We start from the raw sequence: 72,089 nt of genomic DNA, 5'->3' as shown, positions 1-72,089 counted from the left end.
TTGTTGATGCTCATCAGGCTGGAAAAGGTTACAAAACCATCTCTAGAGAGTTTGGACTCCACCAATCCACAGTCAGACAGATTGTGTACAAATGGAGGAAATTCAAGACCATTGTTACCCTCCCCAGGAGTGGTCGTCCAACAAAGGTCACTCCAAGAGCAAGGTGTGTAATAGTCGGCGAGGTCACAAAGGACCCCAAAGTAACTTCTAAGCAACTGAAGGCCTGTCTCACATTGGTTAATGTTCACGAGTCCACCATCAGGAGAATATTGAACAACAATGGTGTGCATGGCAGGGTTGCAAGGAGAAAGCCACTGCTTTCTAAAAAAGAGCATTGCTGCTCGTCTGCAGTTTACTAAAGATCACATGGACAAGCCAGAAGGCCATTGGAAAAATGTTTTGTGGACAGATGAGACCAAAATAAAACTTTTTGGTTTAAATGAGAAGCGTTATGTTTGGAGAAAGGAAAACATTGCATTCCAGCATAAGAACCTTATCACATCTGTGAAACATGGTGGTGGTAGTATCATGGTTTGGGCCTGTTTTGCTGCATCTGGGTCAGGACGGCTTGCCATCATTGATAGAACAATGAATTCTGAATTCTCATCTCATCTCATTATCTCATCTCATTATCTCTAGCCGCTTTATCCTTCTACAGGGTCGCAGGCAAGCTGGAGCCTATCCCAGCTGACTACGGGCGAAAGGCGGGGTACACCCTGGACAAGTCGCCAGGTCATCACAGGGCTGATACATAGACACAGACAACCATTCACACCTACGGTCAATTTAGAGTCACCAGTTAACCTAACCTGCATGTCTTTGGACTGTGGGGGAAACCGGAGCACCCGGAGGAAACCCACGCGGACACGGGGAGAACATGCAAACTCCACACAGAAAGGCCCTCGTCGGCCCCGGGGCTTGAACCCAGGACCTTCTTGCTGTGAGGCGACAGCGCTAACCACTACACCATCGTGCCGCCCCTGAATTCTGAATTATACCTTCAAATTCTAAAGGAAAAATGTCAGGACATCTGTCCATGAACTGAATCTCAGGAGAAGGTGGGTCATCCAGCAAGACAACGACCCTAAGCACACAAGTTGTTCTACCAAAGAATGGTTAAAGAAGAATAAAGTTAATGTTTTGGAATGGCCAAGTCAAAGTCCTGACCTTAATCCAATCGAAATGTTGTGGAAGGACCTGAAGCGAGCAGTTCATGTGAGGAAACCCACCAACATCCCAGAGTTGAAGCTGTTCTGTACGGAGGAATGGGCTAAAATTCCTCCAAGCCAGTGTGCAGGACTGATCAACAGTTACCGCAAACGTTTAATCGCGCTTATTGCTGCACAAGGGGGCCACACCAGATACTGAAAGCAAAGGTTCACATCTATTTTTATAGACTTGGAATCTACTTTTCAGACTTGTGTGAAAATCTGATGTTGTTTTAGGTCATATTTATGCAGAAATATAGAAAATCCTAAAGTGTTCACAAACTTTCAAGCACCACTGTATGCCATATCAAACCTAGGAGTCCAATGTTTACCATCTTCACCATTTCTATATCGGATTTCTCGTTAAGAACAACTGAGCTCACTAAAATGGTGAATGGAAAAAGAACCGCTTGCTCTTTTGTTTACAGGAGCTAAAACATTAACTGTTATTGAACTCTTCAGGAGCAGTTAAGGACTGTACTTATCCTCAGAGCTCTTGACCCAAACATGGCTCTCCAAATAGCAAATGCTTTTCACTACATTTAATCCACTGGCTACATTTCTAACACGGACTAAATCCAAGATACAATACACCAAAGACCACAATGCCTGCAAAACAGTAATTACAGCGCAAGCCGTAATTTATGTGACTCAAATCTTCATCTTTCCTTCAGTCTCATGTGCATAGGAGCTCAGTAATTATGGTTAGATTACAAGTTTAAATACCAGCACTAAATGATATTTAAGCATTAACCCTACACTATGATTTTTTTTTCTGCAATGTATATTGCTATTTAGGTGGAGAGTATATGCAAAATTTCAGGATATTTGCTCAGCCAAGTAGATCAGGATGTAGACACTGGCAAAACAATCTTCTTCTTCTGGCTGCTCTCGATTAAGGGTCACCACAGCGGATCTTTCATCTCCGTTGCTTCCTGTCTTCCGCATTCTTCTCTACCATTTTCATGTCCTCTCTCACCACATCCATGTATCTCCTCTTTGGCTTTCCTCATTTTCGTGTGCCTGGCAGCTCCATCCTCAACATTCTCCTTCCAACATGCTCTGCATCTCTTCTCAGGATGTGCCCATACCATCTCAGTCTCATCTCTCTTAGCTTCATTCTCAAGCTCTCCACATGTGAAAACGCACAGCACGCATGGCTCGAGCCACATTCACTGAAAATCCACCACCCATCATTTTGTGTCCCACTTGTGGATGTAGTTTCATGGCCTGGCTCGGACTCATCAGTCACCTCCGGACACACAAAGACAATCCAACACCTGCCAACTGAAGTCACGGTCATCTTCGACACCGAAGGACGAACAGCAACGTTCTGTCCGACCTTGTCACTCCCATCGCAAACCTTAACATCCTCAACTCTGCCACCTCCAACTTTGCCTTCTGTCTCTTCATTAAGGGTACGGTCTCCAATCCGCATGTTAGATTTGGCACGGTTTTACGCCGGATGCCCTTCCTGACGCAACCTTCTCCAATTTATCCGGGCTTGCAACCGGCACCAAGAGTATGCTTATGCACCCTCAGTGGCTGGATACACTGGCAAAACAATGCAAACTGGAAATAATCCAGACCCTCCAGGCTTTCGCGATGTTGCGATTTGCAACTTCAATACAAATTCAACCAATCCCCGCAAATTCAGTGCGGTGTTGCAATTATATCCAATCACCGCAACTTTCCCGCAAATTTGACCAATCGTTGGCGTCGTCTTGAGGTGACGTCGACAAACTACCTTCCACCTTACTTCCAGTGTTGCCAGATTGGGCGGTTTCTCGCCCAGTTGGGGGATTTCAAGTGTATTTTGGCAGGTATGAACATATTTTGGGCTGGAAAACGTCAGCAGTATCTGGCAACACTGCTTACTTCCGTGTCTACGTTCAAGAGAAGCAGCATGTGCGAGTCAGTGTTTATGTAGGCTTAAATTCTGTTACTGAAAGTGTGTTATGTTTACAGTGACGGACTGTGCGCACTTTACATGATTTTTTTACTTAATACAAGAAATTAATGGATGCCAACATTTTTGCCAAAATGGTATTTTATTTTCCATTGTTTAGGCAGCTTCAGCATCATACTGTGAGATTCTGTTCAAATTGTTGTTTTTCTTCTATGAAGCCTGAGCCATTTATTTTATTAGTTTATAATTATTGTTTAATTTAGTCTTCAGGAGAGACTGCCTGCACACAGTACTAGTATTAATAGTTTTTTTTCTTACATGAAAGCTGAGGCATTTATATTATATTTTAAGGTAACTTCATGTTGTGCTGTGAGGTTCTATGCACTTTAACTTTTGAACCAACAGGTGCATTTGGATGAGTAAAGCCTATTTTTCTGCATTTTTGTAGTCCTGGTAATCTTTTATATTGGTAAAGTTGTTTATAGGACCATTTCTCAGTGTCTTTGTTTTTTTAATCAATAGTTTTTCAGTAATAACTTAATATTTAACATATCACTCAATTTTAATCACAAAAAGAGAAAATCGCAACAATTTCTTGCAACTTTCACTTCCTCCCACAATGTAATCGCAACAAAAACCTAAAAACCACCGCAACTTTCATCGCAATTTTTTGGAAAACCCCCCGCAACATCAGACATTTTAGCCCGCAACAATCACAAAAAATGCCCGCAAAATCCTGGGGGACTGATAATCAAATGCATCAAGGCATTCCTTTGGCACAACAGTAGCATACTTTCCACTAGCACCCTGTTGACCAACAGTACCGGAGGCGGCCATTGTTAACCCGGGCCCCGACCGATCCGGTATGGTATTTCTCTTTTCAATCCACATGTTTGATTTGGCACAGTTTTACGCCGGATGCCGTTCCTGATGTAACCCTCTCCAATTTATCCGGGCTTGGGACCGGCGCCAAGAGTATGTTTATGCACCCCCAGTGGCTGGAGGATGTTAAGGTTTGCGATAGGAGTGACAAGGTTGGACAGGATAAGGAACAATCACATCAGAGGGACAGCACAGGTAGACAGCTTGGGAATTAAGCTAAAAAGAGATGAGACTGAGATGGTATGGGCACATCCTGAGAAGAGATGCAGAGCATGTGGGAAGGAGACTGAGGATGGAGCTGCCAGGCAAACGAAAATGAGGAAAGCCAAAGAGGAGATACATGGATGTGGTGAGAGAGGACATGAAAGTGATAGAGAAGAATGCGGAAGACAGGGAGCAATGGAGACGAAAGATCTGCTGTGGTGAGCCCTAATCGGGAGCAGACAAAAGATGATGATCAAGGTACTTGAGAGGGTTGCGTCAGGAAAGGCATCTGGCGTAAAACTGTGCTAAATCTAACATGTGGATTGGAGACTGTACCCTTAACGAAGAGACAGGAGGCAAAGTTGGAGATGGTGGATGTTAAGGTTTGCGATGGAAGTGACAAGGTTGGACAGAATGTTGTTGTTCGTCCTTCGGTGTCGAAGATGACCATGACTTCAGTTGGCAGGTGTTGGATTGTCTGTGTGTCCGGAGGTGACCGACGAGTCCGAGCCAGGCCATGAAACTACGTCTACAAGTGGGACACAAAATGATGGGTGGTGGATTTTCAGTGAATGTGGCTCGAGCCTTGTGTGCTGTGCGTTTTCACATGTGGAGAGCTTGGGAATGAAGCTAAGAGAGATGAGACTGAGATGGTATGGGCACATCCTGAGAAGAGATGCAGAGCATGTTGGAAGGAGAATGTTGAGGATGGAGCTGCCAGTCAGACGAAAATGAGGAAAGCCAAAGAGATGCATGAATGTGGTGAGAGAGGACATGAAAGTGGTAGAGAAGGACGCAGAAGACAGGGAGCAACGGAGACGAAAGATCCGCTGTGGTGACCCCTAATCAGGAGCAGCCAAAAGAAGATTGTTTTGCCAGTGTCTACATTCTGATCTACTTGGCTGAGCAAATATCCTGAAATTTTGCACATACTCTCTACCTAAATAGCAATATACATTGCAGGGGAAAAAATATCACATAGTGTAGGGTTAAAGTGCATATACTGGACCAATTTTGTTTGTTTTTTAATATGAAAGTGTGTCCCTTTACACACTCATCCAGAAGGGTAATTTTGCACAAGGCCATCTGTCTACAGCTGAAAAAAATAACAAAACGCGTCTGGAAAAATCCCAAGGGAGTCTGGAGCCAGATTCGTGACGTCACCTGCGGAAGCGCCAGCAGGCTGCGCGAGCTTTGCATGGTTTCAGTGCGCAGCCTGTGTAGACCAAGCGCTCCCATTTCTCTCTCATTGTCCGGTCTTTTGGGAAACGATGAGTATTAATCCCATCATGACTGGTGTTGCTACACCCTCCTACGATACATCTGTTAACCATTTTAATAATTACACGATAACTTTGAAGAAATTTGCAGAAAACCACCAGGTCGTTTTCTCATAAACAAACCAGCACTGACGTAGGACTCAGAGGGAGGCGTCCCGCACGCAACGTCACCAAAATCAATGTTTGCCAGGAAATCCAAATGGCAAGTTTTTTCAGAGGTGGACCAATTCGCCTCAAATGGCTTGACTTCAACTGAATTTTTCTGGTATTGTGCAAAGTAAAAAAAACTGCACAAAATGCAAAATCTGACTGATATTTGACCAAAGTTTAATATAAAATAGGAGAATTACATTGATCTTGCTCCTGAATTTACCCGTGATGTGCACTTTAATGCTTAAATGAGACCGAGATGGTATGGGCACGTCCTGAGAAGAGATGCAGAACATCTCGAGGCGCATGAAAACGAGGAAGACCAAAGAGGAGATACATGGATGTAGTGAGACAGGACATGAAAGTGGTAGACAAGGATGTGGAAGACACGGAGCAACGGAGACTAAAGATCTGCTGTGGTGACCCCTAATCAGGAGCAGCCAGAAGACCGTTTTGCCAGTGTCTACATTCTGATCTACTTGGCTGAGCAAATATCCTCAAATTTTACATATACTCTCCACCTAAATAGCAATATACATTGCAGAAAAGAAAAAAAAAAAACCACAGTGTAGGGTTAATGCTTAAATGAGACTGAGATGGTATGGGCACGTCCTGAGAAGAGATGCAGAACATCTCGAGGCGCATGAAAACGAGGAAGGCCAAAGCGGAGATACATGGATGTGGTGAGACAGGACATGAAAGTGGTAGACAAGGATGTGGAAGACACCGAGCCGAAAGATCCGCTGTGGCGACCCCTAATCAGGAGCAGCCAGAAGAAGATGATGATTGTTTTGCTAGTGTCTACATTCTGATCTACTTGGCTGAGCAAATATCCTGAAATTCTGCATATACTCTCCACCTAAATAGCAATATACATTGCAGGGAAGGAAAAAAAAACCCCAAAATCACAGTGTAGGGTTAATGCTTAAATGAGACCGAGATGGTATGGGCACGTCCTGAGAAGAGATGCAGAACATCTCGAGGCGCATGAAAACGAGGAAAGCCAAAGAGGAGATACATGGATGTGATGAGACAGGACATGAAAGTGGTAGACAAGGATGTGGAAGACAAGGAGCAACGGAGACGAAAGATCTGCTGTGGCGACCCCTAATCAGGAGCAGCCAAAAGAAGAAGATTGTTTTGCCAGTGTCTACATCCTGATCTACTTGGCTGAGCAAATATCCTGAAATTTTGCATATACTCTCCACCTAAATAGCAATATACATTGCAGGGAAGGAAAAAAAAAACAAAAATCACAAAGTGTAGGGTTAATGCTTAAATGAGACCGAGATGGTATGGGCACATCCTGAGAAGAGATGCAGAACATCTCGAGGCACATGAAAATGAAGGCCAAAGAGGAGATACATGGATGTGATGAGACAGGACATGAAAGTGGTAGAGAAGGATGTGGAAGACACGGAGCCGAAAGATCCGCTGTGGTGACCCCTAATCAGGAGCAGCCAAAAGAAGAAGATTGTTTTGCCAGTGTCTACATTCTGATCTACTTGGCTGAGCAAATATCCTGAAATTTTGCATATACTCTCCACCTAAATAGCAATATACATTGCAGAAAAAACAAAAATCACAGTGTAGGGTTAATGCTTAAATGAGACCGAGATGGTATGGGCACGTCCTGAGAAGAGATGCAGAACATCTCAAGGCGAATGAAAACGAGGAAGGCCAAAGAGGAGTTGCATGGATGTGATGAGACAGGACATGAAAGTGGTAGAGAAGGATGTGGAAGACATGGAACCGAAAGATCCGCTGTGGCGACCCCTAATCAGGAGCAGCCAAAAGAAGAAGATTGTTTTGCCAGTGTCTACATTCTGATCTACTTGGCTGAGCAAATATCCTGAAATTCTGCATATACTCTCCATCTAAATAGCAATATACATTGCAGGGAAGGAAAAAAAAACCCCAAAATCACAGTGTAGGGTTAATGCTTAAATGAGACCGATATGGTATGGGCACGTCCTGAGAAGAGATGCGTAACATCTCGAGGCACATGAAAATGAAGGCCAAAGAGGAGATACATGGATGTGATGAGACAGGACATGAAAGTGGTAGGGAAGGATGTGGAAGACACGGAGCAACGGAGACGAAAGATCTGCTGTGGCGACCCCTAATCAGGAGCAGCCAGAAGATGATGATGATGATGATGATGGAACTCCTTTGTCAACATAACCTGCATAAAATAGATAGATATAGATTTTACTGATCCCAAGCTGGGAAATTGTTTCGTTACAGCAGCAAATTATCAGACATACATCAAGAAAAAGACACACTGTACAATATAAAGCAAAATTTAGATTAAAAAAAAAAAGATCCCAAGAACAAACTGACTATACAACAAAGCCTGAGGCTGGATCTCCATGGCTCCCACTGCCTATACAGGAGACAATAAAGCTCGTCTCCACCCTTTGTAGTGCACGACGGTCCGAATAAAAGGCGGTTGAGGACGCAGCCCGAGCTGAAGCGCCTCCAGACTGGGCTTTCCGGCCGAATAACAGGTACATGGCGACGAGGCGGTGCTTAAATCCGCATCAGCGGGGACATTTGGGACTGCAGGCCTACCTTAAAGCCACTCGGACACAACTTTCATCCTGCCCGCTCGTCATGATCCAACAGCGCGCGCGTCTTCCTCTTTACCGGATTAAACAGGTAACTACAGCAACAGCGGAGGAGGTGGAGGTGCTTCTCTTATTCCGCCATACTGCTGCTGCTCCTTTTCATGATTCGGGTTGTTTTTATAGTTTTATAACAAATAAATAATCACTCATATTCAACCCGGCGGCTTCCGGTCCTCAGCACAGCGCGAGCTCGGACTGAGCCTCAAACCGCGCTCGAGCCGAGTCAGTCAATTTACCCAGTGGGCGTGTCTTCACCAGAGTTAACCGTCATCAGGCCACGCCTTCCGGTCTGCTCGGTCACAATAGGCCACTGATTGAATCTGAGGGCGCAAAAACCATTGTTTTTTCATCCCCTTTGTAGGGATCATGGAGGCATTTGAGACTCAGCCGCTCATTCTGATTATCTCATCTCATTATCTCCTTCTACAGGGTCGCAGGCAAGCTGGAGCCTATCCCAGCTGACTACGGGTGAAAGGCGGGGTACACCCTGGACAAGTCGCCAGGTCATCACAGGGCTGACACATAGACACAGACAACCATTCACACTCACATTCACACCTACGCTCAATTTAGAGTCACCAGTTAACCTAACCTGCATGTCTTTGGACTGTGGGGGAAACCGGAGCACCCGGAGGAAACCCACGCAGACACAGGGAGAACATGCAAACTCCGCACAGAAAGGCCCTCGTCGGCCACGGGGCTCGAACCCGGACCTTCTTGCTGTGAGGCGACAGCGCTAACCACTACACCACCGTGCTGCCCTGCTTTCTCGGAAATGTAGGAGAAAATTTGCTTGATTGATTGAGTTTATCTCTCTCTCGCTCTAAGGAAAGACTGCACATGCTTTTACCCTTCAAGAACATTTCCGAGATTGTAAAGTCATAAATCTCTGAGAAAACAATCACATGCTTACCTGCTGCAGTGCTTTCTCGGAAATCTCATCTCATCTCATTGTCTCTAGCCGCTTTATCCTGTTCTACAGGGTCGCAGGCAAGCTGGAGCCTATCCCAGCTGACTACGGGCGAAAGGCGGGGTACACCCTGGACAAGTCGCCAGGTCATCACAGGGCTGACACATAGACACAGACAACCATTCGCACTCACATTCACACCTACGGTCAATTTAGAGTCACCAGTTAACCTAACCTGCATGTCTTTGGACTGTGGGGGAAACCGGAGCACCCGGAGGAAACCCACGCGGACACGGGGAGAACATGCAAACTCCACACAGAAAGGCCCTAGTTGGCCACGGGGCTCGAACCCGGACCTTCTTGCTGTGAGGCGACAGCGCTAACCACTACACCACCGTGCCACCCTCATTCTGATTATCTCATCTCATTTATCTCTAGCCATTCACACTCACGGTCAATTTAGAGTCACCACTTAGCCTAACCTGCATATCTTTGGATGAAACCGGAGCATCCGGAGGAAACCCACGCGGACACCATGCAAACTCTGCACAGAAAGGCCCTCGCCGTAGTCTGGTTAACACCAGACCATATCACAAGTGAAATATGGTCTGGAATCCGCCTATTGAATTTCTCGTAGGGGAGGTGTGGTTTACGATTGTCAACGGCCGTTTATTGGACGTTGCGAATGTCTATCATTTGGCGTATACGTAGCCCATGGCCAATCATGGCAGTTGTACCCGGTGACGTAGTTAGAGCGACGAAGAGGTGAAGAAAGACAGTAACGCCAAACGCTGTTCTTTTTTTAAAACAAACTTTCGCTCTAAACTATTCAGAACAGTGTCTAAAGCTTGATCGAAAGTTTGGTTCGTATCGCTCGCCGCCATGTTAAATGTGATCCGTAAACAGTCCCAAATAAACTACAAGCTTCCGTTTGTCGAGTAGTACACGTCACCGTCTTTCCACCCCTCCCCACTCTCTGATTGGCTCCCTAACTCAGGCGAGCCTTTAGACCATAGTTTCCATGTTGTCTTTTCAGATCGGAACGATTGTGCAAAGCAGCATGGGATTTCCCAGGCTACCCTCGCCGGCCACGGGGCTCGAACCCGGACCTTCTTGCTGAGAGGTGACAGCGCTAACCACTACACCACCGTGCCACCTAAGATTAGGATTATGTATCAGAAAGAAAGCACAACTTTGACACTTGTGAAATTTCCTATCTGCATTTAACCCATCAGTTCGAGCCCTGTGGCCGGCGAGGGCCTTTCTGTGTGGAGTTTGCATGTTCTCCTCGTGTCCGTGTGGGTTTCCTCCGGGTGCTCCGGTTTCCCCCACAGTCCAAAGACATGCAGGTTAGGTTAACTGGTGACTCTAAGGGGCTCTGCATGCTCTTGCGACAAGGCTTTTGCAGATAGCTTTTCGCAGACAGTTGTAATTTATCGTTGAGTGGGGAGTATAGGCGTGTATAGGCGTGCGCGATGTTATTCACCGCCACAACGCAAGGGGGCGCGAAGTCACTAGGAGTAGTTGGTGGGTGTGGTTAGTGGAGTGTTTATCCTCCGGTTACTTATAATGACTAGAACTGGAGTCGTATAGATGTACGTACTTCCTCACTTCCTTGATCAACCGCTCTTCGTGCTGCTCCATCTTCGCTCGTGTTTTTAAAAATGGCGGTCGTGAAAACAAACCAAACCGGGAAAGTAAGGAAGCGGAAGTGCGTGTACAGCGGATGTAGAGTGGACCAATCAGAGCCCTCTTGTCTGCGACGCTGTCTGCGGTGGTCACAATTTTTGGGAGGTGCGCGCAGGGTGCACGCAGAGAGTCTGCGAAGGGGGGGGGAGGCTTCGCAGACGCTATCTGCGACGCCATCTGCGAGGACTGGGTTGTCAGCATAAATCGACCGTAGGTGTGAATGGTTGTCTGTGTCTATGTGTCAGCCCTGTGATGACCTGGCGACTTGTCCAGGGTGTACCCCGCCTTTCGCCCGTAGTCAGCTGGGATAGGCTCCAGCTTGCCTGCGACCCTGTAGAACAGGATAAAGCGGCTAGAGATAATGAGATGAGATGAGATTTAACCCATCAGAAGCAGTGTGAACACACGCATACCCAGAGCAGTGGGCAGCCATGCTAACAGCGCCCGGGGAGCAGTTGGGAGTTAGGTGCCTCGCTCAAGGGCACCTTAGCCCAAGGCCGTCCCATATTAACCTAACCGCATGTCTTTGGACTGTGGGGGACCTGGAGGAAACCCGTGAAGACAACATGCAAACTCTGCACAGAAAGGCCCTCACTGGCCACTGGGTTCGAACTCAAAACCTTCTTGCTGTGAGGCGACTGTGCTAACCACTACACCACCGTGCCGCCCAATATCATACTAAATGAGGATCATTTCAGAGAGGAGGAGTATAGGAGCGGGCAGCATGGTGGTGTAGTGGTTAGCACTGTCACCTCACAGCAAGAGGGTTCTGGGTTCGAGCCCAGCAACTGACGAGGGCCTTTCTGTGTGATGTTCTTGCCGTGTCCATGTGGGTTTCCTCCAGGTGCTCCGGTTTCCCCCACAGTCCAAACACATGCAGGTTAGGCTAATTGGTGGCTCTAAATTGACCGTAGGTGTGAATGTGAGTGTGAATGGTTGTCTGTCTCTGTGTGTCGGCCCTGCGATGACCTGGTGACTTGTCCAGGATGTACCCTGCCTCTTGCCCATAGTCAGCTGGACTCTCTGGTGATGGTGGCAGAGAAGAGATCTATGGACAAACTACTGAACATCATGGACGATGCCAGTCCCCCTCTGCACACCGTCATCAGCAACCAGAGGAGCCTGTTCAATGACAGAATGCTCCTTCCCAAGTGCAGGACTAATAGACTTAAAAATTCCTTTTGTCCCTCACACCATCAGACTGTACAACTCCTCTTCGGGGGGGGGCGGAGGGGTAACAGTAGGACAGAGGACGGGACGGAGCAGTAGCCTAGCCTGACAATAAACAATACTGGACAATGTGCAATATAAATGTGCAATACCTCTCCTGCTGGACTTTTTTCATATTTTATTTTTTATATTTGTATATGTTAATACTTAATTTATCAAGATGTTTTCTCTATTTTCTATTCTCTGTTTATCCTGTAATGATGCTGCTGGAATTTTAATTTCCCTGAGGGAACCCTCCCAAAGGGATCGATCGATCTATCTATCTATCTATCTATCTATCTATCTATCTATCTATCTATCTATCTATCTATCTATCTATCTATCTGTTGCTATCTCTATCTAATGAACCCTTCAAGGAGATACACAGAACCTTTATTTTTAAATTAATTTCTGAGTGGATAGTATCTCCATCCTTGACTCTTGTATGCTGCATAAATGGGAATTAAAAAATATATTTTTGAGAGGGCAGCACGGTGGTGTAGTGGTTAGCACTGTCGCCTCACAGCAAGAAGGTCCTGGGTTTGAGGCTGGCGAGGGCCTTTCTGTGCAGAGTTTGCATGTTCTCCCCGCATCTGTGTGGGTTTCCTCCGGGTGCTCCGGTTTCCCCCACAGTCCAAAGACATGCAGGTTAGGCTAATTGGTGGCTCTAAATTGACCATAGGTGTGAATGTGAGTGTGAATGGTTGTTTGTCTCTGTTTGTCAGCCCTGCGATGATCTGGCGACTTGTCCAGGGTGTACCCCGCCTCTCACCCATGGTCTGTGACCCTGTAGGACAGAATAAGCGGCTACAGATAATGGATGGATGGATCATACTAAATGAGGATCATTTCTGATAAACCCTTAAGAACATTCTTCCAGTTTACAATTTATCTTTTATATATGGAGGAGTATTTATTCTACTGCTGCTTCTTTTTCTTCTTTAGAAAAGCCTTTAAAGCAGATACACAGAACCTTTATTTTAAATAAATTTCTGAGTGGATAGTATCTCCATCCTTGACTCTTGTATGCTGCATAAATGGGAATAATATATATATACATTTCTGAGAGTTAAAATCGACCGCAAAGTTGGCATTCGAGCTGCCCCGCTGAGCCAGCCAGCCCTGAGTGCATGACGTCACAGTGGTAACCGGTTTTTAGGCCGAGGCCTTTTACAGCTATAGACCAAAGTCATATAAATAAAAATTTATGGTGAAAGTAAGAAATACTGTTACCGACTCGCTCAACTAAGACTGATTTGACTTCACTGATTGTGGGTTGACTCTCATTAAAACAGGATAGGTGTTCTAACTTATGCAACATACATGTATATGCATGCATTTTCACTAATAAAGCGTAAAAGGCTAATTAAATAATCAGATGAACTGAGACAATCGCATTCTGAAGCAAATTAAATAATCTTAAACACACAATACAAGTTACATGGATTAATCTAAATGCAGGTAAACAGCAACTGTTGTGTTGTTTTTTTTAAATCCAAACGAGGGTCGGAGCTTACCCGTCTGTGTTCTCAGTTCTTGAAGGCTGATCTTGTGGCCGATTGTTTCAAAACAATCTGCCATTCAGTTCTCCATTCATTCGCTTCTTCCACGTAAGGGCGAGATGGCAGCAATATCCAGTGGAGAAATCAGACGGCTGCTCCACTCATTCTCCATTTTCTCTATCCGAGCATTTTCTCCGCCATTACTGCTCGGCTCAGGCAATTACTAAAACCCGGGATGGGACGGGATGCCACCGGTTTTAGCAACAACTGCGGGGAGGTCACTGCCCGAGTGATATGTCCCGTTCTAGCCTGGGTTTTACCAACAACCCTCAGCTCACTCCGGGAGAACAGGTGCAACTGAACTTACTTTCCTTTTTTTAAAAAATAAAATAAATACTTTCCTTGTAGTTTTCTTTACTTGTTGGTACTGCTCCCTCTTTTTCAATACGGGCTTATAGCCAACGCTCCTCAACAGATCAGAGGTTTCGTATGAGTCTTCAGTAAAATGTGCAGAGCAGAGGAGAGACCACTTCGTAGGCGCCCAATGTGCCCGTGAACTTCTCGCAAAATGCATCCAAATCTTTGCACTTTGAACATTCTTGGGCCATGAATGCAATGTAAATCCACCTTCTGTCGTGTTGCTGCACCCGCCAGCAACACCTCTACGTGGCATGATGATAAATTAGCTCAAAATGGAGGATCAGAGTTGCAGTCAGCTCTGTGTTTTAGTATAGCGGAAATGGCGACGAGACCGATAGACTTCCTGCTGTGACGTCACGGACGTCAAGGTCATTCACTCAGACCGCTACCTATATAAATCACTTTAATCATAAACATTACTATATTAGATTTATTGTTAACGCTTAAAACTATTCCTGTGCCATTCTTGAGGTCTCAAGGCGTTTAGAAACGAAAGTGAGGCCATGGCTCTGTGTATCTCTTTTAAGAACATTCTCCCAGTTTACGGTTTATCTTTTATATATGGAGGAGTATTTTTTTTTCTTCTTCTTCTTTAGAAAAGCCTTTAAAAAGGATCTGGTACACAAACCGCATTTCCAGAAAAGTGGGGATATTTTCCAAAATGCAATCAAAAGAAAAATCTGTGACATGTTAATTCATGTGAATCTTTTATTTATCTGATGAAAGTACAAAGAAAAGATTTTTGATCGTTTTACTGCTTGAAGTTTTACTTGTATTTTATAAATCTAAGCAAAGTTGGAAATTGATCCCTGCAACACACTCAAAAATGTTGGGACGGAGGCATTATTACCATTTTATTACATCACCGTTCCTTTTAATTTCACTGTTTAATCAGAGGGGATCTGAGGATACGAATTTTTGCAATTGAAATCTTTGTCTATTCTTGCTTGATACAAGACTTCAGATGTTCAGCAGTCTGTGATCACCATTGTCTGATTCTCATCTTCATGATGCACCACACATTCTCAATAGGAGACAGATTTATAAACTTGGGTACTTTTTGTTTGTGAATGTGTCTATACAATAAAAAGAAAATCACATGTTGGCTTGAAGATCTGAAGTTTACCTTCTCGTGTTGAAAAACTTGCATTTTTCATCTGAAATACATCACAGATCTGAGCGACATCTTTAAATAATATTGGCTGACTTTTTTTCGTGGTATATCAGATATATTCCATTCAGCTAGCATGATATTGAATGAGTCAAAGACGAGTAGCTGAATGGACTATATCTGATATACCATGACAAAAAGCCAGCCACTATCCTTCTTCTTCTTCTTATTATTATTATTATATATACACACACACACATTCCTTTCGTGTGTCAATGTGTCTTTCTCTTTCAAAATTCATTCAAAATCTTCCGTATTTAACAAAGCAAACCTGGCGGCCATGTTTGTTTAAAAATTCACACAGTCGCTCGCTAGTGTGGAAGTTTTACGTCTCCAACGTGTGACATGTTGTCTTGAAAACCATGCAGTATCATAAACCATATTCAGCGCTCATGTTCCATTGGGCAGTGACATAATACGCATAGGATAAGCGATATGCAAACAATATTGCATGCTATCAAACCAAATGAATGAAACCTGCTAGAAGGGAAGAGAACACATGTTTTTATTCCATCAAAAAAGTGTCCTGTATGGATAATGATTCCTGATATTTCACTTTGATGATGTCACTCCCAATGTTTTTCCACTGACTAGATGTGCATTGTCAAAATGGCGAACTGGTTCAAAATTAAAATTCTTTTGATTAACTTGTGTAATTTTTTTTTTTTTGGTGGATGTGTCAGTGTCAAATAAAGATCATTGCATGGTGGCATGAAGATATGAAGTTTATCTTCTCGTGTTGAAAAATATAGGGCGGCACGGTGGTGTAGTGGTTACACAGTCGCCTCACAGTAAGAAGGTTCTGGGTTCAAACCCAGCAGCCGGCGAGGGCCTTTCTGTGTGGAGTTTGCATGTTCTCCCCGTGTCTGCGTGGGTTTCCTCTGGGTGCTCTGGTTTCCCCAACAGTCCAAAGACATGCAGTTAGGTTAACATGGGGCGGCCTTGGGCTGAAGTGCCCTTGAGCAAGGTACCAAACCCCTGACTGCTCCCCAGGTGCTGTGTGTGGCTGCCCACTGCTCTGGGTGTGTGTGCATGTGTTCACTGCTTCAGATGGGTTAAATGCAGAGGATGAATTTCACTGTGCTTGAAGTGTGGATGTGACAAATAAATGTTTCTTCTTTTATCACATTCACTTTGCTCACTCATGAAACGTTCGCCCCTTGAAAATAAACTTCATATCTTTGTGCCACCATATAATATCCTCTCTCTCTCTCTCTCTCTCTCTCTCTCTCCCTTTCATTTTTGATAAGTATGGAATCAAGTGTTTGGTGAATTATTATTTTTCATAATAATGGTCAACAGAAGAAGAAGACATACAAATCCAGGCCTAGGGCAAAAACAAATGCAGCTTAAAATGCCTCTTATCAAATTTAAATGAACTAAATGAAAATTGGGGGAGTGTCCCACTTTTTGTGCTTTGGCAGAACAACAGCGCCACTTGGTGACCATCATGCAGTACTGCACACATCAGCAAGAGAGTCTTCTCTTGTGGGCTTGTGTGACATTTAAGAAAGAAAGAAAGCACAACGGCGGCACGGTGGTGTAGTGGTTAGCGCTGTCGCCTCACAGCAAGAAGGTCCGGGTTCGAGCCCCGTGGCCGGCGAGGGCCTTTCTGTGCGGAGTTTGCATGTTCTCCCCGTGTCCGCGTGGGTTTCCTCCGGGTGCTCCGGTTTCCCCCACAGTCCAAAGACATGCAGGTTAGGTTAACTGGTGACTCTAAATTGACCGTAGGTGTGAATGTGAGTGTGAATGGTTGTCTGTGTCTATGTGTCAGCCCTGTGATGACCGGCGACTTGTCCAGGGTGTACCCCGCCTTTCGCCCGTAGTCAGCTGGGATAGGCTCCAGCTTGCCTGCGACCCTGTAGAACAGGATAAAGCGGCTAGAGATAATGAGATGAGATGAGAAAGCACAACTTTATTCATCACACACTTTGTGAAATTTCCTCTCTGCATTTAACCCATCTGAAGCAGTGAACACACACATACCCAGAGCAGTGGGCAGCCATGCTAACAGCGCCCGGGGAGCAGTTGGGAGTTAGATGCCTCGCTCAAGGGCACCTCAGCCCAAGGCCATCCCATATTAACCTAACCGCATGTCTTTAAACTGTGGGGGAAACCGGGGCACCCGGAGGAAACCCACGCAGACACGGGGAGAACATGCAAACTCCACACAGAAAGGCCCTCGCCAGCCGCTGGGTTCGAACCCAGAACCTTCTTGCTGTGAGGCGACCGTGCTAACCACTACACCACCATTTAGCATTGACATTAGAGCTAAGTCTCTTTCTCTTAATTAATTTGTCATCAAGTATCCATTCCATCCATTATCCATAACCACTTTTCCTGTGCAGGGTCGTGGGCAAGCCGGAGCCTATCTCAGCTGTCATCAAACAGCATAAGAATAATAACGTATGTGAAACAAATAATCCTATTAAACCAAATTTGTTTATATTCTCCATACACTTTATGGCTAAAAGTATATGGACCCCTGATCATCACACCAATATGTTTTCCTTCTCCAAATTGTTCAAACAACAAACACCGTTGCTCTTGTATACTGTAACATTACAAATTTTCCTTCATTGGTACTAAGAGGCCCAAACCTGTTCCAGCATGACAATACCCTTTAGCAAAAAGCGAGCTCCATGAAGACATGGTTTGCCAAGGTTGGTCTGGAAGAACTCGAGTGGCCTGTTCAGAGCCCTGACCTCAAGCACACAGAGCACCTTTGGGATGAACTGGAACACTGACTGCACCCCAGGCCTGTTGATGTCACCTGACATGAATTACTGACCGCATCAATGCTCTTGCGACTGAATGAACATGAACCCTTATAGCTGTGCTCCAAGATCTAGAAAGCCTTCCCAGAAGAGTGGAAGTTAATATAACAGCACAGGGGCACTAAATCTGCAACAGGATGTTCAACAAGTACATATAAGTGTGATTTGTCAGGTGTCCACAAACCTTTGGCCATATTGTGTGCATCTGGTTTTATGGATTTGCATGCTCTTTGGTTATTTTGTTTTGTTGGTAATTATGGTTAATTAAAAACAACAACAAAAAAAAAACCCTTCAATTTCTCTGATTGGTTCAAAATTTTATTGGTCAGCTCAACTCATATTGTGAAATCACTGTGCTGAACACAACCAGAAGGTAAAGTGTTAACACCTTGTAGTGAAGCAAGAGAACAGTCTCCTTATCCTGCCAGGTCTACAGGGTACTAAACCTGCACCCTGACCACAACACCAAAGAGCACAAAGTCAGAGCACATACTCAACTGTAGTGACGGGCACTCCATCACACTGCCCTCCCCTTCTGGGGGCACACCCTCAGCCATACTTCTTCCATACCAGGGTGCCCCACACACACTCATGTTTCACCCATCTCTGGGGTCCCTCACACAGCGGCCACCTATCCTGGGGGTCCCTCATATAGCTCACACCTCCAACAGCCTCCCAGCCAGCCATCCCACTTCTGACACCATCTGTAGCGAAGCGAGAGAACAGTCACCTTATCCTGCCAGGTCTACAGGGTACTAAACCTGCACCCTGACCACAACACCAAAGAGCACAAAGTCAGAGCACATACTCAACTGTAGTGACGGGTACTCCATCACACTGCCCTCCCCTTCTGGGGTCACACCCACAGGCGTCCCTCACACAGCCCCCAGCCATACTTCTTCCATACCAGGGTGCCCCACACACATTCATGCTTCACCCATCTCTGGGGTCCCTCACACAGGGGCCACCTATCCTGGGGGTCCCTTGTGCAGTTCACACACAGGGCACACTTCCAATGGCCTTCCAGCCGGCTGGCCATCCCACTTCTGACACCATCTGTAGCGAAGTGAGAGAACAGTCACCTTATCCTGCCTTGAACCCAGGTCTACAGGGTGCCAAACCTGCACCCTGACCACAACACCAAAGAGCACAAAGTCAGAGCACATACTCAACTGTAGTGACGGGCACTCCGTGACAGCCTGTCTGTCTGGTTTAGACCCTGTCTGAAATAGTGCCATAAGTAATGGGAATTCCATTTTTTTTTTTTTTTTTCATTGTGTCAAGTCATTTGCCTCAGCTCACGGATCACTAGCCCAAGAGCTAACTCTTTTGGTTCCCCAGTGGCTCATTGCCTTATTATTATTATTATTATTTTTTTTCCCCAAACCAGAAAAAGTTTCAATATTATGATCAGTGATTTGGTTCTGGACACTTATGGTTTTGCTATGATAATTTTAGGACTGCAGTTGGTTGTCATGAACAGTTTTGCACTCAAGTCTCTATCAATAAAACAGTTGATAACTTCAACAAAAGATCTCATCTCATTATCTCTAGCCGCTTTATCCTGTCCTACAGGGTCGCAGGCAAGCTGGAGCCTATCCCAGCTGACTACGGGTGAAAGGCGGGGTACACCCTGGACAAGTCGCCAGGTCATCACAGGGCTGACACATAGACACAGACAACCATTCACACTCACATTCACACCTACGGTCAATTTAGAGTCACCAGTTAACCTAACCTGCATGTCTTTGGACTGTGGGGGAAACCGGAGCACCCGGAGGAAACCCACGCGGACACGGGGAGAACATGCAAACTCCACACAGAAAGGCCCTCGCCAGCCACGGGGCTCGGCCCCGGACCTTCTTGCTGTGAGGCGACAGTGCTAACCACTACACCACCGTGCCGCCCTCAACAAAAGATCTCATGCCAAAACTATTATGAATTTCCTGGTTACACAGTGGGTGGCATGGTGGTGTAGTGGTTAGCACTGTCGCCTCACAGCAAGAAGGTCCGGGTTCGAGCCCAGCGGCTGACAAGGGCCTTTCTGTGCGGAGTTTGCATGTTCTCCCCGTGTCCGCGTGGGTTTCCTCTGGGTGCTCCAGTTTCCCCCACAGTCCAAAGACATGCAGGTTAGCTTAATTGGTGGCTCTAAATTGACCGTAGGTGTGAGTGTGAATGGTTGTTTGTCTCTATGTGTCAGCCCTGTGATGACCTGGCGACTTGTCCAGGGTGTACCTCGCCTCTTGCCCATAGTCAGCTGGGATAGGCTCCAGCTTGCCTGCAACCCTGCACAGGATAAGCGGCTACAGATAATGGATGGATGGATGGTTGCAGTTATACTTTGTGACTATAGGACACAGTTATAGAAGCGAGTTATTTATCTGTTATCACCCAGATGAGGATGGGTTCCCTTTTGAGTCTGGCTCCTCTCGAGGTTTCTTCCTCATGTCGTCTGAGGAAGTTTTTCCTTGCCACCGTTGCCACAGCCTTGCTCATTAGGGATATATATGTTTAAAGTCTTTATTTTTATGTAAAGCTGCTTTGTGACAATATCTGTATTTAAAAGCGCTACACAAATAAACTGACTTGACTTGATTGATCCGATTGCCTATTAATGAGTGAAATTGTTCAATGAATTCTAACTCGACCTTCAATTTTCCTTTTCTTAGTCTGCGCTCTAATGAACAATAATCACTTTGTATTGCATTTTACAGTTGTTTGAATAAGTTACCAAGGTATATGAAATTTGCACTGGAAAAAACAAAAAAAACATGCATTAATGTTATTTATTGTGTCTATGCTTCACTTAAGAAGATTTATTTCCATTTTTGGTGATAACTGGCCAGCTCGTATAATATACTTGCCTTATGCACAGAGCTGAACGTAAAACCCACGCCTCAATATCTGGCCAAATTAACAACTCCGATGTTGAAAGGTGGTTTCTATGGAAGCATTTAAACTGTTACTGAACATTAATGATCGGATAAGTATGTAATGGCACTGGCAACATCGATTTAAAAAAAAGAGAAAAAATAGTGAATAGACTCTCCAGTACAGCAATATACTGTGTATCAGGGCTTTACATTAGCACCCGCCCACCCGCCAAATGCGGGTAAAATTCGGCTTTGGCGGGTAATAACTTTAGTCTCACTAGCCACTTTGGCGGGTGGTTTATTCTGTGGTATGACAATATATTTTAATTGTAGTTTTCTCTGAAGGCATCTGATATAATAAACGCATTGCAATGTAATATTACGCACCTACAACTCCCATGAGCACCTGCATAAACATTCTGACAACGTTAGAATTGTTTAGAACGTTCATTAACGGCTCAGATAAAATCAGTGATGCGGTAACCTGCGGTTAATGAACGAAGGAACAAAGTTGCTGACGACTGACAAGCGCACTATGTGGCGGCATATAGCTGGAGTTTCAAACCCTGCTGCTCAGGAAAAAAGGGGCAGAGATGAGCAGGGCCGGAGCAGCATTTTAAAATCACCGAGGTCCGTGATGCGCAAAGCGCGCGCTGAAAAATGTTCGACATATTTAAATGAGAGGGGTGAATTACACGTCACACGAGAGCTATTCCTGAAATTCCTTTTAATGGTGTTTGAACTGAATATCGTCAGTTTTGAAAAAAATCATGTATCTGGCAAGAGTAAGAATAATTTAAGCGTGTTTAATGGTTTGATCTGGCCCAAGCAAGGAGGACAAAAGATACCCTAACCATGTAGCCTATGGAACTAAGATACATTAACAATCTGGCAGCTTGATGAAAGTGTGCTGATGGTTCCCATGGAAACCCCATGTCTATTGCACTGCGTTCTTCCGCCGAGTCGCGCGCTCATTTGCTTTTGTGTTCTTGGTCTCAGAGCTGTGTGCACCAAACACACACAGAAGACAGAATCAATGTTTAACATAATTAACAATGCACTTTTTACGGAGACGTTTTAATGTTATTCTTTTTTTATCCAGTTGAATATTTAGCTTACAAATGTATTTTCAGCTCTTAAAAATGACCGAGGTCCGGACCGCGGGGGCCTCAGAGCTGGCTGCGGCCATGGAGATGAACAAGACACTAATAGGAAGATAAGACAGTTCAATGACAAATGGAAGTTCGGGCAAGATTGGCTAGTTCATAGCAAAACCGAAAATACCCTGTACTGCGAAGACTGTAGAAAGTCTGGCAAAGACAGACACCAGTAATTTTAAACTCGAAACTATAAAGGACCATGAAAAGTCAAATGCACACATCGGGACTATAACATCAAAACAGGCGAAGATGGCTGGTTCACTACAGGACAGCATTGCTTTCAGGCCCTGGCTGTCATGAAGTCGGCTGAGCTGGAGAGGATGGAGCTGCTGTTTAGAAAAGTTAACGCGATTGTAAAGAAGTTGATCTCGCCCCAGCTATCATCTTATGGCCTGCTGGAAGCCTCAGGTCACGAAGACCATTTTTCATGGACCATTCAGACTCATCTGATGATGAATGTAATGAGGACATTTAATGTCTCTCTACACATGTTCACACACACACACACACACACACACACACACAATTAATAGATAATACATAATAATACTTGATAATACACATAATATTTGCATATCAAAACATCAAATGTTTTTCAATGATAAATGTTTTGAATTGGACTTTTAATATTAGAATCAGTTCAGTTGTACTGAATGTTATTTTTCATATTACGAAAATTCATTCTCGTATATGATATTTCATATTGTAAGGGGCTTGAATTTGAGTTCAATAAACAGAATACTCTGTTTATATTTTTGTCTGAATTGGTTGCATGTTTTCATATAGGGAGCTACCTTAACAGCACTGAATACTTGAGTGCTACTGTAGAGATACATTATACGCTGCCATTCATAATTAAATCTAGATCTTCCGAACTTTAACGTATCATGGTGAAGAAAAAACTGCGATTTCCTGGCAACAAAATTGTGGCTAGTGAAAAGGCTGAATGGCTAGTGACTTGGGAAAACCACTAGCCACAGTGGCCGGTGAGCATAAAAGTTAATGTAAAGCCCTGCCGTGTATATGTTGTCCAGAACCTAAAGCCTTTTTTTTCTGAGGTTATTTCTACAAATACCGTCTGTAGTTTTCATTTTTCATCCATGAGTATTCGAGCTTGATGGTGGTGCAGTGGTTAGCACTGCCGTCTCACAGCAAGAAGGTTTCAGGTTTGAACCTCATGACCAGTGGGGGCCTTTTTGTGTGGAGTTTGTACCGTATGTCCTGCGTGGGGATGCTCCGGTTTCCCCCGCAGTCCAAAGACATGCAAATTAGGTAAAATACCCAGGCACTGGGGTTGTACAAGACAGTGCGTACTTAGTGCCGGTCCCAAGCCCAGATGGATTAGGGAGGGTTGCGTCAGGAAGGGCATCTGGTGTAAAACCTATGCCAAATCAGATATGTGGAACAGATCCGTTGTGGTGACCATTAACGGGAAAGAATATTTGAGCTTAATAATCACCCTTTTCATGTGAAAATAAAAGTTTGAAGGGAAAAAAAGATTTCATGCATGTAAAAGGATGAGATCAGACTTCTTTCTCAGTTTGTCCTGAATTCACGAAGAACATCATTTGCTCATATATCAAACATAGACATATACACCAGAGGCTCTTCTAGTCCCTGTGCACTACACATTGTATTGTGTTTCTCTGCTCACACCACATTTTCATCTAATGAAGCACTTCCTAAGGTCACACTTTTAATTCAAGTGAATTATGGGTCACACATGCAGGGACTCCAAAACTTAAATAAAGTAAAACTGCTCTAGTAAACAGTACATTACTGAAGAATGAAGACTATTATTTAAAAGAATTACAGCAAAGTAACAGCTACTTCCAATATAAAGTACAGGTTTTTAATAAAGCTTAAATAAGACAATCTGTACACACATTAATGCTTACTTGCTTATTTACTGGGTACTTAACATTTCATCTCTTTGTTTAGATACGTAACAGGCAACTTTCAAACCTCATATATTCCTATGTTAGACAAAATATGGGAGTATTATGACATGCAAAATGACGGCTTGTCCATTCCAAGTTATATTTCTAAGAAGATATACAGTATTTGCATTTGTGCAGGAATAAAAATGCAGAACTTGCCTGAAAAAGACTTTGCAAAAACATGCTGTCTGTATCCAAGTACCAATCATTATAGCAAATTGTAAATTCATCACATCAGAAAAACATCTCTGATACTCCCGTGTAGGCAAAATATAAGCAAGTCAAAATATAGGATAAGTTTCAAACATATAAAACACTGTCTATTTACAATATCGGAATGACATGTTTGAAATAAATGTGATGTAAATATGACGGTGTGTCCTACTGAAGGGCACGAAACGGGCCGATACGGATACTGAAACCAGAAATAAAGAAATGACGATGTTATTTAATGCTAATGCGTCTGGCATCCAACATGTTTCATATGCCATTAACAATTATTCTATCCACATTCACTGGATATGAGCAATCGTGCGCTCTGATTGGCTACTCTATTACTAGGCTATCAGCTCATATACCGTGAGTAGAGAAAAACAAAATGGCAGCGCGTTTTACTGAACCAACCGAGGATGAAATTAAAACTCTACTCGAAAACAAAACCCCAAAAAATACCAAAAAAAGCAGCAACAAAACATGGAATGAAAGTATTTGATGGTAAGAACGTCTCATCTCATCTCATTATCTCTAGCCGCTTTATCCTGTTCTACAGGGTCACAGGCAAGCTGGAGCCTATCCCAGCTGACTACGGGCGAAAGGCGGGGTACACCCTGGACAAGTCGCCAGGTCATCACAGGGCTGACGCATAGACAACCATTCACATTCACACCTACGCTCAATTTAGAGCCACCAGTTAACCTAACCTGCATGTCTTTGGACTGTGGGGGCACCCGGAGGAAACCCACGCGGACGCAGGGAGAACATGCAAACTCCGCACAGAAAGGCCCTCGCCGGCCACGGGGCTCGAACCCGGACCTTCTTGCTGTGAGGCGACGGCGCTAACCACTACACCACCGTGCCGCCCTGGTAAGAACGTATCGTTTTTATTTTTCAAGAATTATTATTATTATAGCATTTTTCACAAATTGATACTGTCATTTCGCCGGTTTGTTTACATTCTAAACAGAAATGATTTTGTCGGACGTTTTGTATAAAATTTTTATTTATCGGATTTGCAAAAAATAAAAATGTTCTTTCTCAAAAGCCAGTCAATGTGGATAGAGTAAAACGGTTATTCCGCTCAATCTCGTCGTACATGGCTTACAGCCGACTCGGCGCTACGCACCTCGTCAACTATCAGCTCATGTACGACTCAATTTCGTGGAATAACTGTTAAATATTCAGTAAAGAAAAGAGCACCCACCTCCCCTTTCTAAAATTGTCAGTTTGCAATGCAAAGTATAAAATGTTTCTAAACTACAGTATAATATCAAGCTTATCAAAGTCCAATCACATAATGTCTAGCTTGACAGCAGTGAATCAGCAGGTAATGTTCAAATCAACACCGACAAAATTCACAGTAGATCAGTCCATCAAGAGACGGACGTTCATTATAGTGATTGAGCAATTCGTGGTGATGATGATAAACAAATTGTGACATAAATACGTATTATAAGGTTCTGTCTGGGTTAAGAATGAATGAGACTGAAACTTAAAATACCAAGGTCGCAAAATGTCTGTCTAAAATCAGCCTGCAGTCTATTACTTATCATATTGTCCAGACTATGACTTTTTTTTTTTTTGTCTTCTAACAGGTTCTACAACTTTAACTCAATGTACAGTATACAGCATGTCAAATCAATAATTTGGCAAGATCATTCTTGTACTCAAGAAAATACTACAGTAAAAGAACCATCCGGTTCTCTGTGTTATTGCCAAAGTGCTTCGGGATTTAATCAAAACATACGCCACATCATTTACCTGTGTGAAGTGTGTTCATTTTGTTCTTAGGGTGTCAGTGCAAGTGCTGGCCAAGAACATGACGAAACAGCCCTCTCCATCCCTGCCATGCTGGAGTCCAGATTCCAAAAAGCAACACAATGAAAATATCATGACAGCCTAGTAAATATGATATATTATGATCATGACTGGGGGCGGCACGGTGGTGTAGTGGTTAGCGCTGTCGCCTCACAGCAAGAAGGTCCTGGGTTCGAGCCCCGGGGCCGGCGAGGGCCTTTCTGTGTGGAGTTTGCATGTTCTCCCTGTGTCCGCGTGGGTTTCCTCCGGGTGCTCCAGTTTCCCCCACAGTCCAAAGACATGCAGGTTAGGTTAACTGGTGACTCTAAATTGACCGTGGGTGTGGGTGTGAATGGTTGTCTGTGTCTATGTGTCAGCCCTGCGATGACCTGGCGACTTGTCCAGGGTGTACCCCGCCTTTCGCCTGTAGTCAGCTGGGATAGGCTCCAGCTTGCCTGCGACCCTGTAGAAGGATAAAGCGGCTAGAGATAATGAGAATGAGATGAGATCATGACTATCTGATGATTGATTGTGTGGAGCAGTGAGGAGTGTTGCTGCCTCACAGGTCCAGGGTCCCGGGTTTGATCCTGTCCGAGGTTGACTCAGGATTGAACCGTCTGTGTGTACATTGAGCTGAGTTCTCCAGTTTTCTCCCACCCTCCAAAAACATGCTGGTAGGTGGACTGGCGATGCTAAATTCCCCTATAGGTCCTAATGAATGTCTGTGGTGCCCTGCAATGAATGGACTGGCAACCCATGGTGCATTCCTGCCTCATGCCAAGTGATCCTGAGATGATGAACCAGGATGAAGTGGTTCTTGAAGATGGATGGATGGATGAATGAATGAATGAATGAATGTTTGATGATTTTGAGAAACTCTTTTGCTCAACCAGAATGAAGAAAAGCTCAAAGTCTTATGCTGAAACTAAAATGACACTTACGAATAGAATCATTGACAAAAGCAGATTACAAATGATAGCACCCATTAGTCACTGATAAAGCTGAAAGCTGTTACTAAACAAATATCAAACTAGACTTCAGAGGCTTTTTTAGGTTGAGAAATTAGCTGTTAATGGTTAAGTGTTTTGTGTAATATACGTACCAGTAAGCCCAAACCACATACTTTCTAGAAAGAACCAAACAATAAGCAGCATCATAGCAGGTACAGATACAGTGTTTCTTATAACATCAGACATAGCTATCATTGCCGTGGTATGACACGTACATCAATAAAAACATAAAAAAAACCCACTAACGTTGCAATCAATCCCTTTTTCTGAAGCAGCAAATTATACTGCAATAATTACAAACAGCTTAGCTAAAATATCTCTGAACTCTGAGATAAAAACACTGACAAAATCTCCATCAGGGAAAAGAAGACAATAAAATGGCATTTTTTTTTCTTTAGAAAGCGAAAATCACTTTAAAAATCACTGCTGAACGCTGCAGGAACTCCGTAGTTTTGACAATGGCGTAAGGATACGTGCGCTCTGTACGGTAATTTCCCTCCCATTCATTTTCAATGTGGTGTAGTGAATAAAGGTTGAAGGGATTTTGGGAACCTGACTCACGCTGTAATGGGTAAAGTTGAGCTGCAGCCTTGAAGCGCTGACCGTTCAGGACTTGGTGGGAAAGGTTGCTGATGTCTGGCGTGCAGTGTCCATATGGTTTAACTCCAGCTCTCTGTCTCTCATTCCCCCTCACCGGCCTCTGCTGTCTTCAGCACAGAGTCCTCACCCAAGATCTTACACAGTTCATTCAGTCTCTGTTGCATTTTGGGAATGCCGGCGAGCTGAGCCTCGAGACGCTGCTTCTCCTCAGTGAGAGAGAGCCGAGTAGCTGTATCCAGCTGCTCGAACCGCCAACCTCCTTCACCGTCAAACTGCAGCAGGTGTGTGTGGTACTTCCTGTACCATGTGACAAGAACAAATACAACAAGCTGAGGTGATGTGGGGAAAGTGTTATTCATGAAATCAGCCAGACCTCTATTGTTTTAAAGTGACCCAGGTCGATGTGCTGGTTCAGGAATCATTTAATCCACTCCTCTTTTGGAATTGTTTGAGCTGATACCCATCCGCATTGCTGGTGTACATTTTTGTTTCAATACATTTTATTTCCTAATGCGGGGCGTCCTAACCACGTGTTAGTCTGTTTACAAACCGCTCGCTCAGCAGACAGTTCGGAAAAGTCACACGAGGTCATGCGCGGGTCCAGTGGCGGCTGGTAGTCTTTCAAACGGGAGGCTGGTCGGTTACGATATTTCCAGATTTTAAAAGAAAAAAGAAAAAACACATCAATTTTGCCCATACTCTTGCCTCTGATCTGGCTGATTGTTAGCAGGGTCACAAACTGTGAAATAACAGGTTCTTTTGGCCCATTAGCCTACTGTCCAATATACATGATGTTGGGGGGGGTATATTTTAACATTTTATATTTTAAAATTGTGGCATGTTGTTTAAAAATTGATCATTATTGAAAGCAGCTCTTTGTCAGGAACCTCAGCAGTAACAGCAGAGTGTTCTGGAATAGGCACAAGCACTGACCTTGGGGAGCCAAACATAGAGCTGGGTGCCACACATTTCATTCAGTGACACTTTCCCTATATTTTACTTATTTTGCCTGAGAAATGTTTTATTGACAATTTTGATAACCCTTCACTTTTAATCCAGGTCTGTAGTGTGAAATGTTCTCGGCTGTGTTTTTGTTTAAAAATGTTTTCCAAATTGTAGCTGTGTTTAATTCATATCCAGAAAAATATATATTCCAATATAATATACTCAGCATAAACATTTTAAATAGATTCTATATTTTTGGTCCATCCATGCCATATTACTAAAGTAGCCTATTTACTGTTGTTGATGTGGGTCACTTGCTGTTAGCCAATTCACTTTCTCGTACCAGGAGAGCTGAAAGGAACGAGTATTATTCCCTACCTTTTTCACCAAGTCAATTTGAGGCGTTGGTCTAACCTCCTCTTTAATTTTTTCCTCAAAAGGAAGACTGGCAAATGGCTTCGCCAAAATTAAATCAGCAATGCTTGGCATCCATGCGCAGCTTTCTTGCTAGCTCACTAGCCCCCTCAAGTTCAAGTTCAGTCACTCAAATAAACAAAATTTCTGGAACTAAGATAGCAAACTTGACAACACTATATTTACAGTTTATTTACAATGAAAATATATACAAACTAAAAAAAGCTGGTAGAAACCGTATGTAATGAATGAAATCGAAATGTAAGCTGATCTCTTACAATACACCACAGCACTTGCGAATCCGCATGGGACTGAACTGAAACTCACCGCTGCCTGTCTATATTTGAAACGAGCTGTCAATCAAAGAAAATATCCGGCCGCTTTCACCAATCACCAGTCTCCTCGCGGAAAGCTTTGCCATGTCCCTCCCACTGTGAGGCTCGGAGTCTGTGGGCGGGCATTTTCGCAGTATTTGTCCAATAACCGTCTTGCATTTTGAGATTGAAGAGCGCATCGCTCCCAAATACCATTGAAGTCCACTGAGGCTGGGAGTCCGTGGGACTCCGTGGGCGGGCGTTTTCGCAGTATTTGTCCAATAATCGTCTTGCATTTTGAGATTGAAAAGTGCATAGCTCCCAAATGCCATTGAAGTGCACTGAGGCTGGGCTGCATCGCGCTGTCACGAGGGGGAAAAACTCACGCACACATTAGGCGAACTGGGGAAAGTTATAACGGAATGCTTTCACACTGTAGTTGGGTTGAGCACATACATTTCTATGATTCTGGATCTGAAATAGCAATGTTATAAGGTTGGCTATAACATAAGCCTAGCGCAATTCATCCTACACGATGTTCGTCATTTTTAGAGGAGGCTGAGCCTCCCTCGTTGTCTTAGAGCAATCGCCCGTGCGTGGGTCAGAGGTCGTGATCGCAGAGCCACAGCAAGCATGGCAGGATCGCCCAGATCGAACGAAGATTCCTATATCGAGACAAAAAAATGACGATTTTAAGGAAGTATCTAATGTTGTCCGAGGCAAAATGCACCAGAAAAGAGAGGGAAAAAACACGGCAGACAAGCCGAGTAAATATTGCTGGCTCTTGAGCGCTCGCTTCTGTGTTGGAGGCCGCCGGTTCCACCATGTTTGTTGCGACCTTGCTCATTATAATGAGGATAAACTTTGGCTGTTTCCGTACCCAAGTGTAAACCTTAGCACATTCTTCTTCAGCTCATTCTCCTTCACAGGCATGAGGTAACGGGCAATTCAGTGTGTGATTCAAGTACCGAGGGGTTATTCTAGCTCCACAGGGTACTATTTATCTTTTTAACCCATCGACCTGTGTCACTTTAAGCCATTCACGAATAATCATACACAGTAGGTAGGGCTGTAAGAACTAATTGATAAATTTCAATAATAAAAAAAATAGTTTCAAACGTTTGTTGTCTATGTTACCTCACTCCATGCCACAATGTGAATCAATTAGCTTATTTTTCAAACCAATAGTGTTGATAAACAATGTGCTGATGCTGAAATGATAGTTTAATTTCCTTATGTTAAAAAAATGTCTTTTTGAATAAAATGTATAAAGTCATCAAGTCGCCATCCTGCTTTCGGTTCACATCGAAGGTGCTGGGAATTGATCCCAAAAAGAGTCGATTCCTTGATTTGTAGGCATTTAAGTGTCAAGCGCAAAGATTTGGAGTCTGTTCCAGACACTGAATATGATTCACTTCGTGTAAACACGGCAAGCGAAATGAATTTAGTATCAGTGTTTCACTTAGTGAGACATCCAGTGGATACTGGCCTCCGATTTGAATTTGACTGATGGGAATTCAACGACTCAGAGCTTGAAATGCAGGTAAGACCTTCTGCCAGCGAATGAGACCATCAGTCACACTGACATATCGTTGCAAAAACGTGTATGAAACCAGTAAAAAAAAAAAAAGAAAAAAGTATGGAATATGGAGTACAATACCTTGTATTAGATTGGTGTCTGATTTTTAAAACAGTAATTGATGTAAGTACTTATTTTTATGCTGTGTCTGATAAATGTCAGTAATGGTGTATTGTAGATAGTGATCTGTTATTTTATTAAGCCTCGTTAAGAGCTATATAGAAGTATTAGTTGATTTGAACTGCTAAGGTTTTACTGTAAAAACAATTCTACTTACTGATCAATCAAAGAAAACAAACAAACAAACAAACAAAATATCATGAATCGTTAATTGCAGCCTGAAAACAGAATACGGGTGAGTGTCGTTAATATTTGTTTTCACGCTATAGGAACACGGAAAAGGCATAATCAAGCCTTTTAACAACATCTGAATGAATAAACTGTAACATTATGAGCAATCGTGCGCTCTGATTGGCTACTCTACTATTAGGATATCAGCTCATATACCGTGAGTAGAGCAAAACAAAATGGCAGAGCATGTTGCTGAACCAACCGAGGATTAAATAAAAACTCTACTTGAAAACAAAACCCCAAAAATTATCAAGTATTTAAAAGAAACAGAAATAGCTAAAAGAATATCGTGGGTTTTTTTTATGCCCAATATATCCCGTTCCACGCTCCAGCTCAGTCAGTGGCGGTAATGCACCTTTAAGTTGATTTACCAACTGGCAAAAAACCCTGAAGAAGAAAACCCCGAAACATACAAAAAAAAAGCAACTAAATATGGAATGAAAGTATTTGATGGAAAGAACATGCCTTTTTAAAAAAATGTTTTTCCAAGAATCATTATTATCGCATTTTTCACAAATTGCTCCTGTCATTTTGCCGGTTTGTTTACATTCTAAGCGGAAATGATTTTGCCGTACGTTTTGTATAAAGTTTTTATTTATCAAATTTGCAAAAAAATAAAAATGCTCCGTTTCTCAAAATTCAGTGTATGTTGAAAGAATAAAACAGTTATTCCGCTCAATCTCGTCATACATGGCTTATAGCCAACTCGGGGCTCCGTGCCTCGTCGGCTATCCGCTTACGTATGACTCGATTTCGTGGAACAACCTTTAAATATTCAGTAACGCTCTTGCACTGTTCCATGTTGTATTCATCCTTTAAAATAACATGTAGTTTAAAAATCTTCACTACAACTGTGACGTGCCGATGCCTTACCAGAGAGAGGGCCGATGGGTAATAGACAGCAAGGAGATCCCAGCATCCTTTGCAGCCTGGAATATTTTACCCTCCACATCAATACTGACCGCACTTGTGCACTCATCCAAAAGGGCATACTTGGGCCTAGAAAGACATGTACGGATGTTAAGACAAATTTAAGGCACACAGTGATGATCTTGCTCACGTAATGGCCTGCAGATGTCTTACTTGTGGTAGAACATGCGAGCCATGCCCATCCGCTGCTTCTCTCCTCCTGACAGCACATCTTTCCAGTCCACCTCTGCTTCCCAGCCTGTAAATACAAATAGAATAGAATTCACATATCATATTTATTTATATTTATATACACACTCACTGGCCACTTTAATAGGAACTTGTTCTTGATTCTAAGATTCCTGTTCTTGGCTCGCAGGACTGGAACCCAGTGTGGTTTTCTGCTGTTGCATGCTGAGATGCTTTTCTGCTCACCACGGTTGTAAAGAGTGATTTATATGAGTTACTACATCCTTCCTGGCAGCCCGAACCAATCTGACCATTTTCCTCTGACCTCTCTTATCAACAAGGCGTTTGTTTCCACCCACAGAACTGTCGCTCACTCTGTGTTTTTTGTTTTTCGCACCATTCTGTGTAAACTCTAGAGACTGTTGTGTGTGAAAACCCCAGGAGATCAGCAGTTTCTGAAATACTCAAACCAGTCCATCTGGCTCAAACCAACACCCAACCCATGCCACAGCGAAAGTCACACTTTGAGATCACAATTTTTCCCATTCTGATGTTTGAAGTGGACATTAACTGAAGCTCTTGATTTGTATCTGCATGATTTGATGCATTGTGCTGCTGTCAAGGGATCGGCTGATTAGAGAACTGCATAAAAGAGCAGGTGGATGGGTATTCCTATTAAAGTAGCCAGTGAGTGTATATACAATGCGTTTATAATTTATATTTTGCAAAAATACTTGTTACTGTAGTTGTTGTGTATTCTGAGAACATTCTGAGATTCAGATAACCATATAAAGCAAGAGGGATGTATTTGTATTGGTTGTTAAACATGTACAGTTTTGCAATGGAACTACGAGGCTGATTTTTAAAAATCTTTTCCCCAATTTTCTCCCTAATTTAGGTGGAGCCAATTCCCACCTACACGGGCGCAGATAGAGGGTGGGACGGGTGGGATTCATCACACTCAGATTTAAATTCACCTCATTCGGTCCCCCCCACTTATAGGGAGGAAAAAACGTCTATACTGTCTTTCTTTGCATAAGGCAAACCTCACGGAAAAATCAAAAGACTAATTACCATTCGGTTTATTGAGGTGCACAGCAGTACATACATAGTTGCAACAACTCACATAAAACAAAACAAAGACTGATATTCGGTTGGTTGAGCTGCGCAGACTGCACAGGTTGCGAGCTCGAGCTTGGTTGCTATGGTTACCCACAACAAGTTTGACAGGCATATCGGGGACAGCTCCTAGTTCAGGACCCCAACACGGCATGATGAAGGGTGCCAAACTGAAAAGGCAGAAAACGATTGCATCGTTTTTTTCAAAAAACAACGACTGCAAGTAAACTGTGCCTTACTTTATCATATCACCTTGCAATTTTTTGATAGTCTGTTCAAAGTAATGTCGTAGTGAAAGTAAAATCGTACGGAGTAGAGATGCCTTTCTGGTAGCCTCCTTCTTTCGGTGGTAGCCTGTAGATACAGTGCTCAGAAGGCAGTTTTAATGTTTAATCTGGCGTTCCCTGCCATAATTTCAGCGAGCATATTGTTTCATAAGGAAACTTTGCGAAGAGTTGTTGACTGACTGCAGCTCATGCAACACACAGGCATAGTTAGAAAGTCAACACATGTTGACAACACATGTTGGGGTTGGTTTGCTGGCAGCTTTGTCCCCCCCCCAGTTCAAAAAACGTATCTGTGCCCCTGCCCAACCACCAGACAGGCCTCCCGTATCCCATGACAGCTCCCAACCAGTGAGGGTGATCATCACGTGCTTTCTCCAAGGACTCTGACTTCATCTTTCCAAACTGCTGCTTACACCATGTTAGTTGGCGGTATAACACCCTCTGAGGAAAGTGCTATCCGCCCACTTCCATATTTCATATGAGCTCACAAATGCCCAATGTCACTGTCATTGAGAGACGATTGTGAGAGCACAGGCCAATTTTGCTCTCTTGAGCTCCCAGCTATGCAATCATCAGGAAGAAAAATATTTTTAACGCTTAAGAACTACAAAGCCTTTTTTATCACTTTTTTTTTTTTAAACTCATCTTGACCATGGGTGCCAATAATTCTGGAGCTGACTGTATAGTTAAAAATTTTTGTAATTCAAAAATTGACCGCAGAAGTTACAATTAAAATGGTCACCCTTGTCCCGATTGTCAGTAACAGCACTGAAAACCAGAGTTCGGAGCAGCTTCCAAACATGGCCGCTCCGGACTACACTTCCCAAGAGCAACACCGCCCCCCCATCACCGGAATTCTAATCGCTTCACCTGCAGCCAATTACGCCGCAATCACCAACCCCATATCCTTGACTTGCAAGTGATGTCAAAGCAAAATAGAAACCCGGATGTCGGCGGATATACAAATGCGTGGTCAAGCGGCATTCCATACAAAACATAGTCACATGTGCGCAACTCTTTGTTTTTCCACTGCTTTAAGTGTTCTTTTAGCTCTGCCATATCTTTGTGCTGTGTATGGTTGTGGTCACAACAGTACTCGTGACCGTGGAACGTTTCGATATTTTAGAATTCCATCCGTGATTCGGAAAGAGGGTGAGGAAACTCTGAGGCTTAGTACGGAGAGGAGACAAGCACGGCTGAACAACATCGGCAGGGCTGATCGAACCGAGGCTAAAACCAGAACAGCTCGTGTTTGCAGTAATCATTTTATCTCCGGCGAGATTCAAAAGCTTTCTCGATAATATCATGGAAGAATTTTATTTTGTGTTGCTAGAATTTTGCTATAAAATGAGCCTTCTCTTGTCGTGGTTCACTCGGTCGTTGTTAAAATTATAACACGTGTATTGCCATTTTGCTTCTAGGAGCGCCAGCAAAATTATACGATAGAAACAATCCAGACTGGGCACCCACTCAGAAAATGGGCTATGTTTTTCATCCAAGGTCAGACTTGATTCTTCGGCAGCCAAACCAGATAGAACATATCTGGGTACTCGATGGTCGGTAGATGCGTCTTATCTTCAGAAAAATCTGACTTTTTAAAAAATAATATGGGTCAAAACCACACACATCTATCTTCTCTTTGTATCGAATCTTTGCTCGAGTGTTCAAATCGTGGTAATAGTGAGAAAATTCAGCACTGTTTACAGACACGCTTTCAGCAGCTGCCATCCTAGTTGCTTTGTATATCCACCATCATGGCGGACGCTCATGACGTAGCACGTTTTGATCACATAGCTGCAAGTCATCTATAAGCTCAGCAGTTACAAGCACTTCTCGTGAAGTATCGTTCTGTGTCTCGTACCAGACTTTATCAAGCCTAATATTTATCTGACTTCCTGTTAAGACCTCTGTTCCTGTTTTCTCCCGACTTCGTCTTCTCGTCTGCCCTGCACTGCGCTGTTTGCCGATCGATCAACCCACGCCTGTTTCCTGACTACGATTCCCGCTTCGCGTTTTGGCTTTGTCTGCAGTTTGCGCCGCACCTGCTCTCCCGTGGCGTTTGCGTCCGTAAGTGCCTGTGATCTGACACCGATAAAGTCATTTCTTTCGCACATGCACACTGGTGGGAAATTCACATTAACTATTCATAGTACCGAAGTGTGAAAAAGAGCTGTTACTGTGGTTGAATTCCCTCTAGCCAGAAAGCACTCATTCTGACACACACACTTTGACATATCCACATCCCATCCCATTCCCTGACCCTGGACAAGCTCATCAACCTTCAATGTCATTACAAAAGGCCTTTTGTGGATCGGAAGGACTTTTTAAATGGAGTTCAGTAAATGTTATTCAGGAGCCGTGTGGGCAGCGTACCTCCTTCTCGGGTGACAATGTGTTTGAGGTTGACGATATCCAGAATGTCTTCCAGGTCTTTGTCTCTATAGCCCTTCTCATGCATGTCCTCCATAGAGTCAGGGTACGTTACCTGATCTCGCAGCGTCCCAATAGACATGTAAGGCCTGTAAAGACGATGCATATTTGAACACAGTGTGACGGCTGCTCTAAAGAGTGTTACGAGTGTGTTCCTTACTTCAGCTGAAGAACCTTTGAATGAACAAATGTGACCCTGTCAGTACAGGCAAAATAAAAATCAAATCCTGTAACAAAATAATTACAAATTAAATAAAAATAGTAGTTTATTCCTGTTGCCTGTGTAATATTCGCTGACACAGAGGTCAACTCTGTTTGAAAGCCCCCTTCTTAAAGAAACATAATGTTGATAGATAAATAATAATAATAATAATAATAATAATAATAATGGAGGAGGATATTAGTATAAAATATGAGTGATAAATCCAAAATTATAAAAATTCTTTACTTCCTGTTTCGTTCTGAATATTCACTGTACTCCAGAATGATGTGTGTGAGCCTGCTAAATATTTCAGCAGTAAGAGCTCGAGTTTCCTGTTCTCAGCAGCACCTTCCTGCCTCAGTTACCATCTCACTCCTGTTACACTGTATGCAGTCGAGTATCTGTCAGTGTGTGTGTGTGTTGCCATGAATAGGTGTGGATGGATGTGTGCTTTGTGTTTGCGCAAGTATATGAACAATATGCCTGAACAACAATGTGTGATTAGTGTATTTTTCCATGTATGAGTAGTGCATTTCTAGTTTGTGTGAGAGAGAGAGAGAGAGAGAGAGCTCACCTCTGTGGGATGTAGAACATGTGTTGTGGAGCAGGTTTGTACAACATGCCACTGTACACAGGCCAGAGACCACTAAGGATGCGGAAGAGAGAGCTTTTCCCACAGCCATTAGGTCCTGTGATTAGGAGGTGCATACCCTCCTCCACCTACACATCATACAACACATACAATTTTATTCTTATTTTCATACTTTTTTTTTCTTACCTTTTATCCCTGGACCATACAAAACACACCTGTAATGTTTTTAACAACTAAAGTGAATGAAGTAAATGCTCTTATTTGTTATTCAAACATATTTCTATGACTGTCAGGTAGGGGTGTGCATTGGCACAGCCCTCACGATTCAATTCGATTACGATTCGGAGGGTAACGATTCGATTCGATTCAATCCGATTCTACGATGCATTGTGATGCGTTAAAATTTTACTGAAAGCAAGGCAAATTTTTCAGTAGTCATGAGGCAATACAAGCAGTCAGATACTGAACAACATTTTATTGGCTGTTGTGTGTATCACTCCTGTTTTAAACAAAATAAAATTGAATGTTATAGAGTTTCAAATATGAAAAAGAAAACAAATTACAGCTTTTTAGTGCTTTGAATGAGACCAGATCTTTCTTTTTTACACACAGGTCTTGTCTACTTTCCCATCAACCTCGTAGAATCCAAAATGTGCCCAGATGTCAGCTTTCCAAGCTTTGGGTGCGTTAATAATAACCTGTCTCTCACAGTCTTCTTCCTCCGCGTCAGCCATCTTGCTAAGCTAGTGCTCTCTCGACTGGCGTGCAGCTACAGACTACGCGTGTCTGTGATGTTGCTCCGGAAATGCCCACGGAAGTTTTTTTTTTTTAATACGCTGAATCGATCTGGCATGTTGCCGAATCGATGCTGAATCGTCCATGCCCCGCATTGCGATGCACTGCCGAATCGATTATTGTTGACACCACTACTGTCAGGTTGTTTTCACTGGTGCAGTCCTAAAATCCAACTTTTTTTCATGGTGATCAAGTGACATATTTAGTATCTCAAAGATATGACACAGTTTTGACTGAGGCTTTAAAACTAAATCACCGTCTAAAAACTGTTACAAATAAGAGTATACAGTAGGAGTCCATTTCTGTCCCCCAAGGTACAATCTACACTAATGTCACCCCTATAGCTCATTATTGGACCTCAAGGTTTATGGACCGTTTATGGATCATGGACTTTGTGTACCTTTTTTGGACCAAAAAGGTACATGTATAATGGGTACCGTGAGTTGGCCTAGTGGTTAGCGTGTCCGCCTCTTGACCGGGAGATCACAAGTTCTACTCACGGTCGGGTCATACCAAAGACAATCATAAAAATGGTACCTACTACCATCTGTAATACCGATGCGAGTGGGGAAGTCAAACTCTTGCAGTTACGAGAGGACTAGCCTCCCACTGTAACCCTAGCTGTATAGGCAAGAGGACAAGGGCTATCGAAACAGAGATCGGTGCCACACCCATACGCCTTAAAGAGTCGGTTAGTACTGGGACAGGAGACTGCCTGGGAAGACCAGATTCTGGCATGAGAGGAACTTTTATATAATGGGTATTAAAAATTACCTTTAGAAGGTACTGCCCCAGTAACAAGCCACTGTACCCCTAAAGATACAATAATGTACTTTATTTTCTGAGAGTGAACAGTGTTACCCCTTTTCCACCAACAGGAAACGGGTTCGATCGTGGGTCTTGCACTAAATTTTGAACTCTTCAGAGCATTTCGACCAAAAATAAATTGGTGCAGAAGCTGAAAAGTTGGTTCCCAGTTGGAACCAAAATATATTTGGTTTTCTCCGTGAAAACTGTGATGACATTGATGGGCGTAACATTAGTTTGGAGACGAAGCAGAGTGCAACAATGGAAAATACAACAAAAAAGGATGCATCATGAAAAATGGAATGAAAACAAATATCTGCAATAACGGAACAAAAACCCAGAGGTAATCAATGTGCGCCGCCATCTTGCTACTGCTGTTTACTCCCGTTGTGAATTAGGCAACGCCCTCCATTCATGACGCATCCTTGATTACAAAAGTTCTGCTCAAAACTGGTGAAAACATGGGCCGGTTTGCGAGCTGGCACCAAGGTTCAAAGAATCTTGAACGGAACCGGTTCAAGAACAGGTTCCCTGTTGGTGTAAAATGGGTACGAGTGTACAAAATAATTGACGTCCTTCTTCTTACCTTAAAGTTCAGGCTGGAAACAACCACATCCCCATTTGGAGTGATGATGGGAACATTTTCACACACTATACCCTTATCCACATCAATTACTTTTCCTAAGAAGGAAAAAAGGCAAAATTGTAATTGTGTGTGTGTGTGTGTGTACTAGTAAAAAAGGTTTGGACACACCTTCTAATTCAATGTTTTTTCTTTACTTTTATTAATTAAAAGACACTTCATGTCTTAAAGTGATGATGGATGTCATTTCTCTTTACTTAGCTGAGTGGTTCTTGACTTGATATGGATTACTACAGTTGTGGAATAGGGCTATTTACTGTATTATTACTTACTATTTACTGTTTGATCTCAAACCCATTAAGAAGGCATGAAATTACACTAATTAACTTTTGATGAGGCACCTGTTAATTGAAAAGCATTCCAGGTGACGACCTCATGAAGCTGGTTAAGATAATGCCAATAGTGTGTAAAGCGTCATCAAGGTAAATGCTGGCTACTTTGAAGAATATAAAATATCAAACATTTTTGTTTTTTTTAACACTTTTTTTTTTACCACATAATTCCATATCTGTTCCATGTGTTATTTCATAGTGTTGATGTCTTCAGTATTGTTCTACAATGTAGAAAATAGTCAAAATACAGAAAAAACTCTGAATAAGTAGGGGTGTACAAACTTTTGACTGGTATATACTTGTATTTTTGAGAATCCTTTTCTGTTAAAAAAAAAATAAGTTTTATGTTAGAATACCAGCATACAAAATGAAGTGCACAGCTGTAAAGTGAATTCGACCACATCAGCAGATCCAGTTATAGTTCCTGGTCGCTCATCTAAACTGCAAATGAGCTAATGTTCGTTCCTTTAACTGTTAGCTTTTTGTCACAACAGAATGCTTTTGAAGAGACAATCGATAAAACGCTGCTTTCAACTGAGCAAATACGGCTGAAATTCATAATCTATGCAGCTAAGTGCACCTAAGAAGCACTATACGAAACAGGATGCTATTAATGTGATGGTTGTTTATAAGCTGTGTACCGTAAGTATGTTGGACCTCTATGGAATCAATTTTGTGCCAAAATGTTCATACAATACTTTTGAAATATCAAACAAAAACGACAAATCAAAATACAAAAAAAGAAAAAAAAGAAAATTTTTTTAGACTGGCAAAAAAATTATTCGTGTAATCGTGCAAAATATCAGTCTATTACTCTTCAGAAACCTTTTATTTTTGTTCCGCGTCTTTCTCAGTTTTGTTTGACGTAATTTATTTTGGTTGCGATTCCAGCTTTCTCGTTTGCGCTCCCTGACTTTTTGCTTGCAGTTTTGGCACAAACTTCACGTGTGGGTGGGCTGTCCAGGAATGCATTCCCATTGGCTAACTTGTGTTTGACTGACAGCTACGCTCGGCCATTCCCTACTCGGATTCTGGCGGACTGTTTGACGAGTGACCGATCCATTGACGGTAAACAAGGATGGAGTGGACTTCAGTGGCGACTATGATATTGAATTTACACTTTGTTGAATTAATTCAATATCATAGTCGCCACTGAAGTCCACTCCATCCTTGTTTACCGTCAATGGATCGGTCACTCGGCAAACAGTCCGCCAGAATCCGAGTAGGGAATGGCTTAGCGTAGCTGTCAGTCAAACGCAAGTTAGCCAATGGGAATGCATTCCTGGACAGCCCACCCACACGTGAAGTTTGTGCCAAAACTGCAAGCAAAAAGTCAGGGAGCGCAAACGAGAAAGCTGGAATCGCAACCAAAATAAATTACGTCAAACAAAACTGAGAAAGACGCGGAACAAAAATAAAAGGTTTCTGAAGAGTAACAGACTGATATTTTGCACGATTACACGAATACTTTGTTTGCCAGTCTAAAAAAATTGACTTTTCTTTTTTTGTATTTTGATTTGTCGTTTTTGTTTGATATTTCAAAAGTATTGTATGAACATTTTGACACAAAATTGATTCCATAGACCTCCATTAGCAAAGTAGTAGGGAATATACTGTATAACTGTATACAATTAGTTAAGATAGGTCTAATGTTTCAAAAACCATGACAATACTGTCAGAATAATGTGTGTCGTGTATTCAGCATTGCAAAATGGAAAATGCAGGCATGTAAAATCTGAGTTTGTCCCTGTGTCCGAAATCACTCCCTACTCACTACATAGGGCACTACATAGTGAGGATGCCATTTTGTAGTGCTGTCCGAAACCTTAGTGAGGATTATTTACACCCTATATAGTGCATTCCCACAATGCATCATGAAAAGTAGTGTACAACCAATGGTCACTAACCAAAGCAATATATCCCATCGTGCATTGTGGTCGCGCTGAAAGAAATCAAATGAAAAGTCTCAAATTTGATTTAATAAAAGGCAGCGGCAAAGAAGAAAGTATTAAGACTTGATTAAAAAAACCTGAAAGATGCAGGTGTTGATTATTGTGGGAAATATGCTCAATATAATATGGATTTATCGCAAAAATACATGCATGTATTTATTATTTTCAAAACCCACTAGATGACTGATCCAGCATGTTTTAATTGTGCGACAGTAATGATGTAAATACCAGCGCGACGGGCTAGTGTCCAAAAGCGTTTTTTCATTTTACCAATGAGCTCAGTGTATATAGTCCTCTATATAGTAATTCCCTATATAGGGAGTAGTGAGTAGTGAACGAGTGAGCAATTTTGGACACAGGGCGTGTCTTCTACTGTGTTGTACAAAAAGAGAAACTCATATCCAGTATAATGTGAAATAAGCTAAATCTCTGATTGCATCTGAGTGATTAGTTTTTGTTTGGTATTGCTCTGTTGCATCATCCTGCTGATATGGCAGATATTTTTTTTTCTCTCTCTCCTGTCCATCAAGCAGAAAAAGGCTCCCTATTTGTGTTTGCTGCTCAACTAAAAATTTCATTACATATTTCTGAACGTGACATGATCCAATTAGCTCAAATATTTCTCCGTGCCGTGCTGCAGTTTGCTCCTTGATTCTGAATCCTGCTGCCTTCTGGATTAGAAAATATAAACACAAGCTTTATAATATTTAAGATGGGGTTTTAACTTTTTTTTTTTAAACTCTATCAGGCTTGTAGCTCCATGCCACGATTCCCTTGTGTTAATGCTGTACCTTTGATCTCTAGTGGACCATCGATGTGCAGCTCAGGTCTCCCGCCACCCTTCTCTCCAGCTACTGCCGTCGTGGAGACCAACGCACGCTTATACACACCCCTCTGCACCTCCTCGAACACCAGGAACATGTTGTGGACACGGGCTGTGTATCCAGCCAACTCCGTGACCTGCAGAACACAGGAAGAGTCTGGTGAATTGAGTGAGGTCATCTATTTAAACCTTTTATATGAGTATCTCTTATCGCCCATTCATATGTATTTACATATTATATCTTTAGCGCTCAGAACTCTTTCGCTATGAGTGCTTTATAAATCTTTCTGTTGCTTGTTGAACTCTGTATTTACCCGAGGCTGGCTTAGGTCATTTTCCAAAAAAATGCTATTTATGAAACGTGAGCACCTGAGCCAATATAGTGTAAAAAATAAAGTTTTCTGCAGACCATTTATTTATCACCATAGACAGTCTAGCGGAGAAAAATTATACTTTTGATTTGTTAGTGGTTTGGTTTCACACTGCACGTAATTAAATAAACAAATCAGAAATCTCATCTCATTATCTCTAGCCGCTTTATCCTGTCCTACAGGGTCGCAGGCAAGCTGGAGCCTATCCCAGCTGACTACGGGCGAAAGGCGGGGTACACCCTGGACAAGTCGCCAGGTCATCACAGGGCTGACACATAGACACAGACAACCATTCACACCCACATTCACACCTACGCTCAATTTAGAGTCACCAGTTAACCTAACCTGCATGTCTTTGGACTGTGGGGGAAACCGGAGCACCCGGAGGAAACCCACGCGGACACGGGGAGAACATGCAAACTCCGCACAGAAAGGCCCTCGTCAGCCACGGGGCTTGAACCCGGACCTTCTTGCTAACCACTACACCACCGTGCCCCCAAATCAGAAATTTCAATAAAATAGCCTCAATGAGGCTGCAGCTCATACTGGCCAAGACATCCATAAAATCGTAAATATGACGGGTAGCGCCACCATCTTGGCAACTTTTATGCACACGCACCTGGGGAACATTTGTCTGTGAGTTTGATCGAAATCCGATCAATCCTGTAGGAGGAGTAGCGATTTTTGTAAATTGTGGACGGACGACGGACAATGCGTGATCCCATAAGCTCATCCGGTCCGGCCTGATGCCAGATGAGCTAAAAAAAAAAAAATCACCTCAGACAGAACATTGGCTGGTGCTAAATAAATGCGAAATAAAAATTCAAATGATATCAATATATAAATTAAACTTATACAAACCGAATACATTTTCTGTCTCGCATCCAGCATGTTCTCTTTTTGTTCAACATCCTAAATAATGAGAACAGGTTGTATTTTTGCACTATTAGTTCACTATAGCTGCAATTAGGTTCATTTAGGGTCAAATCATTTTTTTCACTGTAATCAAACCTTCCTCACTTGGAACCCGATCACTGCATTGCATGGATGGTTTCAAACCATTCGTTTTGGTCCACACTTCTTACCTGGCTGCCAACAGGAAAACCACACCAAGGTCTGATTAAACCTGACTAAGTTCAGTGTCAGTGCTTTAAGTGGGCCAGTATGCAGTGCCGCCACTTCTAGATTTTAACCCTGGGACTTTTTACGGCGTACCGGGACTTCTCACAAGCTCACAGCACCCTTTCCTGTCCTCTTCATATCAGAGTGTCTCTTGACAATTCATTATGACATTTAAACTACATTATCCAGGGTGCATGGCGGCACGATGGTGTAGTGGTTAGCGCTGTCGCCTCACAGCAAGAAGGTCCTGGGTTTGAGCCCAGTGGCTGACGGGGGCCTTTCTGTGTGGAGTTTGCATGTTCTCCCCGTGTCCGCGTGGGTTTCCTCCGGGTGCTCCGGTTTCCCCCACAGTCCAAAGACATGCAGGTTAGGCTAATTGGTGGCTTTAAATCGACCGTAGGTGTGAATGAGAGTGTGAATGGTTGTTTGTCTCTGTGTGTCAGCCCTGTGATGTACCCCGCCTCTCGTCCATAGTCAGCTGTGATGGGCTCCAGCTTGCCTGCGACCCTGTAGAACAGGATAAGTGGCTACAGATAATAGATAAATGCTGTATATGTGAAAGGCTATAAAGTAACCGCGTGATCTCACTGATTTTCTTCTGAAAACTTACCAGAATAAATGTGTTGGATAAAAAGAGTTGTGTTTAGAGAAACATAGATGCACTGCTTTCGTCAGACTCGCACAAAGGGAGTGTTTTGCCATCTTCAGGGACAGCTGTAAAGATCAACAAACCTGGATGCTGCTGCCATAGTGATGAGCATTACTGATGAGATTAAGGAAATGCTTTGATTCTGAAAAAGGCTGATTTCAGGGAGCCTCTCCATAACGGTCTTTAGGACAGCAGGATATCTGAGCTTGAGCATTTGTAATGTAGGACCGACTGCTGCTAATCAACAGATGGCAGATTTAATCACAGTAAGACTAAGCTATCACAGTGGTACACCAGAGCCAAAAAACAGGGTTAAGTCCATCTTTTAGTGAGATGTCCAGATGCCAAAGCTAGATAGGAGCAGAGGGGAGTATGATCTCAGAGCTGCGATGTCCCATACACTCACCGGCCACTTTAATAGGAACTTGACTGGCAGGTGTGGAACCCAATGTGGTCTTCTGCTGTTGCATGCTGAGATACTTTTCTGCTCACCATAGTTATAAAGAGTTGCTACGAGTTGCTTTATCCTTCCTGGCAGCTCGAACCAATCGGGGGTGGGTTTCCCAAAAGCCTCTTAATGCTAAGAGCATCTTAACTAGGAGAGAGAGTGTTCATTGTGATGATCGCGCTACCATTTAATGATCTTTGTGCTACGATGCTTTTGGGGAAACCCACCCCTGACCATTTTCCTCTGACCTCTCTTATCAGCAAGGCATTTCCACCCACAGAACTGTTGCTCACTCAGTGTTTTGTCTTTTGGACCATTCTGTGTAAACTCCAGAGACTGTTGTGTGTGAAAACCCCAGGAGATCAGTAGTTTCTGAAATACTCAAATCAGTCCATCTGGCTCAAACCAACACCCATGCCACAGTGAAAGTCACACTTTGAGATCACAATTTTTCCCATTCTGATGTTTGAAGTAGACATTAACTGAAGCTCTTGATTTGTATCTGCATTGTGCTGCTGTCAGGAATTGGCTGATTAGAGAACTGCATCAAACAGCAGGTGGTGGCATAGTGGTGTAATGGTTAACACTGTCGCCTCACAGCAAGAAGGTCCTGGGTTCAAGCCCAGCGACTAGCAAGGGTCTTTCTGTGTGAAGTTTGTAGGTTCTCCCCATGTCTGTGTGGGTTTCCTCCAGGTGCTCCGGTTTCCCCCACAGTCCAAAGACATGCAGGTTAAGTTAACTGGTGGCTCTAAACTGACCGTAGGTGTGAATGTGAGTGTGAATGGTTGTTTGTCCCTATGTGTCAGATGATTTGGTGACTTGTCCAGGGTGTACCTCACTTCTCGCCCATAGTCAGCTGGGATAGGCTCCAGCTTGTCCGCAACCCTGCACAGGATAAGCAGTTATGGATAATGGACGGATAAAACAGCAGGTGGATGGGTGTACCTAATGAAGTGGCTGGTGAGTCTACTTTATTGCTAATGATGCTTGAAAGCAGGAATGGACCAATGCTATAAATGGTTCTGCTCTCATCATGGTATGTTACTTTGTGAAGAAGAATGCCTTCTAAAAGTGCATGCAGCATAAAGTTAAACAGATGTGAACATTCAGAATGGGTGAAGATCTTGTATTATTGAGCATAATTTCATTAGCATGTTGTAAATGTTTATAGTTTACAATCAGATGTAGGCTCACCCTCTTGCAATTGTGCTTGTTTTGTATCTTGCCATCCTCACATTGCAACACATTAAAAAAAAATTCTTCTGTTTTCAGTTTACATTCTGTGCTTGGTCTTGTCTCTACCCCTTCTTGACGCTGGTTCGTTTCCTTGTGTATGGTCACCTCTTTCTTGTTTCCCCCTGTTCATCCATCCATCCATCCATCCATTATCTGTAGCCGCTTATCCTGTTCTACAGGGTCGCAGGCAAGCTGGAGCCTATCCCAGCTGACTATGGGTGAGAGGCAGGGTACACCCTGGACAAGTCACCAGGTTATTGAAGGGCTGACATACAGACAAACAACCATTCACACCTATGGTCAATTTAGAACCACCAATCAGCCTAACCTGCATGTCTTTGGACTGTGGGGGAAACCGGAGCACCCGGAGGAAACCCACGCAGACACTGGGAGAACCTACAAACTCCACACAGAAAGGCCCTTGCTGGCCGCTGGGCTTGAACCCAGGACCTTCTTGCTGTGAGGCAACAGTGTTAACCACTACACCACCATGCCACCCCCCGTTCATCATGAAATATTATTGTGCATTTTGTGGCTTCAATGTCCCATTTTGTTTTCCAGTGTTTTTCCTGAACTCTTCTTTAGTTTTTCCTTCCTGAATTGTCAGACTCTGCAAGGTATGCCAATGTTTTGCTAGTGATGATCCAAAAGTTGCCCACAATCCCCATAAAACTACCTTGTGCTAGCAAAATAAAGCCTAGTGTTACTACAGAGTCTGGTCCAAGGTATATTCCCGTTTTGTGCCTGGTGTTCCTGGGATAGGCTCTGGATCCACTATGACCCTGACCAAGACATCAGTTACTGAAGATGAATAAATGAATAGTGTTACCATGTGAATCACCAGCCTAATGAGAGACGGTTAAGCATATGTAATCATCTGTGATCAGAAAAAAGTTTCATGGATACCCAGATCAATCAAACAACAATCAAAGAATTTTCTGCCTTCATCAACAAATATTGAAAGTCCCTGATACTGTGAATGTAGTGTGTAGTGGTGTTAGAATTGTTGTGGGGGTATGAAATCAGCCTTTGTGTCCCATACAGTTTGGCCAAAAAACATGGGCATGACTAGATGCAGTGAGAGCCTGAAGTTAAATACACCACCCATGGCTTCTACTGCCCCATTCACCTGGGTGCCATCTCTGAGAACACCATGCATGCCTATGCCAAGGACACCATGCCACTAGTCTATAGTGAGGGACTCTGAATACTCAGTTCTGAGGCAAGCATATATTGCTTCGTTTGGGTCGGGCACCACCACCCAAACTGATGATCACATCATCAGCTTTTCTTTGGCTAGTCAGACACAAGGTACGCTGTTGGGGTCAAATTTTATTATATGTAGATTATGATCAGAATATGAATCAGAATCAGTAGGTTGAATAAGGGTACAGATATATGTAGTATGTAGAATATTAGTGAAAAATATTAATTCTCCTTATTCTGATGAAACGACCAAACGACCTTAGTCCGGCCGGGCATTGGGCAATGCTTGGGAACATTTTGTTTATGAATGTGTATTTTGAATGTGTATTTTGAAAACAGAGTCTGAAGGTCTGTCTTAGTGTCAGAGCACACTCAGAAATAGTAGAATTAAAGTTCATGATCATGCTTATTCATTCAGTTGAATCTTAGGTCATGGCTTCACAAAGGCTATGAAATATACTGAAATATATTGAAATATACTATGGTAATGATTAATGTTAGTTTTATAGACCCCGTAATTAATGAATGCATTCCGTGATTAATGTTAGTTTCATAGTTTCTAGATTAGTTTCATAATGACATTATAATTATAATTAAGATCTTATGATTCTAAGGATTTTTAGTTTAAGAGCATTAACCTAATTTAGTTATAAGTTTAATCCTGTTAGTTGTTTAATTGTTCTCTCTTTCAGACATATTCTCGTGGTTAAGTTGTTCTTATTTTTTTATGTTTATTCTCTTATAACATTCCTTATTTTAGCATTATTAAGAGCATACTGTTATTTGTTATTTTACTTATGTTGATGGAATCAAGATAATCAAGATGTAATTTACTGACTGACCACACATTCATGTGTTAAGAATTATTCATGTTAATTGTTAAGAATTATTCAGATCCTTTCTGTGCAAACTTTGTGTGCCTTTGACCTTCTACAGTATCTATGTTTAACATTCCATACTATTCCAAGAATCAGACATAATATTAATTATAAGCCAAAACTCTGATATCTATCTGTACCTTACTGTCAGCAAAAATATGTTATTATATTATGATTGATTCAAGATCATTACACACTTCTACATAGACACACACCCATTACACACACACACACACACACGAAGACAAAACATAAACATAGCAACACTATAAGACATTCCCACAAATGTTTTCATTCTGACGAAGCGAGCGAATAAACTGGCATGTGAACAACCCACACGTGTTCTCCTGTCCGTTTCTGAGCGATTGACTCGTCCTCGGGCCCGAAGGGAAGGCATCAGCACGAAGGAATCGGGGTCTCTTTCTGGGTGAACCCAACAATTTGGTGTCAGAAGTGGGATACTGCCAACCAGGTGAGTAAATTTAATTTTAATTTATAATTTGATTGGTTATTGATTGGTTGACCGCCTGGTTGGTAGTAATTTCAAAAAAATAGAGACCCATAATTCAGGTTGGTAATCCTCGTGTGGAGGCACGGGACGTAAGGAACCTCGTAGACTTTTTAGAGATTAGATTAGACCTTTTAGACTTTTGTTTACGGGACGAGACGGGGCTAGTAGAGCCACGGGATTGGGCTGGTAAACCTCGTAATTTACGGGACGGTGAGCCTCGTGAAGACACTCCAAGGGGGAGAACTGTCACGAGAAGAGCGCGCTTTTAATCTTTGATTCCTTCGTGCGGCCATGGGGGGTAGTTGTGGTAGTAAAGAGGTACTCAGACCTGATTCTGAAGACACTCCACGGGATTGGATGAATCGATGTGATTTGGGATTCTATACTGCTCCTTGGCTGGACCTTTTAGCCGATTGGTCCACGAAACAATTTCAGTCTCGGTTAATTTATCCTCGTGCAGGGACTTTTAGACCAGAGTATCTCGTTTCGGCACACAAACAGATATATGAAGGATTTGGCAACCCAGAATGGGATTATGATTACATGACCAAAGGTTATTTAGAGTAGATTAAAATGAAGCCAATTTGGGATCATTTTCATAGAATTAAACAGACGAAAGAACAAAAGAATTCAATACCACATCCTAAGCGTAATGCAGAGGTGAAACCTGCTTTATTTAGATCCCTAGCCTCTGCTCCTCCGCTGGTACTCGAGGAAACAAGAAACATTCCTGTAGATACACCGGCGAACGCTTTATGTCCCGCTGATAACGTTCCTAGCGTATCTCATAACACAGGCGCTAGAAGAAAAACTGTAATGAGCAGAAGAAACGAGACGAACGAATCTAATACGGATTCTGACGACGAAATAAACACAGCTTGTGTGTGGGCGCGAAGGGGAAAAGGGTTTAAGATCAATCCGCCTTCGGCATCAGAATTGAAAGATATGATCAAGTTATTGCCTTCGATAAACAACCCAATCAATTTCGTAGACATGCTCGTAAGAATGTGCAGGCATAAACAAATGGTTGGGGCAGATTATCGTTTTATCATGCATGCTGTTCTCAGTGATAAATATGATGAAAATGCATTACTAGCCGCGGTACCTTGTTTAAAGCCAGAAAATGACGAATATGCCGTGACGGAGGTGAAAGAGGAAGAAGATGGTCAGACCACGACTAAGCATGTAATGAAGTTTTACTGGAAAGATACTGATAGAGCTATGAGAGAATTAAGGGAACAATTGACGCGTTATCTGCTCTCACGAAGACAGGCTAGCTGTGATCTTTCACAGGTTACTAATTGTAAACAGGAAAAGGCTGAACTCACTTCCAAGTTTTTGACACGCTTTAGCGAGACGTGGACTTCATTCATTCATTCATTATCTCTAGCCGCTTTATCCTTCTACAGGGTCGCAGGCAAGCTGGAGCCTATCCCAGCTGACTACGGGCGAAAGGCGGGGTACACCCTGGACAAGTCGCCAGGTCATCACAGGGCTGACACATAGACACAGACAACCATTCACACTCACATTCACACCTACGGTCAATTTAGAGTCACCAGTTAACCTAACCTGCATGTCTTTGGACTGTGGGGGAAACCGGAGCACCCGGAGGAAACCCACGCGGACACGGGGAGAACATGCAAACTCCACACAGAAAGGCCCTCGCCGGCCCCGGGGCTCGAACCCAGGACCTTCTTGCTGTGAGGCGACAGCGCTAACCACTACACCACCGTGCCGCCGAGACGTGGACTTGTTTGGGAAATATGCCACTGAACCAGCAGCAAAGCAATCCTCTCTTTATCTCGACATTTCTGAATAATTGTCGTCCTGATGTACAGAAGGTGTTGAAACATCATTTGAGTGACCGGAGTAATATGGTAGTGAGAGCTCTAGGGGAGAAGATTAGAATTTTGGAGGGAGATGATCTTTTGGATACTAAGCAGGTGGCCTGTCTTTCCGTTGCTAGTGGTTACTCACAACAGAATTGGGGTGATCCACAAGGCAGGGCGGGGAATAAGGGATTCCCTGGTGATAGATTGTGCTATTATTGTGGTAAAGAAGGACATTGGAAGCGCGAGTGTAGAAAGAAACGGATAGATGAGGATAGGGCACGGCAAAGAGCTGCTTCTGCTTCTTCTTCTAATTTTCAGCGTGGTGTGTCTCTTCCTTCTCCTCCCCCTCCTCCTCTTGCTTTGCCTACGGCAAGCGTAGGCCCATATCGAGCATAGAGCTGCCTACAGAGCTGTGACCCCATGATGTTACATTGTTCTTTCGACTCTTATCTAGCTAGTGATTTGCCTGTTGTAGAATTGGTTGTGGATGGAAAGGTGCTCCCTTTCTTAATTGACACTGGTGCTACAATGTCCTCGGTGGGAAAGTCATACGAGGGTCCGATGTCTAACAAAACCGTTCGTTCTGTGGGAATTGATGGGGTCCCTTTTTCTTCCCCTTGCACTCCTCCGTTACTGGTAACCTGTCCCGCTGACCCAGCACTTCGTAAACATCACTCTTTTGTGTTGATGTCACAATGTCCTTTTAACTTAATGGGACGGGATCTAATGAGTCTATTACATTTATCCATTTCGTTTCAGGGATCCAAGATGACTATTTGCACTCCTGACTCGCTGCCTCCTGCTTTATCTTATCTTTCTTCACATGTGACTGTGCCAAATATTTCTGCTGTTTGCATGACTTCTGTAAACCCTGTTATTCCCTCTGCTGACCCTTCTACGGCTTTGGCTGAAATCCCCTCCTCTCTTTGGGCTGAACAGAAGGATGAGGTAGGCCTGGTTAATTGTGTTCCTTATGAAGCTAAGCTGAAACATCTGCTCCCTGTTTATGTTAACCAGTATCCTCTCTCTGAGGATAAAGTCAAAGGGATTGATGTCATCTTACAGTCTCTCCTTGAACAAGGCGTGGTGAGAGAGTGTACCAGCCCGTACAATACACCTGTCAACCCCGTGCCCAAGCCAGACGGTACCTGGCGTTTTACGCAGGACTTGCGTAAGATTAATGAACTGATTGTGCCTGTAGCACCCATTGTACCTGACGTTTCCTCTGTAATATCACGAGTTCCTGCTGATCATTGCTGTTTCTCCGTCATTGATCTCTGCTCTGTTTTTTTCAGCGTTCCGGTTGGAGAAAACACACAGCCTTTGTTTGCGTTCACGCACAGACGGAAGCAGTATACTTGGACACGCCTACCACAAGGTTTTATTGATTCTCCAGCTGTGTTTTCAGCTGTAATTCGTAACGCACTTTGTGACCTCTCCCTCCCCCAGGGCTCTGTGATCCTGACCTACGCCGATGATCTTCTGATATCCGCTGAGTCCCCAGAAATCTGCCAAGACGCATCATTGCGCCTGCTCCAACATCTGGCGAAAAAGGGTTTCAAGGTTTCCAGAACCAAGCTCCAGTTCTGCAAGGACACTACAATGGATCCCTGACTGCTCCTCATATGACAAGATTCTCCGTTCTGCAATCTCTCATCAAGACCCACAGCGACATCCTTTGACCTGGACTGACACTATGATTAATGCTTATCACTCCCTCAAAAGCGCTCTCTGCTCCGCCCCAGCTCTGGGTTTACCTGACTACTCCAAGCCCTTTCATCTCTACGCCTGTGAACAACAAGGTACGGCGTCTGGTGTTTTGGCTCAGGAGCATGGAGGGGGGATTCGTCCGTGTGCGTTCTTATCTAAAACATTAGACACTGTTGCTCAAGGCTTGCCTGCGTGTCTAAGGGCTGTCGCCGCCTGTGCTATGATGGTTTCAGATGCAGAGAAATTGGTTTTGTCTCACCCACTGATCTTGCACTCGTCGCATCAAGTTAAACAGATATTGCAAAATTTACAGACTCAACATATGACTGCGCAGCGACGCTCCGGATATGAAACCATTCTCTTTTCTACTGACAATCTCGAAATTCGAGCCGCATCCTCTAATACTGTAGGTCACGCTCTCGCACGCCTTCTTAACTCTCAGGACGACACCTTAGAGGACACTGATCATGATTGTCTATCTGAAATCTTGCATACTACCAGTATCAGGCCTGATCTTTCCTCCAGCCCTCTGGAGACGGGGGAAGTAATCTTTGTTGATGGCTCTTGTTCTAAACCTTCAGATAATGTTTTCCTCTGTGGCTATTCTGTGTGTTCCCTGCCTGACATTGTACACGAGGCCTGTTCTCTTCCGCTCAGGCAGCCGAATTGTATGCACTAATGCGTGCCTGTATTTTGTTTCAGGGCAAGGACGTCACAATCTACACAGACTCTCGTTATGCCTTTGGGGTGGCTCATGATTTTGGGAAGATTTGGCAGTCACGGGGCTTCCACGCCGCAGATGGGAAGCCCATTTCACACTCAACTTTAGTACAAAACCTTATTGATTCTTGTCATCTCCCTAGGTCACTCGCTATAGTCAAGACTAAAGCGCATGCCTCGGGAAACACCCCTGAACGCATGGGTAACTCCCTTGCTGATCGTATGGCAAAATTTGCTGCTGCTTCTGGTGTCATGTCTCCTGGTCTAGACTCTTCATCATGTAATACATCTTGTCTTGCTAGTAGTCTGATCCCAGATTTAGACCTTATCTCTTTACAGGCTTCAGCTTCTCCAAATGATTCTGCCTTCTGGCAACTACAAGATGCTTATGTCGCCTCTGATGGCCTATGGTACAGCCAAGATGGCCGCCTTTGTCTTCCATCACATTGCCTTCCCTTCCTTGTGCGTGAATTTCATGGCGTAACACACCGTGCACGAAGGGGGGTAAAGGAGGATATGAACAAACTTTTCTGTATAGCTAATCTAAACAGTTTGGTGGATTCAATTCTCGAGAGATGCCTCATCTGCGCACAGAACAATCACTCCAAAGCAGTCGCGAAACACGAGTGTTTACCCATACCGACATCTCCATTCTTAGAATGGCAAATCGACTTCACACACATGCCTCCCTGTGGGCCGTTTAAATATCTCCTGGTGATTGTGGACAAATTTTCTAAATGGGTAGAAGCCTTTCCATGTTCTAGAGAGAATGCAAAGGTAGTGACTCGTACGCTGGCAAAAGAAATAATACCTCATTATGGGGTTCCAGATGCCATAGACTCAGACAAAGGTACCCCTTTCGCCTCAAAGGTCACACAAGATCTGTGTAAGTATCTTTCACTAAACTGGCGCTTTCACATTCCATACCATCCTCAATCTTCTGGTATCGTAGAGCGTACTAATCGAACATTGAAAGACAAACTAACTAAGGCTATGCAGACCACAGGTTCCAGAAATTGGGTAGACCTATTGCCAGCCACACTGGCTGAAATTCGCATGACATCAAAGCCTAGTCTCGGCGGCTATTCCCCCTACGAGATCATTTTTGGGCGACCGTTCCCTGTCCCCTGGAGAAAAGGGACTCCGGCTCTGGGTACCTCTGATTTGAAGACACATATGGATGAGTATTCTGCAGCCCTTATCGATAAATTGCATGAAATTTGTACTAAGGTCAATAGTACAATATCACTTCCACCATCGGCAAACACACACCCCTTCCAAGTGGGAGACAAAGTGCTGGTGCAATTTTTTAAACGATTTGGACAATTGGGAAAACCTCGATATAGTGAGCCTGCAGAAATAGTCGCCATTACTCGTACTGCTGTCTTAACTGACCTTTTTCCACAGTGGATTCATGCCACCCGACTGAAGAAGGCTCCATAACAAAATTGTGTTACAATAATCAGTTGCTATTAACGCTTTTTGTGTCCCCATCCAGTCTCTCTCTCTCTCTCTCTTCCTCTCTTTGTGTTCTATATAGATTTGACCTGACTGACTGAGTTGTGCCGCCCGGCTGACTGAGAATCCGTTACTGCCTGTGAGACGTTGTGAACAAAAGGGGGAAGAGATCTTGCGCCCAGTCTGGAATCTGAACCGTTTGGAACCGTGGAACCGAACCACCTCACTACAACCATGATGGTCCACATCGCGGGTCTCGTGACATCACTGCTCGGGGCAGGGCTACCCGCCCGAGCCTTCAGGATCACTTCCTTGCTCGGGGCAGGGTTACCCGCCCGAGCCTTCGTGGTTGCTTCATCTCTGCTCGGGGCAGGGTTACCCGCCCGAGCCCTCGTGACCAGTCTCCTATTGCTCGGAGCAGGGTTACCCGCTGGAGCTGGACCTCGAGACAACATCTTCTGGCAATTCACTAACTGGACTGCACGGGCTCACACAAATGAAAGTTGTTATGGATGCCATCCTCTACTATTATTACACGCCCACCTTTGCCGTTATGCTCTGAAGCTTTATATTATGCTTGGGGGCCAAAAGGCCAACCTTCTAAATTTTGGGGCCCTTTCTGTAATTACTCTCCTCACCCTTCTGTGGTAGCAAAGTTAAACCAAACTTTTTTAGCACATGGCACAAATACCCCCGACATTATATTACAAGATTCTATTCTCACTACTCTAAAAGTAGATATGCCTTCTAATTTCACTTTCCCTCATTGTTTTAGAATGAATTACTCTCAAAAAAGTAACATTTATTTAGGACACATTCCTAAGTCTCAATGTAAGCAGATATATGATCAGAATTCCGTCACCTCTCCATGTCCTCGCTGGGTCCCGAATTAATGTCGATGTAACCCTCCGCTAACCGATTGTACATTCAACAGTATCGGGTATATCAATAATACATGTAGGGCTCATCCTAATTGTGTTCCACCACACCCTACTAATTATCCTGGTGTTAAATTAGCATTAAACTGGTACTGGTACTGCGGTAATAATAATCTCCTTGTTTCGTTTCCCACCAAGTGGTCAGGCATTTGCGCTCCCATACAACTCAAAAACGCTATCACTGCTATCCATCCTCTCTCTGCTCATCGCCCAAAACGAGATGTTATTCATAATTTTCCACCCCTGGAACATCATCTTACTACCAGGTGGCACAGGTTTTGGACATCAATGTTTCCTCATTTTGGTGTAGCTGATCTATGGAAGAATGTAGAATTAACACATTATCGCTTGGCCAGCTTTGTTAATGAAACCATTAAAGCTGTCGATGGTATTAGAACAGAATTAACCTCCCTGCGTCTAATGACTACTCAAAATCGTATGGCCCTTGATATTTTGTAAAAGGGGGGTGTTTGTGCTATGATTGGAGACAGCTGTTGCACTTTTATTCCCACTAATGATAACCCGGATGGTGAAATAGGTGCAGCCGTACATCAAATGAGACAGATTACTCAACAACTAGAACATGATGAACATGGGGATACGGCAGGGTGGGTGTGGTTTTCTGGACTGTTTGGTAATTGGTCTAATTGGTCTGCTATTTTTTCTATGTGTATTCCTGTAGTGGTGATTGTTCTTTTGTTTATTTTCCTGGGACCTTGCATTTTGAGATGTTTGATGGACAGAATGCATAAGATGATAAATAGTCTTACCCGCAAACCTCTGCATAGAGAGAACAATGTATATTATCGTCCTGCTAGGGTGTAACACTAATCTTAATCATAATCTTACTTACATGTTTACTTAAAATCTAGTTAATACTATGATTAGTATTAAAGGGGGGGATTGTTGGGGTCAAATTTTATTATATGTAGATTATGATCAGAATATGAATCAGAATCAGTAGGTTGAATAAGGATACAGATATATGTAGTATGTAGAATATTAGTGAAAAATATTAATTCTCCTTATTCTGATGAAACGACCAAACGACCTTAGTCCGGCCGGGCATTGGGCAATGTTTGGGAACATTTTGTTTATGAATGTGTATTTTGAATGTGTATTTTGAAAACAGAGTCTGAAGGTCTGTCTTAAGTGTCAGAGCACACTCAGAAATAGTAGAATTAAAGTTCATGATCATGCTTATTCATTCAGTTGAATCTTAGGTCATGGCTTCACAAAGGCTATGAAATATACTGAAATATATTGAAATATACTATGGTAATGATTAATGTTAGTTTTATAGACCCCGTAATTAATGAATGTATTCCGTGATTAATGTTAGTTTCATAGTTTCTAGATTAGTTTCATAATGACATTATAATTATAATTAAGATCTTATGATTCTAAGGATTTTTAGTTTAAGAGCATTAACCTAATTTAGTTATAAGTTTAATCCTGTTAGTTGTTTAATTGTTCTCTCTCTTTCAGACATATTCTCGTGGTTAAGTTGTTCTTATTTTTTTATGTTTATTCTCTTATAACATTCCTTATTTTAGCATTATTAAGAGCATACTGTTATTTGTTATTTTACTTATGTTGATGGAATCAAGATAATCAAGATGTAATTTACTGACTGACCACACATTCATGTGTTAAGAATTATTCATGTTAATTATTAAGAATTATTCAGATCCTTTCTGTGCAAACTTTGTGTGCCTTTGACCTTCTACAGTATCTATGTTTAACATTCCATACTATTCCAAGAATCAGACATCATATTAATTATAAGCCAAAACTCTATCTATCTGTACCTTACTGTCAGCAAAAATATGTTATTATATTATGATTGATTCAAGATCATTACACACTTCTACATAGACACACACCCATTACACACACACACACACACGAAGACAAAACATAAACATAGCAACACTATAAGACATTCCCACAAATGTTTTCATTCTGACGAAGCGAGCGAATAAACTGGCATGTGAACAACCCACACGTGTTCTCCTGTCCGTTTCTGAGCGATTGACTCGTCCTCGGGCCCGAAGGGAAGGCATCAGCACGAAGGAATCGGGGTCTCTTTCTGGGTGAACCCAACATACGCCACCACTCTTGCCAGAGCAATTGGGGGTTAGGTGCCTTGCTCAAGGGCACTTCAGCCAGTCCTGCTGGTCCAAGGACTTGAACCAGCGACCTTTTGGTCTCAAAGCTGCTTCTGTAACCATTAGGCCATGGCTTCCCCTACATAGTCCCCGAGACTGCATATATTGCAGTCTGTATTGGGTAATGTTTTTCCATCAAGGTTTAATGACTGCCCTAGACTTACTGGTGCTCAAGTTTCCTGATCTGCCAGCATGCTTCATTGATTCATCTGTGCTTAAGTTCCTTGACCTGACAACATGCTTTACAAATTACTTTGCACTTGATTTTCCAGATATGCTGAAACCCTTTTCTCACATTAACAAGGGCACCATCCTGCACGGTGGAGCTTCAGCTGCAAAAGTATTGTTTGTACATTCTGTCGATATATTGTCCCTACTTCAGAATGGATTCCTCTCAGAACCTCAGAAGGGGGTTTGATCTTGTTTCCTCTTTGATTCATGACATTTTGCAGAGCATTTTGTACCTTTTTTAATTCCATTTAAAAAAAAATGTTTTTCACTACAGGGGGCACAAAGCAATCACATCGAAACCAGTCAGATGGCATTAGCATCTGAGTTTTATTTTAAAAGTGTGTCACTTTCAAAACTTCAACATTTCAGCAAACAGCTAAGTGATGCAATTATTTTATTTAATCACCTGACCAATCAGGTTGCATCTCTAAGGCAATACAAGAAAAAGCAACCAGAATATAGGGTCAGGTATATGTATATTTAATCAATTTAAATAACCATTGCATTAAATTATAATTCAGTTTAAAAAATAAAAGGATCTTGCAAAACATGCAGACTACACAAATGAGAAGTTCAAATTTATGCAGAACCATTTCAGTGTGTGAGGTTATGCAGCTGTGTCTCTACCTGCAGTGTGAGTTATACTGAAGCACAACAGGGAACTTCTCAGCTACCCATTTTACATACTGTATCTGTCTTAATGTATAACTCTCATATCTCAAAGGATTCTGCTGACCTCAGAAGGCTCTAAAAGTCTCAGAACTCTTTAACATCTCTCTCTCTCTCTCTCTCTCTCCTAAGCCGTATTGTTACTTTTAACAGGCATTACTATTATCCAGTGGCGTTGTTAGGCCCAATCACTTGGGACTCTAGCCCTGGGTATTTTCGCCTTCAAAAAATGTAAGAGATTAATAGAAAACAACTGACTGAAACCAATCGGAACTTGATTTGCAGCGTCCAAAGATGGGGTGGGGAAGGGGGGAACATAGGGGAAGCAGGGAAGGGGGGACATAACCGCCAAAAGAAGAACAACATGCAGAACTGGTTGGAAGACGACTTAAAAATAAGATAAATCCACTATTGTTGGATTTTTCAAGATGAAAACAGATGGTAAGTCATCGACCGTAGATGTATAGAATGTATAAACAATGTAACGTATCGAATTATGTAAATGCATAAAAACTGTTCCGTGTAGCCTGGTTATGTTGAATTTACAGCGTAGGGTCTGTATGATTAGTGTGCCAGGCTAGTGCAAAAGTTTGAGTGGTTTTATGAATATCTACAGTAGTGGTCTGTTTGCCCCAACAATGTTTATTTAACAGGTCAACAACAGTTTGTGTTCCTGTCGACACCAACAGTTGCCCTGACATAATTTAATCATGTTTTAATGCTACATGTAGCCCACGCAGAACCAGCTGGCCGACCATCCCATAGTCAGCCTTCGGCATATTAGTCACATATAGGGATCAAATAGGGATTTTTGGCATGCAATATTAATGCCAACATAAGTTTGTGTTGTCCAGATACTACAAAATTTGTAGTATCTGGACAACACAAACTTATGTTGGCATTAATATTGCATGCCAAAAATCCCTATTATACAAATGAGCTGCTGCAGCCAACTGAGCCTGGATGCGTTGGAGAAAAGTGTGTGTGTGTGTGTGTGTGTGTGAGAGAGAGAGAGAGAACCTTGGAAGACATACCGGTATTTAGATGATTACAGTCTTGTGAGATGGGACATCAACTGGGATTTCGAATGTTGTAATATCTATCTATCTATCTATCTATCTATCTATCTATCTATCTATCTATCTATCTATCTATCTATCTATCATTATTATTATTATTATTATTATTAAACTGATGATAAATTTGACTAGGGATATTTAATAGTCAGTTTCCTGAGACATTATGGGTGTTGATGATGATGATGATAATAATAATAGACAGAAACTGAAGTGAACTACATACATTTAAAAAGAGCAGTGTAAAAATTCAGGAATAAAGGTGTCATAAACTTTGAATGTGTGTGGGTGATATTTCTTGGAAAGTTAGATATAACCTCCCCAACTGATCTATGCCAATCTCCCTTAAAAAATACAAGGCCCAGGAAAACTTGACTCGGCCCCTGGTCTTTTCAGTAGCTAGAAACGCCCCTGCTATTATCTGTGTGTCAAGGTTAAGCAGTTAAAATTGGTACTGGGCAACAACAATGAATATAATTCAGCACAACTCATTTTTATTTGTATAGTTTTATCGATTTAACAACTTTTAATATTAGACAATGTCACAAGGCAGCTTTAGTGGAAGCAAGCTAGGGTAACCGTGGCAAGGAAAAACTCCCTGAGAAGACATAATGAAAAAGCCTTCAGAGAATTCAGACTCAAAAGGGAACCCATCTTCTTCTGGGTCACACCCGATAGTGGGATTATACCTCACTGTATATGGTAAAGTCACAGTACGACCTGTTTTGAACCGATGGTTAATACGAGCATACTGTGAATTAGATTGTTCTATGGTTTCTTTGTTTGTAAAATCCAACACCACACACCATTTTGTTTTAACATTCACTACTATACTGTAATTGAGAAAAATAACCAAATTTATTTTCTTTATTTACTGATTCTGTTTCCCTTCCGTGTTTTTATGATCCTCTGAGTCCACGAAAGGAGGCGTGGCCTGTATGCCTGTCAGCTCCTGACAGAGGAAAGTGCAGCTTCTGAATCTCACAGCCTCTGTGTCTGTCAGTCAAAGTAAATACAGTAGGTGTGGGCAATGTGCTCATCAGAGTCAAGGAAAGGGACATGGTCTCTGTCACTGTCAGTTCCAGTGGAGGTGTGACCACTGCGCCCAGACGAGCAGCTTGTGAACAGGCAAGGCAGGCAACTGCTTGGGGCCCCCTGGCCCAGGGGCCCCCGAGAGTCGGGGCCCGAGGGCTTATTTATTTTGTTTTTTATTCATCTCATCTCATTATCTCTAGCCGCTTTATCCTTCTACAGGGTCGCAGGCAAGCTGGAGCCTATCCCAGCTGACTACGGGCGAGAGGCGGGGTACACCCTGGACAAGTCGCCAGGTCATCACAGGGCCGACACATAGACACAGACAACCATTCACACTCACATTCACACTTACGGTCAATTTAGAGTCACCAGTTAACCTAACCTGCATGTCTTTGGACTGTGGGGGAAACCGGAGCACCCGGAGGAAACCCACGCAGACATGGGGAGAACATGCAAACTCCGCACAGAAAGGCCCTCGCTGGCCACGGGGCTCGAACCCGGACCTTCTTGCTGTGAGACGACAGCGCTAACCACTACACCACCGTGCTGCCCTTGTTTTTTATTGTTTTTATTATTTTTATTGTTCTTTACCATTGTATTTTCACATTTGGAATTTAAAAAACTTTGGTTTCATACATTTTTCATTGGTGTCAGATTATTTATAACATATTGGTGATGAACACTGGTCAGAAGGGCCCCCTGGAAATTTTTGCTTGGGGCCACAACAGACTCTAGAATCGCCTCTGACTGCGCCTATCAATTTCAAGGAAGGCAGTGTAGCTATTGTGCATCTCTGTTCCAGAGAAAGAGATGTAATCGCTGTGCCTAATAGTCCCAGTGAAGTGGTGTCTGTAATCGTCAGCACCAGCAAGAGGTATAGACTCTGTGCCTCTCAGTCCTAGTAAAACAACCATGGCTTCTTAAAGGAGAACTGAAGTCATTTTTAAACCTGCTTTATTTCTTAATTAACGTGTTATTCAAGTACGTTTTCGGTTTTAGTAACCTTATATATCGTGACTCGTATTGGCAACTAATTGCCATTAAATATTATACTTATCGGCCTATTCGGTTTTTAGCCATGTTGAATTTAGTTCGTTTGGTCCACGGCAGGCGTCGCTTATCCGCCGCAATTTTCACGAGACTTGTGCGAGACTTCGAAACGTTGGGTGTCAGCCAGGTGTCAATGCCACCATTTTGAAAACTGTTTTCCAAACGAAATATTGCACAAAAACGAGTTTAAATGACGATTACTGCCTACTTTTTTCTAACTTTTCCTGATTGCTATCAAAACAAGCACAACTTCCAGCTTGATTACATCAGCATTCGAAAGAGGGCGCGCGCGTCTTTTGACAACGTTGACAGATGTTGGTCACTTTGATTTCCGCTGTACATTTTACTTCCGTCCTACGATGTCTCGCACAGGTCTCGACGAATCTTGTTTACGGCCATTGCTTTGACATATGGACTGATATATTACAGAGCATATTTCAAACACTCATAACTTGCTATAGCAGTGACAAAATAGCGATCAAAAAGGCATTCCGATATTTAATAAAATGAAAAATTGAATTTTGATGATAAAAAATTTGCTGAGCGGCACGGTGGTGTAGTGGTTAGTGCTGTTGCCTCACAGCAAGAAGGTCCGGGTTTGAGCCCCGTGGCCGGCGAGGGCCTTTCTGTGCGGAGTTTGCATGTTCTCCCCATGTCTGTGTGGGTTTCCTCCGGGTGCTCCGGTTTCCCCCACAGTCCAAAGACATGCAGGTTAGGTTAACTGGTGACTCTAAATTGAGCGTAGGTGTGAATGTGAGTGTGAATGGTTGTCTGTGTCTATGTGTCAGCCCTGTGATGACCTGGCGACTTGTCCAGGGTGTACCCCGCCTTTCACCTGTAGTCAGCTGGGATAGGCTCCAGCTTGCCTGCGACCCTGTAGAACAGGATAAAGCGGCTAGAGATAATGAGATGAGATGAGGTTGTAGGAGCTTTATTTATTATATCGTTTTATTATATTTAGGGACAATACTGATATTGGTATTAGTCTGATACAGTACTCACTCATGCTCGTACAAAATTATTTTCCGAAGTGAAAAAAGACAAAACAAAGCAGGAACTTGTGCTCATTTTACCTCTTTGTAGGAGGACATGATCCTTTCAATGGCATCTGCGCCTGAGGCTAGAAGATTGCGTGCAGTCGTGAAGGCTTCTGTCCTCTCACTTACTAACACTTGCGTTTGGCCGTCTGCAAGTTCTATAAGGAAGGATATAATGTTAAATTTCAAACGAACACTAGTCAACTTTCACAACAGTACGCACTGTTGTTATTCGTCTGAAATCATTATAATTCAGGAGTCATCATCTGGGAAGAGAATAGAAAGGAAACGCATAAAACTTAGGGATCTATGTGTCTGTTTCCTGGCACAACAATGATATTAATGAGCTCAGTGCACTTCATCATACTGCATAACCCTTCTGTCTTTTATGGATGGATTCCTCTGATTAAAAACGCCAATAAAGGCACTTCCCAAATCACATGTTTTCTACAATTACAGTAAAACTTCAGTGTTCATGAGTATAACGTCCATAGAAAGTCTGAACACTACTGAAACAATAACAGTAAGTGAACTCGCCAACGTTGCTTACCGTTGTCAGCAAAGCCAGTGGCAGTGATGATGGGCACCGCCACCATGACAAGGCCACATCCACTCCAAACATACTTCATGAGGAACTGCTCGATCATGATGTACCACAGGCGCTTGGACAGGATCAGATTAATCTGCTCAGCCAGAGCCTTGTAGCACTTCTGCAGTTGCAGCATTTCTACCTGTCCCATGGAAAAGAAAATGTTAGCAAGGTGCAGAACTTTACACCATCAATGACGCAGGGTTGCACCAACATCCTCAGCGTTGAATTAATAGCTAGTGTGCTGTATTAATGCTTAACGTTGTTGGTTGAATGAATTCTTGCAGTTTTTAATGATCTCTTCCAGGGTTGAATTAGCTCTGTGGACAATATTAAAAACAAATATTATACTAGTGTCGTTGTCTCAAAGCTACAGGGTTCCTGGTTCAGTTCTGAGGTCAGGTTTATTGTCTGTATGTATGGAATCAATTTTGTGCCAAAATGTTCATACAATACTTTTGAAATATCAAACAAAAACGACAAATCAAAATACAAAAAAAGAAAAAAAAGTAAATTTTTTTAGACTGGCAAACAAATTATTTGTGTAATCGTGCAAAATATCAGTCTGTTACTCTTCAGAAACTTTTTATTTTTGTTCCGCATCTTTCTCAGTTTTGTTTGACGTAATTTATTTTGGTTGCGATTCCAGCTTTCTCGTTTGCGCTCCCTGACTTTTTGCTTGCAGTTTTGGCACAAACTTCCCGTGTGGGTGGGCTGTCCAGGAATGCATTCCCATTGGCTAACTTGTGTTTGACTGACAGCTACGCTCAGCCATTCCCCCCGGAGGCTGTTGCGGCCATTTCCTACTCGGATTCTGGCGGACTGTTTGACGAGTGACCGATCCATTGACAGTAAACAAGGATCGAGTGGACTTCAGTGGCGACTATGATATTGAATTTACACTTTGTTGAATTAATTCAATATTATAGTCGCCACTGAAGTCCACTCGATCCTTGTTTACCGTCAATGGATCGGTCACTCGTCAAACAGTCCGCCAGAATCCGAGTAGGGAATGGCTGAGCGTAGCTGTCAGTCAAACACAAGTTAGCCAATGGGAATGCATTCCTGGACAGCCCACCCACACGTGAAGTTTGTGCCAAAACTGCAAGCAAAAAGTCAGGGAGCGCAAACGAGAAAGCTGGAATCGCAACCAAAATAAATTACGTCAAACAAAACTGAGAAAGACGCGGAACAAAAATAAAAGGTTTCTGAAGAGTAATAGACTGATATTTTGCACGATTACACGAATAATTTGTTTGCCAGTCTAAAAAAATTGACTTTTTTTTGTTTTTTTGTATTTTGATTTGTCGTTTTTGTTTGATATTTCAAAAGTATTGTATGAACATTTTGGCACAAAATTGATTCCATATGAATGGAGCTTATTTACATGCTTGTCTGAGTTTCTTGTTGGTTCTCCAGTTTCCATCCACCTTACAAAAACATGCTGCAAGGTGAACAGGTTTGACAATCACCCGCAGGATGAATGCGTGTATAGATGGTGCCATGTGATGGACAGGTGTCCCACTCAGGCTGTGTCCATACCTCATATCCAGAGTCAGGATAAAGTGGATACAGAAGATGAATGAATGGATAATATCCAATAAGATCCTCAAAGCAGGCTGAATAAGCTTTGAAGACACTTGAGGCACAGATACCATCATTTAAAGTCACGATCTAGGGTTATGATGTTTTTGGATGAGAGATACATGTGCAAAATCCTTTCAGGAACTGCAGTACATTCAAAACGTAGCAGCCAGAGTTCTCACTGACGCAAAACGCACGGCCCATATCACCCCCATCCTCTCTCGGCTACACTGGTTACCGGTCCTGTCCCGGATAAAATTCAAAATTCTGCTTCTCACCTTGAAAGCTCTAGATAACCTGGTTCCCCTCTATCTCAGTGAACTCCTGACCCCCTACTCTCTCTCTCCCTCTCGTTCTCTCAGGTCCTCTTCCTGCAACCTACTTACTGTCCCACACACCAGACTATCCACCTTGGGATGCAGGTCCTTCAGTGCCATGGATCCCAAACTCTGGAATTCTCTCTCTCTCAATCTCTCCATGACTGCACTTCTTTCTCAACCTTCAAATCTGACTGAAAGACTTTCTTTTCCATGAATACTTCTCTTCTTCCTCTGTTTAGTTTAGTGATCTCCCCTTCCCCTGTAAAGCAATCCTGGTTCTGTGAAAGGCACACTATAAATTAAATTTCCATCCATTCATTATCCGTAACCGCTTATCCTATACAGGGTCGCGGGCAAGCTGGAGCCTATCCCAGCTGACGATGGGCGAGAGGCGGGGTACACCCTGGACAAGTTGCCAGGTCATTGCAGGGCTGACTCATGGAAACACACAACCATTCACACTCACATTCACACCTACGGTCAATTTATGGCCCTTTTCCACTACCCTTTTTCAGCTCGCTTCAGCTCACTTCAGCCCGACACGGCTCGCGTTTCGACTACCTCAGAACAGCACGACTCAGCTCGCTTCAGCCCTGCTTAGCCCCCAAAACTCGCACGGTTTTGGAGTAGGGCTGAAGCGAGCCAAACCGAGCCAAGTGAGGCTAGGGGCGTGAGGAGACACTCCCCTGTGCACTGATTGGTGAGGAGGAGTGTCCTCACACGCCCACACACACCCCGCGAGCACGCTGGGATCTGTAAACACCGTAAACCCGGAAGAAGAAGAATTACGAATTACGAGAATTTCTGAAGCCTTATGCGCCTCGCCTCATCTATACGCTCTTGCCAGTATCTGTTGGCGTTGTCGGTGACAACAAGCCACAGCACCAAGACCAGCAACACTAACGACTCCATGTTTATTGTTTACTATCCGGGTCGTGAGACTACCGCTTAAAAGATCACTGATGTCACTGTTTGCGCCGCCTAATGACATCACGTGACGTCCACCCACTTTCGCTAACTCCACCCAATGTGTCCACCCACTTCCAGCCAGCACGGTTCAGCGCGGTTGTAGTCGAAATGCAACTCCAACAGCCCCACTCAGCTCGACTCAGCCCAACTCAGCACGGCACGGCTCAGCCCAACTCAGCCGCGTTGGTAGTGGAAAAGCGGCATTAGAGCCACCAATTAGTCTAACCTGCATGTCTTTGGACTGTGGGGGAAACCAGAGCACCTGGAGGAAACCCACGCAGACACGGGGAGAACATGCAAACTCCACACAGAAAGGCCCCTGTTGGCCACTGGGCTTGAACCCAGAACCTTCTTGCTGTGAGGCGACAGTGTGCCTAAATAATGTATTATTATTATTATTTTTTTCCTTGAAGTCCAGCTCCTTTCTCTTGTGGAACTGAATTCATCCCTTGAACTTGGGGCAATCATCAGGGTGTGATGGATTACTTGAGGGATAAAGGTTCTCCTGAATTTGTGAGCAGTTCCAAGGAGGACGATCTTCTGAAGCTCTTCCATTCTGATGTTCCTGGAGATTTTGCTGGCACACTTTTCCATCCCCCCATCCCCTTCTTGACAAGCCCAAGAGCACCTATGACCACTAGTATTGTTGTGGTTTTCATTCCCTACATTCTCTATATTTCTTTTTTCTGTTGTTTTCAAGGAGGTGTTTCTTTCTGTGGGGACTGACATGTCGATGAGTAGACAAGTTCTGTCCTCCTTGTTGTTCACTACAATATCTGGTCTGTTCACCATGATCTCTGTCAGTTTGGATCAGTATGCCCCAGAGGACAGTAGCCACTTCATTTCTGGTGACTGTTGATGGTTCGTCTCATCTCATCTCATCTCATCTCATCGAGACAAACAACCATTCACACTCACACCTACGGTCAATTTAGAGCCACCAATTAACCTAACCTGCATGTCTTTGGACTGTGGGGGAAACCGGAGAAAACCCACGCAGACACAGGGAGAAGATGCAAACTCCACACAGAAAGGCCATCGTCGGCCGCTGGGCTCGAACCCAGGACCTTCTTGCTGTGAGGCGACAGTGCTAACCACTACGCCAGTGTTTCTCAACCTTTTTTCAGTCACGGCACCCTTCAGAAGTATGCAAATTCTTAAAGCACCCCCATATAAAATATACGCAGTGACGCTGACCCCGGCAGTGACGTTGTGACATGGGAAAGGGGGCCGTGAGACAAATTTTAATGCATGAGGCGGCGATGACCTGCATTAGTGTAACTATCGTTTTTTGGAATTTTAATTCATTTTATTTATTTCAGTGTTAGAATATATAATTTTTTGACGGCACCCCGGTTGAGAAAGGCTGCATTACACCACCATGCCACCCAGCCTGACACTAGGTGGTCGTCTTCTTCTATTATGCACAATGTGGGGGTGGTGTAGTGGTTAGCACCATTGCCTCACAGCAAGAAGGTTTGAGCCCAGTGGCCGATGACGGCCTTTCTGTGTGGAGTTTGCATGTTCTTCCCGTGTCTGCGTGGGTTTCCTCCGGTTTCCCCAACAATCCAAAGACATACAGGTTAGGCTAATTGGTGGCTCTGAATTGACCGTGGGCGGCACGGTGGTGTAGTGGTTAGCGCTGTCTCCTCACAGCAAGAAGGTCCGGGTTCGAGCCCCGTGGCCGGCGAGGGCCTTTCTGTGCGGAGTGTGCATGTTCTCCCCGTGTCCGCGTAGGTTTCCTCCGGGTGCTCCGGTTTCCCCCACAGTCCAAAGACATGCAGGTCAGGTTACCTCATCTCATCTCATCTCATCTCATCTCATCTCATTATCTCTAGCCGCTTTATCCTGTTCTACAGGGTCGCAGGCAAGCTGGAGCCTATCCCAGCTGACTACGGGCGAAAGGCGGGGTACACCCTGGACAAGTCGCCAGGTCATCACAGGGCTGACACATAGACACAGACAACCATTCACACTCACATTCACACCTACGGTCAATTTAGAGCCACCAGTTAACCTAACCTGCATGTCTTTGGACTGTGGGGGAAACCGGAGCACCAGGAGGAAACCCAATGCGAAAGCGCTAACCACTACACCACCGTGCCGCCCGGTCAGGTTACCTGGTGAGTCTAAATTGACCGTAGGTGTGAATGTGGGTGTGAATGGTTGTCTGTGTCAGCCCTGTGATGATCTGGCGACTTGTCCAGGGTGTATCCCGCCTTTCGCCCGTAGTCAGCTGGGATAGGCTCCAGCTTGCCTGCGACCCTGGGTGGATGCTCTCACCTTGTGCCCTCCATAGAAGGCAATCTCTTCTGCTTGGGCGATGATCCTGGAGTGGGCGTGGCGCAGGTGCCCCTTCCGGCGCGCCTCCTCAGCGACCAGCTGGCCGAATGTCGGGGAGCAGCAGCGCAGCACTTTAGCGGTGATGAACACCACCAGGCCGGCGAGCAGCGTGGGCCCTGTGGCCCCGGCCCCGCGCGACCTCGCGGTCTGGATGAGCGTGTATGAGGTGAGGATCACATCCAGAACCGGCTTGGTGAGGTTGGAGTAGAGGCGCGCGACAGACTGCGCAAACATCGCCACGTCCTCGGTGAGCGAGTGGTCCGGATTGGCCAGCCGCGCGTCCATGTTCGCCACGCGGTAGTAGGTCTGTCCGGCGAAGTAGGTCGCGTAGGCGCGCTGCACCAGGCGCGTGCGCAAGGCCAGCGCGAGCTTCCCCTCCAGGTAACGGATCGCGCTGTTCACGAATGTCGCAGGCACGGCCACGAGCAGCCACTTCATCAGCTTCACGACGAAGCTGCGCGGCCGCTTCTCCACGATGCTCTTCACGATCTTTCCGTCCAGACCGGCCACGTAGATGGACAGGAAAGTCCGCGAGACCAGAGCCGCCGAGTGCAGGCAGAGCAGCGCGAGCTCTCGGGTCGCGAGCTTCGGAAAAACGATCCGGATCAGATGGAGGATCTGCCTGAGGAAGCGCGCGTCCGCACCAGGAGACCTGCCATCAGCATCAGCAGCACCACCGGAAACAGACTCCGACACGCATCCATGCATCGGGACCAGTCCATTCTGCTGTCCGTTAGCGGTTCTGTTGGGCTCCGTGCGTTTTCCGACCCGTTTACAGATGACCGGGTAAAGCGCTTTTAACCCGTAAGCTGCAGCCGCCAGAAACACGGCTCGTCTGGCCGCTGCGCTCTTATTCCACCTCACCTCAGCCGCCGCATGGAATATTCTGCTCATTTTCTCTTTGTGTTCACCGCCGGGGTTCTAATCCGCATCCATCGGGTTCTGCAAATCCCGGTTTCCTGTCCGCCCTGAGCAGGTTCGCCGCTGCAGCACCGCTATTCGCTGCTTTCCGTCACTTCGGTTACGATGCGGCGCTTCGCTCTGGCCACGCCTCCGAGGAATACTATTGGTCGCTTCAGCGACACGAGCTGAAATGGGAATTCCGGCTCTTTTCAGTGAGTCGGCTCATTTGGCTCGGTTCAGTTCACAATGAAGAGCAGGCGCTGTCATCTCCCACACGGTTCATTACTGTTTTTTTTTTTTTAATTTGACTTAAAAAAAGCATCTGTTATTTCTTTGCATAACTATAGCTACAGGTATTTCGTAAAATCTTACTAAAATCCATAGAGCTATTCTAAACAATAGACCTAATGTTACTATGCATTGCATTTCATAAAATCCATTTCAAATCTACAAAGAACTCTGAATATGTAAGAATCCCTGCATTCATGTTGTTGTGTCTGAGGTTCACTAAAGATTTATTAGACATTGACTACATCTACAAACAAACAAACAAACAAACAAACAAACAAAAGCGAGTCGGTTTTCTTGGTTCAAACTGGCTGAGCCGAATGATCAGTGAGTCGGTTCATTTGGCTCGGTTCACCATGAAGGGCAGACTCTCTCATCTCCCAAACGATTTATTACTGTTTTTTTTTAAAAAAATTGATTTAAAAAAGCATCTGTTATTACTTTGCATAACTATAGCTACAGTTATTTCGTAAAATCTTACTAAAATCCATAGAGCTATTCTAAATAACAGACCTAATGTTACTATGCATTGCATTTCATAAAATCAATTTCAAATCTACAAGGAACTCTGAATATGTAAGAATCCCTGTATTCATGTTGTTGTCTCTGAGGCTCGGTAAAGATTTATTAGACATTGACTACATCTACAAACAAACAAAAGCGAGTCGGTTTTCTTGGTTCAAACTGGCTGAGCCGAATGATCAGCGAGTCGGTTCATTTGGCTCAGTTCACCATGAAGAGCAGACTCTCTCATCTCCCAAACGATTCATTACTGTTTAAAAAAAAATTATTAAAATCTTACTAAAATCCATAGAGCTATTCTAAATAACAGACCTAATGCTACTATGCATTGCATTTCATAAAATCAATTTCAAATCTACAAGGAACTCCGAACATGTAAGAATCCCTGCATTAATGTTGTTGTCTCTGAGGTTCGCTAAAGATTTATTAGACATTGACTACATCTACAAACAAACAAAAGCGAGTCGGTTTTCTTGGTTCAAACTGGCTGAGCCGAATGATCAGTGAGTCGGCTCATTTGGCTCGGTTCACCATGAAGAACAGACTCTCTCATCTCCCACACGGTTCATTACTGTTTTTTTTTTATTTGATTTAAAAAAGCATCTGTTATTACTTTGCATAACTATAGCTACAGTTATTTCGTAATATCTTACTAAAATCCATAGAGCTATTCTAAATAACAGACCTAATGCATCGCATTTCATAAAATCCATTTCAAATCTACAAGGAACTCTGAATATGTAAGAATCCCTGCATTCATGTTGTTGTGTCTGAGGTTAATTAAGAAGATTCATTAGACATTGAGGATGTCTCCAAAAAACAAACCAAAAACAACAACAAAGCGAGTCGGTTTTCCTAGTTCAAATCAAAGATCCGGTTCAAAGAACTGACTCGTTCGTGAGCGACCCATCACTCTTGGCTGAGCCGAATGATCAGCGAGTCGGTTCACTGATAAGAGCCGAGTCCTTTTACTCGGCTCACAGATAAGAGCCGACTCCTTCTGCTCCCAAATGCCATTTTCCCACCGTTTTGCCACATTTTGATAGGGTTTTATAATATCGTTATTCTTTGCCTAACTATGATAACTACTCTTTCGGCTCCATTTAAATAATCGTTAAATCAGCAGTTAAGTGATATGAAGGCCTGCAGTAAACATTTCCGCATTAGTCCGGTGTTACTGGTGTTTGTGCTTCATTAAGAAGATTCCTTTCGAATGATAAATAGTCTACAGTGAGTAAGTAAACATGCAGAAGACCTGTTCACCCGGTCATCTCTGCCTCATCCTCTACACACAGCTGAGACTCAAACACACACCTCATCATTCACACTAAACAACAGCCCAGATGTTGAAAGGAGGTTTCCATGGCAACATGCCGTTTGTAAGAGTATGCAGGCCTCACCGACATCTCCACAAAACGGTTCATATAAAAGATTCACTTCAGAATCGACTCTTTGGTGAACGACACATCACAATGAGCTGTTATACTGTAGACATCTGATCGGGGGAAAGCAGGCAGCTGCCTGAGCCTTGATTAAAGATGATTAAAGAGTGTTTCATGAGGCAGAGGGTCTGATGAATGCGCCACTGTCGGGTTGAGAGCCGAGTTCCTGACGGAGGGATTCACAGAATTAACAGGTGCAATGAGCGCCATCTGGTGGTGCTTTGTACCACAAACATACACAATACACAATAATGGGGAAAATAATAAGGATGTTAGCTAAATACAGAATTTCCTGACATGAAACCATGACGTAAATTTTAATAAATAACTGAATGGACTAACAGGCAGCAGCTTAGTTACAATTTGGCTCATAACACAGTCCAGTTTTCTAAATGGTATAAGTTTGTGAGATGGTCCAGAGATAAGACTGGGAATCAGTTACTATACAGTGTATCTTTTGAGTTTGTTGAAAGCATAACCATTACTTTTTTTCCTCGATGAACAACAGTGTGGAATATGTGCAGTATTTTGCCATTTTCTAAATTTCACTTTCACACC

At 43.4% G+C, this 72,089-nt stretch overlaps 2 protein-coding genes across 5 annotated transcripts in view; both read right to left on the bottom strand.

The window, feature by feature from the left end:
* LOC132869707 (kinesin-like protein KIF21A) overlaps positions 1-8,476 on the bottom strand; it is a 157,054-nt gene extending 148,578 nt beyond the window's left edge. For all 3 annotated transcript variants that reach the window (XM_060903041.1, XM_060903042.1, XM_060903043.1), the window contains exon 1: positions 8,208-8,476. In XM_060903041.1, the coding sequence (XP_060759024.1) occupies positions 8,208-8,251 (44 nt within the window). In that variant the 5' untranslated portion in view covers positions 8,252-8,476. The remainder of the gene's footprint in view (positions 1-8,207) is intronic.
* A 17,947-nt stretch (positions 8,477-26,423) lies between these two features.
* On the bottom strand, positions 26,424-69,351 carry LOC132870076 (ATP-binding cassette sub-family D member 2). 2 transcript variants are annotated; one of them, XR_009651051.1, is made up of 11 exons: positions 68,317-69,351; positions 63,122-63,302; positions 62,608-62,729; positions 42,189-42,357; positions 39,057-39,151; positions 36,851-36,996; positions 36,018-36,163; positions 32,224-32,308; positions 32,014-32,139; positions 27,499-27,834; positions 26,424-27,053 (listed from the first exon to the last, which is right to left on the bottom strand). XR_009651051.1 is itself a non-coding variant. In XM_060903619.1 (10 exons), exons 1-10 carry the CDS (start codon positions 69,268-69,270, stop codon positions 27,618-27,620), a joined length of 2,241 nt encoding a protein of 746 aa, XP_060759602.1. In that variant the 5' UTR covers positions 69,271-69,351; the 3' UTR covers positions 26,424-27,617. The 2 variants fall into 2 exon arrangements, 1 of the variants encoding a protein (XP_060759602.1); XM_060903619.1 differs by having other exon boundaries at positions 26,424-27,834.
* Positions 69,352-72,089: the final 2,738 nt, after the last annotated feature.

The sequence above is a fragment of the Neoarius graeffei genome, chromosome 21 (assembly GCF_027579695.1).
Source record: "Neoarius graeffei isolate fNeoGra1 chromosome 21, fNeoGra1.pri, whole genome shotgun sequence".
Classification (NCBI taxonomy): domain Eukaryota; kingdom Metazoa; phylum Chordata; class Actinopteri; order Siluriformes; family Ariidae; genus Neoarius; species Neoarius graeffei.
The sequence above is the reverse complement of the archived record's forward strand: the minus strand, read 5'-3'. Positions and strand labels throughout refer to the sequence as shown.

Bases quoted from the DNA above. Each gene is read 5' to 3' on its own strand.
- LOC132870076 (XM_060903619.1), bottom strand. From the start codon at position 69,270: ATGAGCAGAATATTCCATGCGGCGGCTGAGGTGAGGTGGAATAAGAGC. The intron at 42,358-62,607 runs GTAAAATGAGCA...TGTGTTCTGCAG, and splicing joins TCATGTCCTCCTACAAAGAG to GTCACGGAGTTGGCTGGATA. The intron at 36,164-36,850 runs GTGAGCTCTCTC...TCGTCTTTACAG, and splicing joins ATGTTCTACATCCCACAGAG to GCCTTACATGTCTATTGGGA.